The sequence below is a fragment of the Argiope bruennichi genome, chromosome 5 (assembly GCF_947563725.1).
Source record: "Argiope bruennichi chromosome 5, qqArgBrue1.1, whole genome shotgun sequence".
Taxonomy (NCBI): domain Eukaryota; kingdom Metazoa; phylum Arthropoda; class Arachnida; order Araneae; family Araneidae; genus Argiope; species Argiope bruennichi.
This window is the reverse complement of record NC_079155.1, coordinates 97,343,925-97,416,013: the sequence shown is the minus strand read 5'-3', so window position 1 is coordinate 97,416,013 and position 72,089 is coordinate 97,343,925. Positions and strand designations below refer to the sequence as shown.

General features: G+C 27.9%; 1 protein-coding gene and 1 long non-coding RNA gene across 2 annotated transcripts; both read right to left on the bottom strand.

The window, feature by feature from the left end:
* Positions 1-28,400: 28,400 nt before the first annotated feature.
* Positions 28,401-71,075, bottom strand: LOC129969098 (uncharacterized). The gene is made up of 3 exons (XR_008784461.1): positions 70,798-71,075; positions 31,523-31,719; positions 28,401-29,200 (listed from the first exon to the last, which is right to left on the bottom strand). It is a non-coding gene; the product is annotated as an uncharacterized LOC129969098 (long non-coding RNA).
* Positions 36,665-38,433, bottom strand: LOC129969097 (F-box/LRR-repeat protein 6-like). Its single transcript, XM_056083507.1, has one exon. It carries the CDS (start codon positions 38,155-38,157, stop codon positions 36,919-36,921), a length of 1,239 nt encoding a protein of 412 aa, XP_055939482.1. The 5' UTR covers positions 38,158-38,433; the 3' UTR covers positions 36,665-36,918.
* Positions 71,076-72,089: the final 1,014 nt, after the last annotated feature.

The window sequence follows — 72,089 nt, the reverse complement described above, 5'->3', positions numbered from 1 at the left end:
AAGATTTTTTTTAATTATTCATTCTAATTCTGTAATTAAATTTTTTTAACTATTTTTTCCATCTTTTAAAATATATTTGTGCTACATTTAGTATATCTAGAACAAGCTCACGAAATCCCATACACATACACACAGAGCCGCATGATTTTCCTATATTAACAGTAGAGATAGAAACGGAAATAGAAATAGAGATAGAGATTAAAAATAAAATGAGAAATTAATTTATTTTGGCATTAAATAAATTTAACATCTTATATTATAGAAACTTCTTTAGCCTCTAGCCCCGATATTGCAGTATAACATTCTATTTTATTGATATTATACAAATTAGTAACATTTTGATACATAGAATAGCTCATGCTCACTTTATATATATCAATCCACAGCGCCAAGTTAATTTTAGACACCATTAAGCATCTTAGAAAAGGAAATTAAACGCATTTTGTAGATGAAAATGGAAGAAAAGACGAAACTGTTAAAATATTAGGTGAAATTTACAACTACATTTGTCATGTGACATCTCAGGTGACAGATCAAAAATGTTACTGATTCAGTTTTTAGTATTAAAACAAGTACAAATTTCACAAACTGAAATATTTTTTTTTAAATCTATCCAACAATTGCAAAGCTGTTTTCCAATATCCATAAAATAATGAAAAACCAATTTTTACTTTATTTGTATGAAGGCAGGTTTCAATTTATACAAAATCTCTGTCTCCTGTTCTTTCTCTCTTTCCTCCATGGCAACATGAGATATCATATATCCAACCAACGGTTTGGAAATGGTGGAAAGTATACCACAGCATCACCTCATGCTTCCTTACACATTGCCTCCTCCCCCCCGTTGGACACATCGATCCATATTCCTGCCTCCCAAAACCCATCCTTTAATCCAAACTCGCTCTCTGCCTCCTAATCCAATAGAATGTGCGCATGCTCACATTTCTATAAATCGATCAGTAGTTCTCTTTCTTTGTAATTGTAACCTCAGAGGGATGCTGAAGAACACAGAGCTGAATTTCAATTGTTTTTGAAAGTTAATTTATATTTTTTTTTCTGGCAACAATTAAAATAAGTCAGACGATAGCAATTTTTGTATAAGTTTGAGTAGTAAATTTCTTTTCATTTTAAAATGATTTTTTTTTTCGTGCTAAACATTACAAATTGAAAAACCATTACAATAATATTATAAATTATAAATATTTTAAACTTTTCTCAGTACAAGTAAGTAGTAAAAATATATAGTTTAATTTTTTCATATATATATAATTCTTCTAAATCTACGAGCCAGAATGACAAAAATATTCATTTTTAATTTATATTTCTTAAAATACGATTCATTCAAACTAAACACAAAATTGATTTAGTTTTAGATCAATTATCAACCGATTTTTTTTATTACATGCATTTATATATATTTATTATACACATACATTTATTTTACAATAAAAAAATGGTGATGTAATGTAACATACTTTGATCTTTCTTTATACATTTCTTAGATTTATTTCATTTTGTAAACCATGATTTTTTTTTATCGCATGTGTATGCTCGATGGCAAAGCACTATTTTCATAGTTTCGAAAATTGATTTAATTAAAATTTGATATCGTACTAATGGCATCATGTGAGTGAATTTCAGAGAAAAAATGTTTTCATGATGCCATAGTATTAATAATAAATTAAAAATTAAAGACTAGAAAAAAATAATTAAAATGAAAAATTCTAATCTTTATTGCATTATTAAAAGTCCCATTTAATAATCAAAATGTTAATGTTGTAATGTTTATCTAAATGTTAATGTAAATGTAAATGTTAAATGTTGTTCTTTTAATAATGACAGATAATTAAGAAATTTATTACTAAGTAAAAATGTTTCTTTTCTTTGTTCTCTGAAGATATTTTTCAACCAAATATTCATATAAAATGTAACTGATTTGTGAATGTAACTGAGTGCTAATTCAAGATTTTCAGCATAATTAGGATAAATTGGGAAATGATTTAAGATAATTATTATTATTGAAGTATTACCTTTAGACTCAACTGAAGTATTGCAACTATCTGTAAATTGAAATTAACTAATGAATTGACACGCCCTTTGATTTTATCTTACTTTTACACATTGTGATTTTTGTGCTGAACTTCGTATTATAAAATATCGTCAGCGTAGTGCATAGAAGTAAGTTTGCATTTTATAATTTTTTTCCTTCGATATATTTTATACATATAATTACATATAATACATATAATTATAATACATAGCTATAATTTTGCTATCAAAATATATAATGTACCAAATTTTATTTAACTAGCTCGATGCAATTTTCGCTTATACTGTGTAATAGAGAAACTGATTAATAATCACTGCTTTGATGAATCTGGTCAGTTATTCGATAAAATTATGTTTTATATATATATATTTCTTGCAAAAGTAAATAAAAAAGACAAAATTTTGTAATGTCGTAATTTCACATAGTAATTTAACAAATAAATAATTACAATGCCGGAAGTGAAATAGCATTAAGTATAAATAAAAAAAAACATTCCATTGTACAAAGATAAAAGTACTTGACATTATTTGATAATTTCATCAAGAAATTTGTAATTAAATAAAAATAAAGAAGTTTCAATAGTTCTATCTATCTTTTTTCAAGGAAATACTCAATAAAAAGTTTCATTTCAAGTTTAGTGTATATCAAAACATGCCATATAAGGATGTAATACAATGTTAAACATCTTGTGTAATATATGAATATTGTTGTTTTACAACTTATTTATGCCAGAAATAAAGAAGTTGTTTTATTTTTGCAGGAATAAAAGAATTCTTTTATGAAACTCTTTCAAGGAAACAAGTAATAAAAAAATTTCATTTCAGTTTTAATATCTAACAGAATATCTCAAATTAAATTGTCATACAATATGGTAAGATATTGAGATATTTTGTGCAATGTTATCAAACGTAATAAAAGCATACTAATTAGTAATTTTGTGTGCATTTGAGTATTCTTTTTTTAATTATTTAAAGTATATTATAAATATTAAAAGAACGTCACAATAGAGACATACAAATACACTTACGATGAATGAATTATATGTATGAAAGTTTTTACTACCAAATATATTTTACATTAGTATGAATTTGCAATACTGAGATCAATGCTTTAAAGCTTTCCGACATTGTTTAGAAAAAAATGCCCTTGTTACAGCTGAACATAAATAAAAATCAAATATTTCAAGATAGAAAATAAAATTTGTGTTTTACAGTTTTTATTTTTTTTTCTTGGTCCATTGATTATTAAATACTTGTAATGTATTAAATCATTCGCTGATGAATAAAAAATGATTATTAATTCTGAAAATAAATTAGTTTATTAAGTTTCTCAATACTCATTAAATGTGACATCCTATGACAACAAATTATTTCTGAGAAGAAATTGTTGAAATGACAGCTTATTATAAACAACTAACATAACAAAAATAAAGATGTACAAAAAAATTTTACGTAACATCGTATACCATTCTGGGTAAGAAGATGAAATTAGCGAGAGCTAAATAAATAAATATACCTTAATATATTCAAATTTCATTTCTAATAAAAGAAAAAAATATGAAAGTAGCATTTAAAAAGAAATACATAAGTAGGAATTAGTATACTTTCACCAATGTAGAACTATCTATCATCCAAAATAGGAAAAATTACGATATTTCAGCTTCAAATAAATAAATAAAAGAATAAATTTACATGAGAGAATTTTCGTACAGTAAAAATTTATTCCGTGTATCCATTATGTTAATAAGAATACAATTTCAATCCATTTTGTACCAAAGAAGAGCATCAAAAAACTAAAATCACAAAAGATTAACTGCATAATTTAATCCCTTATTATGTTAAATTCTTATTTATCCAAATATTTTTATCAGTATAATACTTATTAATAACAAAATTCTATAAATTAATAGTAATAATAATTTTTAGGCCAATATTTATTCAATAATCAACTATGTTCGTTTACGGTTTATGTTGAAATGTTCTTAGTACATAAGCAACGTCTGTCCTAAAGCAACTCTCACTTGCCTCGTATTTTCGAGCAATACTTTCTGACAATCCAACATTGATGTGGACTTGAATCAACTCATTAATTAATGATTAAGCGAATTGTGAAGTAATTTAATCACAGGAGAGAAGTTGAAAAAAGATTCAGACATTTAACCACATAGATTTATTTCAAGAATAAATATTACAATACTTACACATGGATATTAGATTAAATAAAATCAAGATTACGGAGAATGTTATTAACAACAATTTTACCATTTTAAATCAATTTGTATATAAATTTAATACTTTAAAATAATTGAAAATAGATTTCATCTAATAAACTAACGAATGCAAAAATGGCCATGTAATAAGTATTGTTTTTATTATATTAAATTGTTTCGGAATCATTATTAGTATCAAAAATACTTATGAATAAAACATGATGATGTCTTTTAAATTTATTTCTTCTATTAAATAGCATGAAATCTTAAAAGTGATGAAAATATGAGTTTTAATTAAATTTTAGTGATACTTTAATTTTCAGTAATAAATATCACTACATTAGACAACGTACTTAAAAAAAAAAAAATTTAACTAAGCATCCATGCTCAGAAAAATAATTTAGATTTCGAATCAATTTTGGTGTGTACAGTCCATTAGAATTCAAACAAAAATTTTACTTGCAACATTTTTCCGAATATAATACAGAATTTTCGAACTTACAACCCAATAATTAATACAAATTTTAAATTAAAGTTGTCTAAAAATTTTGATGAACTTTTCTTTTAATTATTGGCACAAATTAATTCGTTACATAAGTTAAAATGTTTATTTTATGTTTTATTAACATTTTTAAAATTATATTTGTATTTAAAAGTAATGTAACTATCAAATAAAATTTCGATTTTTAGTTTTTTTGTATTTGCGTATCATTATCAGCCGAGTAACTTATCTTTAAAATATTTCTATCTTTAATAAGAAACAACTACAGAAAAGGATAAGGAAGTAGACGATCTCATAAATGTATTGCCCTGTTGATCCTGTAAAGGCGTTCGATCCCTTATGCTGGATGTAACTCGGTAATCTTTCTGCGCTTTTAACGCCATCTACTATGGATTCGAAGAACTATTAAAACACAACATGGCAAAGTTTACAAACAAAAGAGGAATTTTTAATGTTACGTTTTATCGATAAAATCTTAAAATAACTTCGCTAGGAGAAAGAGAAATTTAAAATGCTTGGTTATTTAAAGTGCATTTCGTTGTTGTATTTTTCAATTCCTACTATTAGCTCACACTCTTTCATATATATCTTGTTCAAACTTTCAGTCGTTAATAAAATAATTTTTATTCATCCACTCAAGTTTAAATACATTTTTTAAACTTGTAGTGAATGACACTTGATATTAATACAGTTTTTCAAAACATTAATTAATTAATTAAATTTGTCCAGTAATTACTATTTAGTCACCAAATCCGTCGCCATGTCACCAAACGGTCGCCAAGTTGTTGCCAAGTTCTATTTTGCCACTTGATATTGTAATTCTGTAATACGTATATACATATTTATATTAATTGTGATTATTTAATAGAAAGTAACAAAAATAAAAAAAAATTTGTTGACCTAAGTAGGAATTGACAATTTTATATATATATATATATATTGCTTGTTCTATTGTTGTTTATTCTATATTAATTAGTGGAAATTGAAATGAAAATGAATAAAAATTTAAAGATTAAATCTGAATTTCTATTCAAGCATTTCTGCTTCTTTCTTTTATCGCTCGTTCTTTTACACAGACGTTAAAAGTTTTAAATTCTAAATCATGTAATAACTGAGTTTTTTTTTTGTTTGTTTGTTTGTTTTTTTAGCATGAAGCAAAAAAAAAAAAATTACTTGTTCGAAAAATTTATAAAATACATAATTTTTAATACATTAATTTTTAAATACATAATTTTTAATACATAAATACATCAATTATAAATACATAATTTAAGTAATTTTAACATTATTTTTAAATACATAATTTAAGTAATTTTAACATTATTTTTAAATACATAATTTAAGTAATTTTAACATTATTTTTAAATACATAATTTAAGTAATTTTTAACACATTATTTTTAAATACATAATTTTTAATACATAAATACATCAATTTTAAATACATAATTTAAGTAGTTTTTAACACATTATTTTTAAATACATAATTTTTAATATATTAATCTTTAAATACACGATTTTTAATACATTAATTTTTAAATACGCAATTTTTAGTATATTGATTTTTAAATACGCAATTTTTAATACATTAATTTTTAAATACATAATTTTAATACATTCATTTTTAAATACATAATTTAAAAATTAACGAAATTGCGTTATAATAGATGTAAAGTAAAAACGAAATTTCATGCTTGAGTTTTTATTGAACTTTGACCAGCTGAAAATCAATTTTTATATCTTTTCAATAAAGCAGAACAAATCAAAACATGCACTTTTTTCTTTGCTGTAAAGCTCAACATGTTGATGGGATAAATAGCTTCAACATGATGAGTCTTTTCATTTCAATGAATTGCACCCGAAAGTAATTACTATAACTGATTATTCTGGTATTAATATCATGTAAAATCCCAAGTACCGAATGTGACATTTCAGTTGATGAAAAGTCTTGGTAATTAAAATTAATCTGCAAAATAAAATTATTTGTAAATATATAAATTTAAGAAAGCATAGCAATTGGCCTGTAGATACCAGCATTGATATCTTTGAAGTATAGGGCTGAACTTACTCAGACCTATTATATATATTCAATTTAATTAATTTCCAAGATTTTATCTTAATTTAGCCCATAGTAAAAATATTTTCTTATTTCGTGATCCAATTCCACTTTCAGTTTAATTAATTCCTAAGTAAAACTAATGCGCCATCAGTACTACGTATCAAATGAAAGTGATACTTCCGTTGCCCTTATCAAAGGTGATACTCTCCGTTGCCCTTCATATGAATTCCATCGGCGCGTGGCCGGAAATTCCATCTTATATAAGACTAGTGATCATTAGTCTCGGCTTTTTTTTCGCCTTCTTTCTTCTTCTTTTGTGCAGCACTGCGTCTGCTTGTCTACTTGTAAATAAATTGCTTTCCCGAGATGGATATTAAAGAGAGAATAAAACGAAATTAAAAATACAACGTCTCGTCTATGTGTCTTCAAACCTGCACTCTGCTTCAACCAAAATAATTATATATATATATATATATATATATATATATTCGGGGTTTTTTTTGTGTGTGTGTGGGTGTGCATTTCATTTTAAACCATCGGAACTTTAAACATGAATAAACATTAATGGTTTCCCCTTCCCTCAAACTTTCTACTCTATATACTCTAATAATAAACTTGACACGCCAGAGAATGCCTTGCATGACACTGACATACAATATCTACGAAATATTAACTTTTGGAGTGAATTTAGCATATTTAATGAATCTATGATGGCGAATTTCTTAACGATTAATCCCTGGCATGTGGTTAATAGTATTCGAAAATTGAATTTGTAATTTAGAGACATTTTTCTCAGTCGACAATTGACACAAAACTGCACTTGTAGTCACAAAATCCCGTATTTAATTTGATGTATTTAATGGTGCTTTTTGAATTATAGCGTTAACATGTTTCTGAAAGTACAGACAGCCAGATAATCAGCCCATTATTAGTTTTGTCTCAAACTTTGGCATGTATCTACACTATGGATGTTAAATCTGTGTACCGAATCTTATTTATCTAGCTTGTAGCGGATTGTGATGAGAGGGGATAGAACCTGGGACCTTGTGGTTCACAGCCGAATAACATGACCACAATACAAAAGCAATTGCTCGGGTAGCGTAGCTGTTAACTGGCTTAAAAGCTTTCACCACAGACTCTCCCTTTAGTGAGTCGGAGGTGAGACGAACGACACGGCTGTTGAGTGGTGATATATTTATTAGCTAATGAGTTTAATGTGCCTGTACCCATTTGAGTAGCACCAAGTGTTATGGCGAGCGTGTGTGGTTGCTGATGTGCTGCGTCAAGTGAATCTGACGACTTTGGTTTGTTGTGGGTAGATGGCGCCATAACAGCTGTACGAAGGATGAAGGTTCATCGTCCGAGGTCACCAATGTAGCGGATTGTGATGAGTGAGGATAGAACTTGGGACCTTGTGGTTCGCAGCCGAGTAACATGACCACAATACAAAAGCAATTGCTCGGGTAGCGTAGCTGTTAACTGGTTTATAAGCTTTCACCACAAGCTTCTTCCATTTTGTAGTGAATGTATTAACTTAATTCGAACAGCCAGACAGACGGACTTTACTGAAAAGACCTTTCTTCTCTTAACAGAATTTATGCAAAATTTGAACGAAATCTGCAAATTCGGTGTACAGAGCGTAAATCAAATTTCATCCGTCTAGCTCAAACCATTTTTGAGTTATTTTATTACAGGCAGATAGATGGATATTTTCAAAAAAATGTGTTTTTCGAACTCAAGGAGTTCTAAAGCGTGGAGACTCGTTAAATTATCAAGTTCGAATTTCTTGGCAATTACTATACTTTCTCTAAACTAAGTATACAAGAAGATAAAAATTAAAATCATTGATCAGCAATAAGAAATTATCACGATTCCCTGACCTTTGCATGAAAGCAGATATAAAATGCAGTTCTCTGTTAGATCAATAAACATTTTCTAAATTTATCATGAAAAGGAAATTTAAAAGAAACTTGTTCCTAATTTATTCTCCTTCAACGCTTTTTTCCATATTTTCTTTTTAACTGTTTAGTTGGATCTTCTCGAAAATGAGAGTGCCAGCATATCATATGTCATATTAGAGTTTCAAAAAAATGTTTTCAGTATAAGAAATTACATCATGATGAAAACATTTTTCTTCATACTTAGTCAAAATAGCTTTTCATGTCGTAAAGTACAAGAAATCAGCTAATGGTTTTCCGAAAAGTGAACTTATTACCCTGCTGTGTATTTATTACCTTTCTTCACTCCAAATAGTTATTAATGCATGAATAAAAAGAAGTTTTAAAAAATTTACGGAATAGCGAACAAATAAATCATAGTGATAAGTTAAGGATTTATACTTTCCGTTCTTAATTGACTGCGAAGTTATAGAACATTAGATAATCATGCATCTCTTGTCTCATTCAACAATAAAGCCCATGAAGATTAAACAATGATATTTTGATAAATTTGTATCTAAACATCTGTAGTGGTCTCCCTGAAACATTCTTGTATACCCTCTAATAAATATATTTGTTAATTATTAACATTAGCAAAAAATAGTTTTAAAAGAACCTAATAGAGTATGATCATTGGCGATTTTTTTTTTTGGTGATTATTCATTGGGGTGCGGTAAACACAAAAATGCCAAAGTATATTTTGAACACCTTTTTTACAGAATAATTAAAAGTAATATTTGATGCAGAACTACAGTTGTAATCACAAAATGAAATAACAATTTTTATATATTTAAGTTTTTACGTTTTTGAATTATCGTGTTTACATTCTTGTCAAAGTACAAACTGACAGACGTTCAACCCCTTGACAGATATGCTTGCAAATTTGATAGTATCTATACTTTAGATGTTAAATCTGTGTACAAAATTTTATCCATTATTTTGTAATTATCGTATAATTTATATTAAGACAGCTAGTTAGACAGATTTCCTCTGAATGGATTCCGTTCAAAATTTAACAGAAATCTGCAAAATTGGAATAAATACCATACACTAAACTTATGTCTAGTTCGATCCGTTTTATTGCGTTGCGACAAGTTTGGCGATTTGTGTTGCGCAAGGATAGAACATGGGACCTTGTAGTTCGCAGTCCAGTAACATAACCAGTATACAAAAGCATATGCTCGTGTAGCGTAGTTATTAACTGGCTTATATGCTATTCACCACACAAGCGTAATTCCAAAAAAGTGTTTTTACGACTCAGGGAAGTGTGAAACAGTAGAGAGTCCTCTAAATCTCGTCTTCGAATTTTTCGGTGGTTACAACACATTCTGTTTATATATGAGAAAATACAAAAGTTAATTCTAAATCAAGCTGAATATCATCAAACTCATAATATTGTTGGCATACAGAGCATAGAATACTCAGAAACAAAAAAATTTTGATGAAATAAAAATCAGATTAATATTTATTAATTGCCAATGCCAGCTGTTGATATTCTATTCATTGAGTTCCGGAAATAATTTTTAACTTTCTTGCTGTGAATATTTAAAGGTGAGTAAGTCAGTTATGATTATGTTCCTTTTTGAAACGAAACGAGGGCTTATTTGGAATCCTGAACACTCCTGAGGTGACAAGACTGTATCCAAAGTGTTATTATCCTTTCCAAATTTCGCGCCAAAAAATTGGCAGAACATTTGGCCCCGATGGATTCAGGATGAATCAGGTTTGCCTATGCGATGTTTCTGTGGTGGAATCTGGTTTCGATCTTCGCTTCGATTCCGAGATCGTACTCCCGACCTTCGTGGCCCTGAAGTATTTGGAGGATATACCTCCAGGTCTGCAGTATCCTCGAGGTAGAGTCTCAGCATCGGGATTGGAATATCACAAGTCCAAAACACGATTCTATGCAAGATTTGCATCATTATTAATACGCAACTGATAAGCTTTAAATCTATTGGGGTTCAAAAGTCTTCATGTTACTAAAACGTGGAAATTTGGATGTGCATTTGTCAACCAAATATCGTCTTCGTTATATTACCTCTTTGCACTCGTATGGTGCCTCTCACTCACCATTCAAAATGGTGCATCATTTTGACGTTTTATTTATTTATTAATTTTGATTATTAAAAACGCCTGCAGTTTGGCAAAAAGATGTAGATTAATTTTTTCCAGGAAATTGGACTTTAAAAAATTATGCACATTTATTTTTCGTAGCAATAAACAAGTCTTTCTATTAGGTGAAGAATTATGCATCGAATTACTTTTCCGAGTTGAAAATGTTCAAAATATTAGATCCATCTTAAAACTCCCTCAGTCATCTTCAAAATGAAACATTAATATTTCTAAATTAAACTTGGCTAGCTTTTTTTCAGATATATTTTTAAAAATATATTACACACAATGCAAAAATTTTGGTACAGCACGATAATTTTACTAAACGAGCTTTCAAGCTATTCGTTATCCAATAACTAACAAAAGTAACAAGGTTCAAAATCAAGATTTTCGTTTTGAAAATTATCGAATTTCATCTGATTATGTGTCAGCCTACAATGCCATTGTCCAGCATAAAAGGCAAAATAATAATAAAGATGCTTAAAAAATATACATACCTTAATTTAGAATCTTTCGTTAAAAAATGGTATTTGTACATTTTAGCATATTATAACAGAAGAAATGAGAAAACAAACAATTATCCAATTATTTTTTAATTCAGGTTTAAAGAATGAAGATGAAATTTCTTACAAATTTAAATACATGAACGATGACAAGAACTACTGTTAAAGAAATTGGTAAAAGTTTAATTATTTTTTTAAAATCATATACTATTTTCTTAACAATTATTGCAATTCGAATATCAATAAAGAATTTCAGCTACGGTGGTCAGTAACAAAATTCAGATTTTAAAAATAAGAAGATAATGAATACTTTCGGGTTGCACTTTTAAAAACAGCACTTTCTTTGACTTTCCACGAAATCAAACTAGAAAAGGTACGTACACAAGATATGAAGAGAAACATCTTACTGCTATTTGCTGAGGCTGATTTATGAGTGTTAAGCAGATGTAATTTAGATACCAAAAGATTGTTAACGGCAGCGAACTCTTTTAGCCAATGAAAATCCTAAGTGCAATGAGGGAACCTCTATAGAACTATGAATAGTTCTTGAAAGATATTTTGACAATGGAGTCTATTCATGTGACACCATAATTGCATGAAAAAAGTAATTACGCATACTATCTTAACATGTTAGTAAACCTTATGACATATTATGCACGCGGTTGCCATATCTTATCACATGCTGTACTTGCATTTTTCTGCACAAAAATTGTAAGTAAACTGAGTTATTATTGTGCGGCTTAACTTTTGACAAAAAAAAAATTGTCATTTGCATGTTCAGGTTTCTAAAAACAACCAATATTTTTCAGGTTTCCATTTGATAATTTTGAGCTATTAAAAGGATAAATGAAGAAAATTAGACTGGAACTTCAAACTATTTTGTTAAATCTTTATCACACTGTGTTTATTGTATTTTTAAAAATTCTAAAACTTTCGTTAATACTCTGGTGTATATATTCACTAACTACTTTGTAAAAAATAGTACAAAAGATTCTACTATAAATAACAAACAATATGAAACAAATTACACAAAATTCAATAATTAAGTTATAAACTTTGTTCCTGAAGGAAAGCTTTACTTTCTAATGTATGAATAAGAATCCTATTACGAATAAAAATATACAGGGTCAAAGAATTTATACTATTTGGATAATATGTAATCTAATGCAAATAACAAATACGAATACTCCTAGTATAAATAACAAACAATATTAAACCAATTAGGCGAAATTTAATAAAGTTATGAACGTTGCTCCGAAAATCTATGATTTCTAATGTTTGAATAAAAATCCTTTTACAAATAAAAATATATAGGGTCAAAGAATTTATACTATTTGAATAACATGTAAACTAATGGCGATAACAAACCCGAATGATTCTAGTATAAATTACAAACAGTATTAAATAAATCAGGCTAAATTTAATAATTAAGTTATAAACTTCGTTCCTAAAATCTTTAATTTCTAATGTATGAATAAAAATCATTTTACGAATAAAAATATACAATTTCAAAGAATTTATACTATTTTGATAACATGTAATCTAATGCCGATAACAAACACGAATGATCCCACTATAGATAAGAAACAGTATTTAACAAATCAGGCAAAACTCAATGATTAAGTTATAAGCTCCTTTCCTTTCCTTTAATGTATGTATAAGAATCTTATTCCGAATAAAAATAAAAAGGTTTTAAAAAGTTATTTCGAACAAGAGTGGTTCCTATAGTTATTAGCAGCAGTTTCGCGGTATGTAGTAAATTAAAAACTTGAATTTGCAAAAGTTACTGTACACGAATCATAAGAGGAAGAATAATTCCATTACATACATTACCTTTTTATACATAGTTAATCTTTATTCTTTCAGTTCTTTATTAAAACCAACGGGATTTGTATTGCCAAAAATCTCTGGCATACTCTCTAATAAACTTGCCGTGCCAGAAAACGCCTTACATAAAATTGGCGTCCTTATGGCGTGAATTTAGCATTTTTACTGAATATGCCGTCGCTTCCGTGGCGAATTTTTTGGCGATTGATTTTTGGTGTGTGTTAATAATATCCAAAAATCAAATTTGTGTTATAGAGAGGTTTCTCTCAACCGATTGAAACAAAATTTGGACACAAAACTGCACTTGTAATCACAAAATCTCATACCGAATTCGATGTATTTAAGTCATTGCTTTTTTGAATTATCGCTTTTACATTTTTCTGAAAATATAAACCAACACACAGTCAGGATTTCACTGAAAATTTGAAGAGTATTTAGACTATAGATGTTAATACTGTGTATCTGATTTTATCTATCTAGCTTTCTTTGTTTCGCAATTTTCTTGTTAAATTATATTCGAGCAATCGGATAGATGGACTTCCTCTGAACAGATTTTACTGAAAATTTGAAAGAAATCTGCATATTTAACGTGAAGATGCTATACGAATTTCAACCATATACCTCAAAGCGATTTTGAGTTATATTTGTCACAGATAGACGGACATGTTTTTCGAACTCATGAAGGTCTAAAGATTCGCCAAAATCTCAAATTCGAATTTTTTTTTAGATTACAATACTTTCTCAACATTACATATATGAGAAAGTAAAAATGAATTTATCGAAGATAGAATGTCAAAACCTGTATTCACCACAGAAACCAAACACGATTCATATTGTTGCATCAGCTTTTAGTATCAATAAATTATCTATACTTATAATAAAGCTCAATGTGTGTGTGTGTGTGTGTGTGTGTGTGTGTGTGTGTGTGTGTGTGTGTGTGTGTGTGTGTGTGTGTGTGTGTGTGTGTGTGTGTGTGTGTGTGTGTGTGTGTGTTGGCGCTCTACAGGCCAGACCATTCAACCTACAGCTACCAAATTTGGCACGTGTATACCTTGGAGGCCGGGAATGTGCACCTGGGGGTATTTTTTCGAATTTTTAATTAGAATTTTATTTATTTAAAAATTAGGCGAAATTTTAGCGTGTATCTGCTATAACTTCCGAAAATATTACCGCAAAAAAAAGATTTTTACATGAAGTTAAAGATCAAAAATTTATCTTTTAAATGATACCAATGTTTTAACCTTAAAACTAAATTTCTATTTTTAATGAATTTTTAAATAAATATTTTAACTATATTTTTCAACAATATATTCATAAATATATTGTTTCAACAAACATTGTTATTAATTCAACAATATATTTCAACAAACATATTCAATAATAATAATAATAAATAAATAAAAATAAAGATGATAAATAAAATAAAACGCTTGGTTTTATTAAAAAATATCTTTATATTAATTACAATTTCATCATTTTCACTTTAAATTAAAGTTGAAGTTTTACCGGAAATGACAACACATTAGTAAAATATATATAGTAAATTGAACGAAACGATCTAAACAACAGTGTAAGTTTGGTATGACTATCAAAATTTGAAGATTAAAAATGTTTTGTTTGAGAATCTATGAAGAGACCAGTTACTTAAAATGTTTAATTGAAAATTGTAGCGAGCGGTAATACTGGCGAACCGGCTGGTCGCCAAAGGCGGCTAGTTATAAATAAAACTTCTCAAATTAAAAAAATGCCGGATCATCAGATTCTTTTAATTCGTAAGATTGATATGGAACAAGGCAAATCGGCTTGCGTCACAAAATAACGCTGACAATTGTAAGAAAAGAATTTTAATGAAACTAATATTTACAAAAAAAAATTGTTCTGAAAGAATTTGCTAAAATTATCGTTTGCATTTTTTTATAAGAAATTGTTAAGTTGAGATGTTTATATTAAATCGTGTACGCAACACATATTAATTTTGTTGTATAAAATAAACTTAAAGATGATATTATGTATTTTATAATTTTGTATATGTATCTAAATGAGTGTATCCAGAACGAATAAGCATACCCCAAAAAAATTTATGGGAAATTATTGGTTCACGAACAATTTAGATTATGAATATTGTGTTTGAATTGATGTTTTTTGCCTCTCGTCTACTATATATTAGTGTGATTCTTTCCATTTATTCATTTCACTACACAGTTTATGATACATTTAGGAAGAAAGAAAATAAAAGCTTGGGAGAATAAACAATTCAACACAACTCGGTCCCTGGAACTCATTCTACATAAACCATCTGCCACCGTTCATGGCTTCTCTTTTTAAGTCTTTCTAATATAATAATCTCTGGGTGTTTCTTCAGACACGCCAAGTATCCTAACTATGTTTTGGCAGCTGTCCCATACATGGCTGTTAGACGCAGCCACTATTTTTCTTTAATAACTAAATTCCAACACTTTTGACCAGCATGTTGCGTTGAGGTTTTTCAGAGAATTTGTTTATCTTTCGACTTTTCTAGTTAATATAGTCAATTTCAGTAAAAGGTTAGAATTAAATATTCAACAAAAAAAGATTCCTATAGTTAAAAAAATTGGAAAAAAATATTAAACCAATGTATATTAATGATCTTGGGAGTCATCTGAATTTTTAATCTTCGAAAGGTGCCATATTTGAAGCCACTATAATAAAGAATATGAAGTAAGCCGATTAATGGATGGGTATTAAAACTTTCTCCTAGTTCTCCCATGTTTTCTGAAATCGATATTGATGTTTATAGGAGAATTTTCTATTATGTTTATTTAAGGAATTTGAATTTTGAGAATGACATTTTGACTTATGGCATAAATGAAGTTCTTCAAATTTTCAGTACTCTCTCTAGTTGAAGAAATTAATTAATACTTCATAGTTTTTTTTCTTTTTGGCTTTAACATTTTTTATTTCTATAGCTTTTATTGATTAACTGAAATACCAGCCTCTTTTTTACGAAAAAAAAAAAAAAAAGACGTAACTCCTTTGTAGCGATTTCAAAATCTAAACTTAAAAATAATGAATTACTTTGTTTAAGTTGAAATGAAATTCTGCTGTTTTGTTTTGTTTTTGTATCAATCGCTCAAGGAAACTACAAGCAAAAGAATTGGTTATTAGAAAAGACAAAGAATCATTTGGTTTTTATTTTTTTTAAATGATAATTAGTTTGAACTCAGCACTCAAAATCATAGTCAATAGATTTGGCAACAGATGGCAACAGATGTAATGCGGAATAAAAACTTATATGCAAATTAACAAATTCATCCAAATTTATACACAGTATAATGTCAAATGGATGAAAATTAGATGTTCGTTTATCCATGAAAATTTTGCTTCCTTTTTTTACTATATAAATCAAGAAATACATCCATATTTCGTTGGCATTATCATGTTAAATGGGTGAATCTTATTCCTAAAGAAAACTTCATGATATCGAAAAATATTGGTGGTCATATTTATTTTTTCGTTCATATTAAAATATAGCAATATAACTAAAATTTCCCGTGATAGGAACAAGTTTTTTTCCGTCAATAAAAATGATTTTTTTTTAAACTTTTAAGTAGGGTAAAAAAAAATTCTTCGCGAATGTCTTATAAGATGGGGAAATTTTCCGAATAGTCAGAAATCCATCCCAGGATTAAACCACGTATGGATAAAGAACCGTTAATGAGTAATTCGAGGGACTCTAAAACGATTTTTAAATAAAAGAGGCTAAATTTTTGTTTATGATCGGAATCACAATAAATAAATTTGTAGCAAAACTTTACAATATAGTGAAAGATAGTATCCGTTTCCAATTCAAATCCAATCTTTTCTACACGCGAAACATTATTCGCATGAAGATTAATGAGTAAATTTAAACATGTAGCAAACCTTAATTAAAAATTTTATTTTTACTGAGAAATACATAAAAGGAAATGTATTCTTCTGAGGCAGAATTTATTATTTAATAAAAAATATTATTTATCCAAATATTCTTTCTGTTTTTATGGTTTTAATATTTTTGGAAAATTCACCAGTTCTGAAGAGCACTTTACTCCATTAATGTCTTAAAAACAAGCATAAGTAAAAAAAAATCTAAAACTGTTTTCATCAGAAAAACCATTGCCACCAGAAAATGATGTACTTGTACGGATTCAAAACAGAATGAAGGCAAAAATCTACCATTGTTATCAATAATTGATATACTTTTTTGTACGGATTCAGAGCAAAATAAAGGCAGAAAACTATCCAAGAATGCGTCACATATACACAGGCTCTTTATCGTGTATTTGATTGCGCCTACTTAGACTTTCTTTAGAAGAGAAATCTTTATTACGCATATCACACAAATATGGCTTCTCTTTTGTATACCTCCTGTAGTGTCGAATCAAAAGGTTATTTCTCAAGATTGCTTTGCTAAAAACCTCACAAGCATGAGGTTGTTCTTTTGTACAAATAAGGCAATGAAATGATAAATGGGGCTTCTTTGAAAATTTTCTTTCACAAAAAACAGAACTGTGTGGTTTTTCTTGCTTATCAGGATTAGATTGATTCAGAAAGTCACATTTTTGAAGAAAAAAAATTTAATTAATTTTTACATATTTGGCATACACAAATTCTGTCATTTTTATGAATTTTATAATACTCTATTAAATTCGATTTTCTGGAAATTTTTATAACAAAAATTTCGTAACGATTTTTTTTTTTTTTCTGCTATGCGAAATGAATAATAAATAGTAAAATGTCCTTGGTCTTCTTTCATCATGTGAGAGCTTGATGTTGTTTTATTTTGGGGCTTTTTGAAGCCTTAAAATGAATAAACAGAAAATAAAGCGTATGGGTCGTATCACCCGAAGAAAACGGGAATCAACGCAAAACAGCGAGGTATGTATCGAAAGGTATATAATTTTCTTTAAATTAGCATTTTCAACTTTTCTAGCTGGTAAAAAAAAGTTTTGGAACTTTGAATGATTTTGAAATGGGGGGGGGACCATCGATTTTCTAAAACTTGTCAGTTGTGCAATACAATAGTCACGTGATCATTCCAAACCAATTTAAAACGTATTTTCGGAAAGAAAAAAAAACTCTGGGCTCGAGAAAAAGTTTTGGAGTTCGAACAATTCTGAGATGAAAAAAACCCATCGTTTTTCTAAATATCGCCATATGAGTAATCTGATTGTTTCAAGCCGATTTAAACTGGATTGTCACGAAAAAAAAAAGGAAAAAAAACTCTGACCAAGAGAAAAAATCTTAGAACTTGATTGATATTGAGATAGTCAAAAACCGTCACTTTTCTAATCATAGTGATGGCGAAATATGAGTCATGTGAGAACATGACGTTGTTTTTCTGTCAGATTTATGTCCACGTGACTTTAAAAGAAAATAATAATGCTCTCACATGATACCTTGAAATTTGCAATAGCAAATTTCATTTTTTGTAGATTTATCAGTGGAAAGGTTTTTTTTGCAGCGAGTTCGCAAATTGTACAGACTAAGTCGATGGCAAAGGATAGCGACGTGCTCTGATTGGTTTAAGCCTTGGCATCTCTTTAGCAATGTTTTGCACTCATAATAGTGTAGTTTTCGCTTATTTGGCTCGAACCTTGTACCTTTCATTAGTTTTATGGAAGATACGAGTGAATATCAACACGATCTAATTTTTATTAATATAATTGTTTTCTCTAAATATTACTAGTCATACTAATACTAATTAATAATAATAAATATTACTAATAATACTAGTAATACAAGTAACTAATGTTGTTTATGCACAGAAGTATAAAAACTAAATGAAAGTAATTACTCAACATATGATGCAGCAATTAAATAATTCTTATTTTTATATGATTTTCGTTCTTTTATTAGATAATTTATGCAGTCATTGAAACTTGTTGCTGAACGTTTGTTACTTTCCCATCAACTGCATATGAGGAGATAATTACTTAATGCCCAAAACGTATAAATATGTAAGCTTTAACGGAATATGTTACTTCGTAGCTAATTTTTTTAATTATATCAAAATTATATTAAGAAGAAACACACACAAAAATATTTTTAATAAATTGTAATTTTTATATTTCCTGAATTTAGGTTTCAGGATTTCATCTTTTCTGCTGTATATGTGTTCTAGATTAATATTACATGTAAACCGTTAAAAAAGGAGGGGGGGAGGTAAATTCACATATTTTATTTATTTTTATAAAAATATATTTCGGTATGGCATCTTTTTGGCAATGTTTTGTCAAAAAGATGCCAAAACTTAAACCAATCAGAGCACGTCGGTATCCTTTGCCATAGACTTAGTCTGTACAATTTGCGAACTCGCTTTTTTGCAGGGCGAATATAATAATGATTATCAATCCACGGGTTTATTTAACTTTTTGCAGCGCACAATAAATACATGCAATTTTTGAAATATATACTTTTTTTAATTCAAAGACACGTTAATTTAAGGAAATACTGGATTCTTCACCGATGAATGACGTAGTTTGTGTATCTATCCACCCATCATGGGACTATTTGTTAAACTTCTTGAAATACCAGATATTTCCTTTCGAGTGTACTATCGAAACAAAATGGATAGTCGTCAGGTGGATCTATTTTTTTAAGTTGCATTTAAATGAATAGTTTGTGCATTATTAATTAAAAAAGTTGAAATTTGAAAAATATCTTATAGTTTAGTTATATTAACGTCCCGTTTGAAGCAACACTAGGGCTATTTTGGGACGGACCTCGTAATTTTGAACCACGGTCAGATGACGAGGACAACACCTGAGCTGGCACCCCCCTCTCCACACCGCACCACACCAGCGGAAGGACGTTTGGTCATGACAGATTTAACGTGCAACAGACCCCCTTACGCGACGGTTCTTCGGTGGAATCGGGTCTCGAACCTGAAACCCTCCGGTTCCGAAGCCGAGACCTTACCACCAGGCCACCGCGACCCCGAAAAATATATATATATATCTTATAAAATAAAACGCAATATTGAAAGTGAAATGCCTTACATGGCAATGGCGTACAATAAATACGAAATATTACTAATGGCCTGAATTCAGCATTTTTACTGAATCTATCGTGTGGTCTTCGGAGAGTTATTTGGCGATTAATCTCTGACATGCACTTAATAGCATCCGAAAATCAAATTTGTGTTTTAGACACGTTTTCCCAAATCGACTGAAACAAAAATTTGACACAAAACTACACTTGTAGTCACAAACTTATACATCAAATTTAATATATTTTAGTCACTGCATCCGTAAATCATCGCATTTACATTTTTCAAAAAGCACAGACCAACAGAAGATCAATCCCTTATTGGATTAGCTCAAAATTTGATAGGTGTCTAGACTATAGATGTTAATTTTTTGTGTCGTATTTGATCCATCTAGCTCTCTTTGTTTTGTATTTATCGTGTTAAATTATATTCGAACGGCCGCACAGGAAAACTTCCTCTGAGCGGATTTTGCTCCAAATTTGCTAGAAATCTACAAATTTGATATAAAAAACCGTATACCGAATTTCATCCGTCTAGATCAAAGCGTTTTTGAGTTATCGTTGTCACAGACGGACGGACATTTTCTTTAAATGTGTTTTTCGAACAAGGGGAGATCTAAAAAGAAAAGATTCATCAAAATCTCAAGTTTGAATTTTTTTTATGATAACTATAATTTCTCTATACAATGTACACGGGAATATAAAAAGAGTGAAGATATCGCAAAAGTAATGAGGTCTATTCCATGCGGTTAACATGCATGGGTTTAAAGGTATCAGATTCGAACTTCAACTCTGAATAATTTCAGCTACCTTTTCGTAGCTGCAATTATTCAGAGATATAAAAGTTTTTTTATCTTTCGGAACAAAAATTCTTTGTTATGATGAAACGATAATTAACTATTTTTAAATTATTTTTCTATCTTCACATGTTAATCATTAACGCCTGCCACAGGATTGGGTTTGCGTTCTAGGTCCATAAGTGGCGAAGGTGCAAAGAAATTTTCCTGAAGCCGTATCATAGTAATCATTGCAATAGGTAACATTTCTATAGGAATCTAACGGAAATTTTGACATCGTAAATGCGTGTACATACTTGCGTGACAAACGGTTCGCGAACCTTTCACCAAATTATTTTTACTCTGAACCATGAACAAGAAACAAAACAAGCCCGCTGACGAAGTCAGGGATTTTAAGCCGCATTTTAGCATCTCTTGTTTCAGTAGCGCCATCTGGGGCCAAGAATACGTCTTAGCTACTCACGCATCACAGCAATTTTTACGGGACGGATTTCATTGATACATTTCATTTATTCATCTACAGATCGTAATTTTGCCTTGCATCAGAGAACGATCACCTCTGATCCAGTACCCCCAGTGGTATTGTCTGTAGTTGAAGGATTTTGTGGCTATGACAGATTTATATGTGCACGAGCCACCACATACACGGAGAGTTTTCGGCCAGCGGGGATCGAATTCATATTTCAAGGGATGCAAACCCAACGCCTTACCAACAAGGCTATCCCGGCCTGAATGTATGATGAATATGGTCAAACAACTTACATAATGGAAAATAATTTTCATCAGTTTCTAACATATTTAAAAAACACAAAGCACAGATAACAAAAAATTCAGTTAAAATGTACGCAAAGAAACACTTGTAAAGTTAATCAAGTAGTGATCTACTGCATGGCAAGAGCAGATTGTTATCACTAATCAAATAACATTACCAGGGCTCAACGTCAAACAACTCAGTTTTCACTATGGAAAAATTCCAAAGAGAGATTAACCTTTTCGAACCTCGGATATTTATAATTTTCCTATAGAACGAGACATCATACGGAATTCTTCCGATGAATAAAGATAAGATCATAATTCTTGCATTTTCCAAATCTTTCCTTTTTTCACCAAGGTCAGAAGTCATTATCTTAGCGTCCATTAAAAAAAATTTTAGTGAACGCTCGAGTTCAACGCTCTAAATTTCTGTTTCCTACCATAGAATTAATATGGCAGGAAATCGGAAAAGCATATTCGTACAACGTCTTTCGGAAGTATTATTTTGCAAATATTAGTTTTACACACCATTTTAAAATTCAAAAAAATATTTTTTTTTAGTTACAATTTTTTAATTAACTTTTTTATCTTTTCAAATAATTTTTATTTTTTAAATTAAAAAATACTTTTCGATGTTGTAATGAAAATTAATTGTTTGTTCCATCAAATTATTTAAATCATATTATTTTTCTCCAACAGTTAAAACTAGTATTAACAATATTTTCTTTTTTTTTTATGTGTATTAATTTTATTAGGATTTTCAAATACCCACATTTTGATACTAGTGAACTTATTTTTTATTTCTTTTGTTCCTGTTCTGTTTTTTCAATAAGATAACATCTAACAATTCTTTTGTCAAATCCTCATTATAATTTTTACTGTATGATATTAAATTCATTAAAAAGACTAAGAATAAAAGTGGCTGCTTCGTCGAAATTCTCTGCGAAATGAATTCAGTTTTCTTATTTTTAGTTAGAAATGACATTTTGAAGGAAAAAATTCTAATTTCAAAATAATCATGAATAAATTTAAATTCAAAAGATAGATTAAAACTATAAAGAAGTACCCAAGGTATGAATATTACTGATATGTAACAGTAATATATCCTGGTACATAATCAAAATTCACAAATACATTTTAATAGTACAATTAGTATTTATAATTTTTTCTATAAAATTATTTTAAAAATTCGGCAGCTATCAAGCACCAAATAATTATATTCTAAAAAATAAAGCATCATTTATTGCAAATATAAAAGAATTTCAATAACTCATTATAAAATTGAGTATGTCTTAATAATTTCAATTGAACCATCTAAATAAATCCAAAAGAAAAACTGTATAGTCATGTGAAAAGAAAAAAAAAATGCACATTACACCAATCAATTGCTGCTTCCACCCAAAACAAAAGAATAGTAATTTATGTGGCCTTATCGCATTAGGACATATAATATAAGAGCTTTGAGACACATCATTAATATGTTAAATGATCCAATTACATAGAAATAATCAAAATATTCCAGCTTTCCTTAACAGAACCCAAAATAAAAAATGAATCATTTACTTTTCTCATCAATTTTTGTTTCTAATAAGGGAAGCTATATCAGCGACCATTAATAAAGAAGTCGCTTCTGCTTTTGTAAAAATACACCAAATGACATAAAAAAAATCGACAACGAAAAACGGGTATCCATAACAAATTCATCAGAAATGCTGACTTTAGAAAATATAAAATAAAATTTTTATGCCTACCCTCTATCAAATGTATACCTTCGGAGGATGATCGATTGTGGCTAATCAAAATGTGCAATATTATATAGATCCAATCCCTGACATCAATATATATAAATATGTGTGTGTGTGTGTGTGTGTGTGTGTGTGTGTGTGTGTGTGTGTGTGTGTGTGTGTGTGTGTGTGTGTGTGTGTGTGTGTGTGTGTGTGTGTGTGTGTGTGTGTGTGTGTGTGTGTGTGTGTGTGTGTGTGTGTGTGTGTGTGTGTCTTTACTAGTTAATTAAATGAGTCAACTACAAATCGGCCGGTGTCCTATCATATGGGTAGCGCGTCTTCCCCGTGATCTAGGCGTCCTGGGTTCGAGTCCCGGTTTGGGCATGGTTGTTCTTCATCTGTTCTGTCTGTGAGATGTGTGAATGTGCCCCCCCCCTCTCTGTAAAAAGGGGCTGTGCAAGCGAATGTGATACGTGAATAGCTAAGACGTACTCTTGGCCCTAGTTGGCGCTACTAAAACAGGAGACGCTGTACCTGACTGGAGCTTTATGAACTGTGTCACTACAATTCATAAAGCTCCAACTTCATCAATTTTCTATCTTAGATAAGTACAAATTGCAATTTAAAGAATACAATGCAATAATTAGAAACTGAACTTCAGTGGATTCAGAGCATATGGGGAGGTACACATGCAGAGATACATATCGAATGTACAGTGTTAATTTAATTTTGGAATCGTTTGCACATCCTGTAGGAAGATAAAAACAAGATAACATGTAGCTAGTGACATTAGTAACTACATTTGTCATGAATTTTACCATCACCTAAATAAAGTCCACTGACAAACAAACCAACAGCAAATTTACTATTTGAGTGAAAATCACAATCAAATATTTCATAGAATTAAAAATGAGAAAAAAAAAATTCAAACAGCACATTGAGAATAATTCTTGGTTCTTCTGATATTATTTTTCAATATAATGTCTTTTTTTTTTTCTTTCATAAAAATTGTCTTTATTTCAAAATGATAAAGGAGCCAACTTGTTAATAATATGCAATTTTTTGCATTTTAAATGCTGCTGGTTATTAAATTATTTCAAAATCAAGAATGTGTTTTTAAGATAATTGTTGAATGAGACAATTTTGAATGCTCTTTTCTTGGGCATAGATCAAAATCTGGAGAAACTAATAATTCAAACAACACAAAGGAAGTTTTGATTTTTTTTTTTTTTTTTTTTTTTTTTTTTTTGTTAAGAACAGTTTGAGTTGTAAATGGAATTTTGTTAAACAAAGTAAAATTAATAAGCTCTAAAATATGATGCAGAAAAAAACTATAGCAAATACACATAAGTCATAAATGGCAGGTATTAGATTTCTTTTCATTAAAAATCCTAATTTGTATTTTTTTTTTGGCATAAAGAAAAGAAAGATCATTAAAAAAAATTAACTCACATTTTTAATGCAAACATATAACAATTCACAATAATGCATATGGAAATTTCAGTTGCTTAACAGATAATAAGTGAATGCTGTCAATTCCAAACAAAAGATTTAAAGAAAGGAACAACAGATTGAAAGAATTTGGATATCAGAATGTCCTATAACAACTGAATGACACAACTGTACAAGGCATTTGTAAAAATTTAAGAGGACAGTCCATTAGATTAAGCATTGCATTTTTATATATTTTTAACTTAACTAAATAAAAAAAATCATAATCATAAGCCAAACAAAAGAAAATGAAGATTTTTGAAAAAAACTGTTATTATTTTAACATAATTACAATAGTAAATAAAAACTCAAATGTAACAATGAATATAAACTGGGATATTCATTTGATTTCTTTTTTTAATATTTCAATTAATTAAAAGAATTCCTTCTGAGTAAGAGCCGTTGAAAATCTTTCAAGTTTTTCTTTAGAATGACAAAACCAGTCTTGTGCAGTTTTCATTATTTCTAGGTCAGTAGCATTCCTAAAATGAATTCTTAAAGTTTTTGAAAAAATATATAAAAAACTGCATTTAACAAACTATTATTCTTTGTAAAGAAACTTTTTTAAATGGCAACGACTATATACTGAAAATGATCTTGATATAAAAAATAAAATCATCTTAGGATTTAATTCATATGGAAGTGCCTAGTTCTAAAGAAAATATACATATAGAAACATATATTATTTTAATATACACAAACAAGTCTGAAAATATTATTAATTAATTAAAGTTCAAAAAAGTAAGAAAGGATATTCATTCTATTAATATCTAATAATAATAAAGAAGAATGTGTGTATATAAGTTGCCTCTGATGGCATTCTAAAAAGCATATTGTTAAACATACAACTACCAAATTTAGAATAGATATATTTTAAAAGATGGGACTCCAGGTAACTCGGAGAGATTTCTTTGAAATTTTCATCAGAATGTTAACAAATTGGAAATTAATCAAAATTTTAGCATTTTTCCCATAACTCTGAGACTCTATTCAAAACTGAATTTTAAACTAATTAAAAATGTTTAATGGTTTTTTTAATTATACTTATTTAATTGCCCTGCAATTTTTTTCATGAATTTTGATAATCATTTTTTATAATTTCAGCAACAGATTTTACTGTCACACTGAAATTCAAACAAACTGTTTCATTGTCTCCTGAAATATTTAAATGAAGATTTTCTTCCTTGTTGAAAGCTGAGGAAGGAAGATTATGTAAATCATATACACAGTTTACACAGAAAATCAAAAAGTAAAATTGCATTACCATATAAGAAAACATGCAGTTTAGAATAGATTACCCAAGCATTTAACTTTTTGAAGTCACTGTGATGTTGAATAAAACATCATAGTAAAACAAAAACAAGCATAAAGCTTTGAAATAACATGGCTTTAATGTTTATCATAATTTCATGCTCAAAAATACTTTACTAGGGGAATCATGAATATTAAATTATGCATAAAAGATTTAATTTAAATTAAATATAAGTGATATTCCCCTAAAACCAGCTAGTCACCAAAGATAGCTAGTAATTAACGATTTAATTTACCATGACCATGGTTCACAACATATATATTCAATAAAAACGTTCTTCCGATCTTAAATATGATGAATCTTCAAAAATAAATTAGAATCCTATCACTATCAGCCACACACTAAAAATAAATTTAATCTAATATAGTACAAAAAAAAACTGCTGCAGATCTTTGACTGAACAAAAAGGAAATACTTCTTTAAATGTATCATTGTGAGATAAAATCTCTTTTGAATCAGACATTTGTTCTGAAAGAAATAACAGCTGTTTGTTAAATTAATTTAGCTTGTGTGAATTCTGAGCTACTAGATGTTCGATTTCATTGAGGGATTTTAAAACATGAAGCTCAAAATTACCTACAAAAAATAATTATACTTATTATAGAAATTTTCAATCATCTTTCACAGCAAAAAAGAAATATATATATATTAATTTCTACATATATATATTAAAAATGATTAAATATATAACAAAACATGATAATGTTAAATATATAGTATGCTCTTCCATGTGAATAATTACTGATCTACTTACTAAAAAAATTCATTATGAATTAAAACAACTAACAGTTTGAAACAGTTGTATAAAATTACAGTGCAAAAAACTTTCAAATTAAGAGAGAAGTATATGCTTTCTGTTTAAAATTGAATTCAAGTGGAAAAAAATATAGTATGATAAACAATTTTAAGTCTAAAATAAAGGTACAAAATGGGAAAAAGGAGAAAAATGCAAAAATATCAAAAAATAAAATATTCATTTTGTCAGCTTTCTGGGGAAAATTTTCAGTAACATTGAAATGTAATTAAAAAGCTGTAAATATTATATAGATTAGCAAATTACCTTCTTAAATGTATACTATAAATTACCAGCATCCAGGATTAATCAATTTCATATGCAAAATTACACTTCTCTAATTTTTTATTTAATAGCATTTATATTTAACAGTGGTATCATATAATTGTGCCATTTACAAAATTTCTAAAAATAATTCAGATTAACTTCCTAATGTCTTTAAAATATTAAAAAAAAATGCTACCAATGTCTTCCAATTGACAGCACTTTTACTTTACAATTCGAACTTAGTATTAACAGTTATAAATATGATATGATAAATCATGTTAAAAAAATCAATTTTTAATATTACAAAATAAATATTTCTTAATTTATGTAAAACATTTCATTATAACTTTTCATCAATATTTTACACACAAAATGAGTGAAACTTTTACTTGAGAGAGCTCAAATTTTCAGTGAATCAGAAAGTTATGTATTCAAATCATAAGAAAGTCGTCATTTGATATTGTTGAATTTTTAAAGAAAGATGTAATATAATAAAATATATTTATTAATATTCAACATAATCAAAAATTTTAAAAAAATTGTTCATAATGGAATAATTTTTTATATGTATTCTGAGATAGCAGGAGAAATGCCAGATGACATTTCTACCAACCAATGTAACACAAACAAATTGTTCTTGCATCCAATAAGGTTAAGGTCAATAATATAGTTTACACTACAGCATCATTGCCCGTAAATAAATACACAAAATTAATTAACAGTGTGTAAAAAATAAAATATAAATGCATTAAATTTTAAAAGATAAATTTAAAATATTCTTACAACAAAAATGTCACAATGAAACATATAAAAATACAACATAAAATGTTCTTGTTCATTCATTGTTATCTTGTTTAATATTTGTAAATCTTTTAAATTGGATAATAAAAGTAGATTTAAAATTTTATTCAAAAATAAATTTGTTTGGGTTGTCAAAAAATTATTTCTTCTGTTCTTTACTCTGGTTGTTGCAGCTGAATTATTGAGCAGAAAATTTTCATTTGTATAAAAAAAAATTAAAAAAAAAAAATCTGAAAAAAAAAAAAGTTTGTTAGGAATTTACTATTTGAGATTTTTTATATAAAAAATAAACATAGAAACATATTAAGTTCCCTAATGACTGTACTGAACACACAAATGAAACAATATACACTAATGAAGTTGTTTAGTAATTTTAGTTAGTGAATTTAATACCCAGTTTTTTAGGAAAGCCTACTTCAGAATGAATTTTGTACTGTGGAGCATAAACAAATGACAAACATGGCACTCTATTTTACAAACAAAGATTTTTTGAAATATGGTATTGTGCAATAACTATATATGTTTACCTTTTCTCTATTTCAACATTACAGTTCAAAATTTTGCACGTGTTCAAATTGAATTAAAATGAGTTCAAATGTTTTATTTTCAAAGAAACAAATAGACAATTTCTGAAGCAAAATTTTATGCACATTTTCTTTTTCTTAATAATTTTTAGAATGAATAACAAAGACCTTTTGAAAATTGTTTTAAGAATGACATAATACAATTCTAAAACAATATAAGATGAAATAATACATAAAATAGCAATTTTTTTTAAGCTGTCATTAACATTTATCCAAACAAATGCCTTTCATACTGATCATAGAATGAATTTTTGTTGTGGTGTTTAATGGAAGATGCAGGCACTTGGCACAAAAGAATATTTTAAATATTTAATAGTAAGATAATGTTTATAGATAAACAAACATCAAAATTTGTTGCCTGGTTTTGATTAGAAGTTGGGGGTTAATGAAATAAGAAACGAACTTGGCTATGCTGCACTAAACATATGGAAAATTCATGTGATGGTAAATTCGTATGATGTAAAACGCTAATCAACTGCAAAAAAAAAAAAAAAAAAAAAAAGAATATATTAGGATGATAATTTTCTCCATCACTAAAATTATTGTATAGAAAAAGAAAAATCAACATAGCTTAAACATCAAGATTTGTTATCTGGAAGAATATCAATTCAAGTTAAAATAAAAGCCTATTACTGAAATGAAATATATGATTATTCTAAAATACATTTGATTTTGCAATTAAACATACAAATTGAGAAACAAGATCTTTGAACTTTTTAAATTTCCTATTAAAATAAAATATTTTAGCATTTTTTTTTCACATATTGTATATTTCTGTGTATAAGCCAAGAAGTTTCAGAAGCTATTTTTAAGCTAAACTATGGAATTGGCTAGTCTCACAAAAACATTGGTACATTTTTGATAGCTGGGAATATATCAATCACTAAATAGTGGCAAATACAGCACTTTTTATTTTTACATGTATGTCTTAAATTTAAGAAAAAATGAATTCCAAGAAGGATTTTTTTATATGTGAAAATAGATTATATTTTCAAGATGGTTTATTATTGCTAATTTGTTGCATCTAAAAGAGGATTTATATAGAAATACTGAGTAGCCATACTATAGGAATTTTTTGTAAACGAAATCCGTTGTAGTTTAAAATTTGCTGTATATGATTTTCTCTACCAGTTCAACTTTCAAACAAACAATAAAATGGTGCAGAAAATAAGACTATCACAAATATAAAAGGTCATACACAAAACAACAAATATAGTCATACTTCTTTTAGTCAAAGATATATATGTGCTTAAGCAAATGTCTTGTAAAAAACATGAAATATAATAAATAATATTTTATATATTTTTTTTTTAAAAAATGCAATCAGCTTATATTCCAAAATGTTCAGTAAATGTATCTTTGATGGAAAATCCTTCTAAAAAATGTTAGATAATTAATGTTATTAATTTAGATAAATAAATGTCAATTAATATATTCCAAAAAACATAATAACTAAACATGAATATTCTTCAATGACAAAATGTTTTCAGAAACCTGTTATTTCAAAAATTGATAAAATGTTCAGCTAATTATACATCATCCATTTATTAAACAAAACAATAAGAGGCTTCAGATTATTTCAAAGTAAGTGCCATTTAGCCAAAGTAAGTGCCAATTTGCCAAAGTAAGTGCCATTTATTTCCCAAATTATGGATGATCATAGCCAAGATTGCACTTTTTATTAATTTAGCAGCAACAATTTAAGACAAGCATAGTAACAATATATAATGGGGGGAAAAATTACCAGGTTATAAGATTATTCAATTTAGCACAGTTTCATGCATTGGGTGATAATCCCACTAGTATAGAAATAACATTGTACAGCAACATTTATAATGATCAATAACCGTATCAGCAAAACAGCAAATCATCAATAGTAAAATTTAATTATTTGCCTGGCATATCTAATCATTTTCAGCCATTACAAATATTTCATTGACTGCCATGCAACTAACGTCTATTATATCTAATTTCACCAACTTCATACAACTTAACTAATCAATAGATTTAGAAGTTCTATTAAATTATTTTAAGATCAAATAATAAAATTTGCTGATGATATTCAAATTGTTGCTTTTTTCACTTAAAATTCCCTATTTATTTTCAGTAATATTATTGAAGCAATTCATTTTTTATATTTATAATACCAAGCTGTCAGAAATGTAAAAGACCCTCCCTCCCACACACACATGCACCCTTTTCTCATTAAAATATAACAGCTCATAAGCTTTAGTTGAGTAGCCTTTTTAATGGTTATAGATTTGTAGTTCACAAACACTTAATGTTACAAAATTTATCAAAATATCAATTTACAGTAGCACACAGAATCAGGTTTGTAATGTTTGGTTTAAATAGTATATGGATTGCTTAAATTTAACATATTTAACCATATAAAGCAATAAAATCATCTAAATCATAAAAAGCAATAAAATCATCTAAATCATAAAAAACAATAAAACCATCTAAATCATAAAAAGCAATAAAACAATTTAAATAATAAAAAGAAATGTTTTAATATTATTTTTAAGCTATGTTTTAAATATCCCATTAAATCATTATCTTTAATTGTTTGACAGTGTAACTCTGAATTAAAACACAAATTTCTATTGTTCTCATTTTCATTACTTGTATTGGATAAAAGGGACCCTTGAAGCATCGCTAAAAAATGAATCTGATTCTGAATGGATACTACAAATTATTTCTTCTAATGTTTTCACTAGATATCATAGCTAAATTATTATGGAGAAAATTTTTATCTACACTTGCAGTTATTGCATATATATATTTATATACAGACCTGAATGAGAATGAATTATAGCTGACTGATAATGAATTCAGATCAACTTGAGATAATAGTGAGTTAACTTCCATTCTCAGTTGTTCCAGAGAACAATTATCTTGAATTTGTTTCCATTTCTTCAAACAATATTTCTGATTGATGAATGGATACAATCTCAATGGCTTTCAAAATTTCTTCAGCAGATTCATAAGTACCTGAAAGAGAAAGGAAAAAAAAGTAAAAATGAATATAAATAAATATTTCAATAAACTTTTTACTAAAAATAAAGAGTATTTTCATAATATTTATGATAATATATCACAAAAATTATCTCAGAAAGGAAAGACAATAAATATTTACTTGTCCAATGATTTCCTATATACCTGATAATTGTACAATGTAGCCATTATTTCCAGTATGGACGGTTTCAATAAATTTACAACATATCACATTCCATTTTAATTTTTTTAAAAAGATATTAAGTGTCAAATAGTATAACATACATGCATGTTTTACTTTTCTCGCAGTATTAATTCTCAGACAATAACTGGAAATATTGGGAAAGAAGCATAGAAAGTTAGATGTGCATACTCTACCTGATATATAAGTAATTAAATTTAAGATTTTATTTGGAAGCTGGTGGCTGTTTTGAAAGTTTCAGTCTTGCTATTTATAATAGAGTCAAAGGATAAAAGCTGAAGTGTCGAATTTTATCATCTTCAATATGACAAAACTTAAAGATTACTTAACCATAAAACTATAGAGTAAAACTGAACAAATATGCGATACATTTTCCTTATAACAGAAATTTATTACCTCTTAAATTGCCAAACATCTCTATTCATTCTTATTATTCACCAGTCAAATACACTGATATACTGAATAATAATGTCATAAAAAGCATTTAAACATCTCTCAAAGGTTTACGATAGAATTTATTACCAGCAGAAATAAAATAATTGCAATTATTTTTGTAATGTATCAAATTTAAAATGAATCAAGAGTACATGCTAAAATCATTATTTTATAAAAATAAGAGGCTTATGAACACAGCCATTCATTATTTAAGTTTGCTTTGAAAAACAACTATCTAAGACAGTTTACTTAACTAAAAAAACTAATTTATTTGACTATTTAAGACAGTTTAATTGATTTTGACTGCATTAAGATACTCTTTAAAATACTGAATCAGCATATAGTATTAACCTTCATTCCATCTTTGGAAAATTTCATCTTTTTATCCATTCTATCTTTGGAAACTGGCAAGTTACTTTTATTAAGAATATTATAACTAGTAACTAAGTGTTTGGACAGTGTATTTTTTAAAGAAAATTTCTTCTCATAATATATACACAAAAAGTTTTTAGATCGTTCTTTAGCATATTGCTTATGGACATGGGCATTTGAATATTGTTTTTTGTAGAATTGAGTGTTACATAAGTTGCATGTATAATCAATTTTACATTAAATACATACAAGATAAGGAAAAAAGTGATCAATGGCTACCCTTTTTTAAGTAAGTACTGATAGCTTGCCAACTTTCTATGATTGCAAGCTATCTAGTGATGTCATATGAGCATAATTTGGAGTTTCTGCTATAGATGCTTTGGTCAATTCTGGTGACTTACAGTGACATAGAGAATAAATAAATATTACACTAGTGTACCTTGAATTCTGAATTGCTAATCTATTGACAGTTCTATCATGGATTTTTGCTTGTGAAAAGTTTTGTTACTTTAATGTTGATCAGTGCAAATAATTAAGAAACTTATCAAAATTTAATTTTTTTTATATATAGCATGTAATTATATCAAATTATTATTCATGCTTAATTAATTCTTTATGAATTTATTTTAATCTCTTATACAAAATCACACTTTGAATTACAATAGAAAGTTAAAGATTCTAAAACTTAAAGCATTTCAAATAAAAAAAAAAAAAACTAAAGTATCTAACACACTAAAATAACCAATAATATTCCAGAACATAAATAAATGAATGTATACAAGTTTATTCAGGAAAAATGATGACAGGGTGAAAATTTTTATTTATTACACTCCCACACTTACCTAGACATTTGGGTCTTTGGAATTGCCCTTTTCCTTGCCCTCATCTTATTGATATTACACTTAGATTGAATGCAACAAAATTTGGTTAAAAAATTTTTAATTTTAAATATATGTATTAAGTTATACAAATCAATAATATCAACTATACATCAAAAATACATTATATATTAATATTTGTATTAAAGATACATTTTCTAAAAATGTATCTTTATTTATTGTTGTTATATTAGGGCTTAAAATTCAAAGAAAAATCAATTAGATAATATGGGATATTTTAAAAAAATATGTTCAGACAGAATTCAAAATGCAATTTTAAATTTTTCTGTTACAAAAAAGAACTAATTCTTGTTTTTTTTTTTTTTTGTTGTTTTTTTCTTTTCTCAATATATAATATTTCATTCTTTCTTTTTTATATATATATTTACCATTAATGTTGCCTCATATATTTTGTGTAGATCTATATAATTATGTTTTGTATAATTTCAGAATCAAAGTATAAAAGTTACATTATAGGACTGTAAAATAGTTGACATATTGTTGCAGGATTATTCATAAGCCTTTTCTGCATTCTATTTTCCATACCAGCAAACAAAAAATTATTAATCGACATCCAGGGAAATCCAACCAAAATCCAAAATATTACAAAAAAGTAAAATATGACTTTGAAGTGGTGTTTGATTTGACTGTTGCCTATTTGCAAATCTGATTGGCAAATTTTGGTCAATCCACTTTTACTATCTACATAATCTTTAACTATTATATTTTAAAAAATTAGGAATACTCGTTTAAAAATTAGTTCAGCTCTTTCAAGCAAGCACTTTTTTTTATTTCAAAAGATTTTTCTACTCCAATAAAACTGATTTTTAAGATGTGATCTATACATTTTAAGTATTACTTATGATATCTCTACGGTAACAAATTGATTTCACATTATGAAAATATAAGATACCCTGCAATGCTCATATTTCAAATTTTAACAATACGGCCACACATAAATTGTCTGAAACATGTATTAATAATGCACTTTAAAGTAATGAATTTTCCTTACAAAAATAGTCTAATAAAAATGTGTAATGCATTATTTATTCAGATATGAAAAAGATGTCACTACTTGGTAAAAATGAGAAGGGGAAAAAAAAAACAATTTTAAGAAAAGCTAACTGCAATCATATAAGAATAATTATTCAGATTATAGAATACTACTGAAGCAAAATTCAAAGTAAAATAAGTGAAAGTAAATATAACAGTGAAAGAATCAGGTATAGTAAATAGGATGGAAGAAAAACCAATTTCCCTTTCCTGGACAGAGTATCTCAAATATCCTTAATGTGCTAGAAAAGCACATTTTCATGAACATATGCTAGGATAATGAATATAACAAGCTAAGAAATCCTAAACACTCATGAATTAACACATTTGAAAACTTTAAACAGCACAAAAGACAGTATATTTCATATAACAGAGACCTTATCAAATTTTTAATAAATGATCTTCTTACAGATGAAGCAATTTATTTAATAGCTGATTTCACTCATTGTTTAAAATTTTATACAGATTTCCTTTTTTTAAAAAAAATTATCTGCTTTTTTTTTTTTTTTTTTTGCCATTTTTAGAAAGTTATTACTTAAGAGGTCATTAAATATTAAAATAATAACAATAAACATGATTTGAATTCCTTAATCTCAAATTTTAATGAAACTTAACATGTTTGCTTCATGTACATGAGTAAACATGAATTTCCCTCCCCCCTTCTCTTTTGCTAAATCTCAAATGGTTAAAGTAAAAATATGTAATGCTAATGTAAAAAGTTAAAGTTTCAAATGGTTACAGTTTTAGAAATTAAATTATATCTTTCTTATTTACCAATCAAAATAAATAATATTTTTTATGAAGATTCATCAATTTGTAAAGAATCAATAAAATTATTAATCAAACTAACAAATATATACACAATGGCAAATAAAAAAAAATCATAGTTTTATTTACATATTTTTTTAAACAAAATACGGCATTCTATGCTAAATAGAGTATTGTACAAGAGTTCGTTTTCCCCCCACATTGAGAAAATATTATGCAACCCATGAATAGTCCAGATGCTGTCAAGTAACTTATTTACTAAAATGGATGCACAGAATTACTTAAAACTAACTATAATATTTATGTAGGAGAAATACATGAGAATCTAATGTTGCATGGGTAATATCCTCCTCTAAAACAACTGTGATAAGTAATCATAATTGTTTACTACAACTAACACTGTAAATTTGGTTTAAAGAAATGGGATTTAAAAACAAAGAAAGACCATTTTTAATTAAGGTTTAATTATAATGCTTGTTGGAATAGAAAATGTATTGTTATATTATGTTATTCAAGATTAAATATTTCAAATTTTAAGTTTACTGTTCTTTAATTATCTCAAGTATTCCTAAACTTGAATGAACATGTATTAAGCATTCTTGAGGGAATTGTAAATATGCATGATTTACAATTCCCTCAATGCAATGACAAAAGGATTGATTTAAACATGCATATTCTTTTGGGAAAAAAAAAATATTAGTGATAGTTCATCAGGATATAAAATCTTTATTGTGACATCTTCTTTTGCATACATTTCACTATCATATTGAAATATTATAAGTGTAAAAAATACAATAAAATATTTAACAATGAAAAACAACACAATAAAATAAAACATTTTGAGTCAAAAGTTATTGAATTCAACCATTTTAATATAACATTGCTGAACATGTTAAGCAGAAAAGTATTTTGCCAAGTTAAAATGTTTATATCCTAAATGACAAAAATATAAGAAGATTGCAAACTTATATTTTTTAAAGAAATATCTGAATTACATGTATAATCAAATACCACAGAATAAAGCATAAAAAATAAATAATACACATATTTATAAGAAAAAAAATAGCATTTATATGAAAATCATATTGAAATACTACGAATGTAAAAAATATAATAAATAAAACATTTAGAATCAAAAGTTACGGAATTTGACCATTTAATACAACATTGCTGAAAATGTTAAGCAGATAAGAATTTTGGCAAGTTGAAATGTTTACACAATAAATACCAAAAAGATAAGATGACTACAGACTTTAGTTTTTCTTAATTATATGTATAATCAAATACCACAGAATTAAAGTATAAAAAATAAGTAATATTTTTAAGAAAATAAAAAATAGCATTTATATGAAAATAAAAATTTAATTTATCAGGAAAAGAAATTTCAAAAGGAGAAACAGTAATATTTGTACTTGTCAAGCACATTTTTCAATTAATCAATAAGGAAATCATAAGCACTTAACATTTCAATCGTGAGATAAAAAACCATCAATCTGCTTCCATCTCATCTTCAAGATTTAAAAGTTGTTTTATTTTTGCCTGTCCATAATATGCATGTTTACGACCTCTACCAAATGACCTGCATGATTCCAACTGTAAAAAATTTAGATTTGGACAATTCTGAATTATCAACTTTACTGTAGACACTGTCACTACAGTATTATTTAAATCCAAACTTTCCAAATTTTTTAGACTATCAAGTGAAACAAGTGACTGGAACAAATGATTGATGCAACTTCCCTTCATCTTAGAAACATCAAGAGCAACTAAACTGTGACCCCACTTTTTAAGGACATTGGCAAACCCATGAAGTTCATAAAGTCTTGTATTTGAGACATAAAGCCTTTCTAAGTTATTAGCAGGTAAAGAACAAAGAACAGTAGATGTTAATAATACACAGCCCCTGATATCAAGTACTTTTAAGTCTGGAGATTTCATTAAAAGTTTTCGTAAATGCAAGTCTTCTATGAAACAATCGTTTTTACTTGCATGTGTGAAAGTGTCTAAATGTGGAAAACCTGAGGTAGACACAGAACTGCAATTCTGCATTAAGATAGGATGTCCCAAGCGAAGAACTTTAAGTTTCTTCAGACCATTTTGCATGTATTGAATTGGGAAAGAATTACTACCACCACGTAAATTCTGGGCTTTCAGACATTCTAAATTTGGGCAAGATGCTGCAACAGTAATGAATAAATCCCTAAAAGATAATATACTTAAATTTGAAATATCAAGACTAATTAAATTAGATCCACGAACATTTAAAAAATTTTGAAACAATTTAAAGGGAAGTTTGGGTGGATATAATGAGTGTGTTTCAAGAAAAATTATATCACATAGATTAGGGCAATGATTAGTGAGCTCAGAAAGAAACTTCCATTCCTCTTTCCCCACTTGTTCAGTTACTTTAGAAAAGTTAATGAATTTTAAACGAGGAAGATTTTCATAAATAAGTTGAACTTCACTGCTTGTAAGAGTTCTTTTTCTATAACTGAATACAAGTGATTCAGTGTTTTTTAAGCAGCCCATCTTACAGTATTTTTTTAAATCATTTAGTGATAGAGTACCATCAAATGTGTGCCATAATGAACTGTCCATGCATATTTCTTTCCAATATTGGCATACATGTGCAACGCTACGAATGAAGTCTCGCTGTGTTTCGGTTTTCAAATAATATGCAAATATTTGGAGAAGAATTTCTCTTGGAAGGTTATTAATATTAGTCATTATTAATTACCACTTATATACTACTAACTTGAAAAGTTTGTTTACAATCGGGAGTTGATGAGTGCTTTTACTGGTTTACGGAACAAGATAAAAGACTTTTGTCATATTCAAGAGTTGTTGAAGAATATGTTAGCTTATTCTTCTATAGTAATATTAAGGATTTGCCAGTGATTATAGATTTATTATGGCAATATCGGAGAATATTTCGAAGTCGTCGAAGAATATTTTCACTGACTTATCCTACTGAAATTCAAACTTTGTCAATCTTCTGACACACAACACGAGACTCGTTAACCGGAGGACGCTTGAACCCCCCATTTGAAGTTGAAAGGGGGGAGAAGTGGGGGGGGGGGAAGACTAGCATCTAAAGCACAACACGCTGTGTATGAGACGGACGAGTCCATTGAAAGCCGAATATTTTCGTAGGGACAAGGTTTAAGAGGAAGAGACTAGTTTTTGTTTACAAAACTGCAGGAGTTCGCAAATTGTGCTCTAATCACAGAATTTTATGCGCTGTATTTGCTGCAACCAATACGTGTTGTTTAGTTTGGTTAATGCGTACTTTTTCGTCTGCTCTTTTTCAAAATGGAGAAAATAAATCTTCCAGAGAAATACAAGTATAAAGTAATTGGGATTGATGAAAATTTGGCTGTTTTCCGTATTTCCGATATTATAAATAAAGAATTAGCGTGAAGAATTAAAAATAAGACTTGGAACTCAAGCTTTTATAAGCTACCATAAAATATCTATATGCAGATATACTATATTTATTAAGATATTTCGATGACATTAAACGGTATAGAAATCATTATAATTATTATTAAACATGCATGTGCAAGAAGAGATTTATTTTTTAATTTTATATTAAAATTATTACCATTAGATGTCTATCTGCAAATGCATTATATTTATTAAGATATTTTGGATGAAATTAAATGGTATAGAAATCATTTCAATTCACACTGAATATGCATATAAAATATCACAAGAGGAGACATATTGATTCAAGAGAGATTCAAAATAAATGAATTAAAAATCAAACTATTTCTTTTGCTTATTTTTTTTTAATTTAAATATAAAATTCTTACTTTTGGCAATAAAAAAAAATTACTTCATTTTCTAAAAAATGAATCGTTGATAGTATGTATCAAGAAACAGATAGCAGATAAATGTTGTAAAGTGGTGAGCACCAGCTGCTCCTCGAATATTTCAACTCTGGTATGGATAAAAATTGCAATATTTCTGACTTATCTTGCAATGAAGAAACAACATTCCCAATGGTTTCATTTTTTAAGGATTGCCCAGATTTCTGACTTTTCTTTGAGCTCTAAACTTTTAGGAAGTTCTTTTTCAGCAAACTGGAATTTTCAGAAAACAGAGAATTGAATTCTGTTTAGTTATTAACTTAATATCAAGATTTATAAATATATAAATAGTTTATATATCTCTTTTGAATACTTATTGCTTGCATTTTTGTAACACATATTTTAGGAATGGATTAAAGAATATGAACAAAAATCAGAAACAGTTAGGCGTGTTCAGAAAACACACAAATCAACTGGGCGCCTTAATGTTTATAAATGCGACTTAATATGCCAGCACAATGTGCGACAAGTAATAACTAATATTTCATATTTTATTGCTTCAAATGCATTACATGTGTGATTTTAGACACTTTTTATTTTATTATTTAGATAATAACAAGGTTAGATTTAAAGTTTATTTGCATGTGGCAAGAGACATATTTGTATCTGTCTAGCTACAGATATATTTAATTGCAGCAAATTTCATTATAATAAATATTTGTATTATTCATGTTTTTTAAATTGTTTTAGTGTTACAAATCCTTAAAAGTTTTAGAGCTTCCATATTCTGTACTATATATTGACATATATTTTTAACCAAAGTCTGATCTAAAGTTCATTTTGCTTGAGGCATGAATGATATTTAGTGCCTCCCTTGTTACACAGCACTTAGCAAATGGTGCATAGTTTATATGTATTTTCCTCGTAAGGAAATATTTTTTTCTTTTTATTCTATTTTCAATCTTCTGATCAGTTCGATGAACAAAAGAAAATCCAGTGATTTTTTTTGAGTGTGTGCTGTTATTTGTGATCTTCACAATGTACATTTCATTAATAAGAGCACATTTTATGTTAAGAAAACATTTTAAAAATTTCAGATCTGAACCTGAATTGAATTTAAAAGCTGTACCTGATAGGCCATTTGCAACCAATGAAGGGTTAAGAATTGAAATAAAATATTGATTTATTTATAATTTTAATAAATTCATGATCTTTAAACACATTTGAAATATTGTTAAAAATTTTTTTAAAAATAAAGACTTTAGATTGGTTTATTATTAGTTGAAATTTTTAAAACACTACTTCATACTTTATAAATAATATTTATTTTCTTCTACTGAAATTCATCCACACTTAATGCTCTCATTATTAATAATTATATGAAAACTATTTTTACAGTTACTAAAATGTAAGAAAGAAAGTAAAAATACTTGATGCTTTGCAGTTCTTAAAATTACTAATCAAAGGTAAGTTTTAATTATTTAAATTTGATTTATAATAATAACAAATAATGTATATAATAATATATAATCAAATATATGAAACATTGATGGTATTTATTGAGAAACAGATTGCAGATACTTGATGTACAGTGGTAAGCAGTGGCTTTTGAACTCTGTTATAAAAAAAAAAAAAAAAAAAAAAAAAAAAAAATCATATTTCTGCTGTATCTTACAATGCAGGAACACCATTTACATAGTTTGGCTTTTTAAGAATTGCCCTTAAATTTCTGTCTTTTTTTTTTAAGTTTCAAACTTTTAAAGAAGAAGAAAGTTCTTTTGTTCAGTACTTCAAAACAACCTACAAAAAAAGACCAGAAAAGTGAGCCTACTGCTATAGAAAAGGATTAGGAATAAATACAAATATGAAATTAGAAAGGTGGCACTGCCAGATAAAGAAAGTGGAGGAATTGTAATGAAAAGATTAGATAAATCAATCGCAGTTATTACGAATGCCATCACTAAGAAAATCCTGGCAAGAGTTATATCAATAGAAAGAGGCAAGCTGACACATAAAATGATTTCAATTTGAAAGAGACATGCCAGCAGCATAGAAATGAACGATATTTATAGTTCTATTCAATTAAATGAAAATGCATTTATTATTACGAAAACAATTGGAGAATCAATTTTTATTTAAAATGTAGAAAAAATTGATGCTACAGAATGCTGCCCAACAAAATGTGACCAATGCAATGTGTGCATACACTCTATGTCTTGCACCTGCATTGATTATTCAATAAAATTTTTAATTTGCAAACATATTCATTATATTTGTCAAAAATTAGAAACGAATGATAACTCACAACAAAATGTAGATAACATTGAAGACAATTATACATATCAATGAAAGAAAAAAGAAAAGCAAGTTTGTGAAAAAAATGCAATAGTTACAACTCTTCAAATCACTGAAGACCTAAATATTAGGAAAAACCGAATGATTCAACATTTAAAAGAACTGCAGTCAATAATATTAGAATGGGACACATTACATCCTCTTCCAAATGTGGAAGAAAAAATCAAAGCCATAAAAGCAAGTTTTCAGGTAGCCACGGCTTCGACTAGTAGTTCTCATAAAAAAAAGGAAATATTATAAGTATCCAAAGCTCCACCAAACAAATATATTAGCAAACAAAGAAAATTTATAGCAAAGAAGAAAAAATCAAAACAAAATCATCAATACCAATTTTTTAAACTATTTATTGTATTTAAGTTAAATGTTATTTTAAATTATATTAAAAATATTAGTCCTTGAGAGGCTTTAATAGAAATTTTGGAAAATGTATATTTCTGTATAAATGTGTGTATTTTTTCTTTTTTATTTACATATAAATAAAGTATTTCAATTTTTTTTTTGAAATTTTTATAAATTTACAAGGACTGCCTAGTTATTAATTTAATTTAATTTCAATTTTTCTTCATTTCATTTAAAGGAGTGCAAAATAATAATAATAAAAAAAAAACATGTTGACATAGATTTAAGTAATTGAATGAAAACAAGAGAATAGATATTTGAATAAACAATACAAAAAGCCTTGAGTTTCATTACAATAACAAAAAATGTGATACTTATGAATTAACAGAGAAAGATTGACGATAATACGATTTTTTTTTTTTTTTTTTTTTTTTTTTTTGTATAAACAGCACATACAAATGCTTGTTTTCTTCTCGTAATTTATCGCTTATAGGTTGATGCACTTTGGTGTTACATTTAGAGATTTTTGGCCCTTCCGTCGTTAATTACTATCAAAATATACTTAAAAGGGGAAAGTATTGAGTAATTCCTTAAAACATGAAAAATCAATGAATAACATAATTCTTGTATGAAAACCCATATGATATTTTAAAAAAATAACATCTTAATGGCAGTTTTTAATGATTGAATAAAAAAATTTTTAAAAGCGATTGAGTTAAATGGTTTGAGTCCTAGTCCAACAACAATATATATAAATATATACATCTTCAAAGGTAAGGGGGGGGGAATCTTCGTAAATTACTCGTAACCTCAAAAGAAATTTAATCCACAATTAGAATATCTGTAAATAACATTTAAATCACAGAAAGAGCGCCTTTAAATGGTATTTAATCAGTAGGTAATGTACCTGCAATATATATTTTCATTCAATCGTAGTAAATTATTAGTAATATAAAATTTAATTCACTACTTAAATTTTAATTAGTTTTTAATTTTAAAATTGTGTTGGAAACATTCACTAGAGTATTCTGATACAGATAAAAATGAGCTGGTAGATCAAATTGTAAATTAATTTATAATTTTGAGTAGCGTTTACTTGATAAAGTGATGGAAAATACTCGTTTTCGTTTTCGGATGCAGTATTTCTATAAAAAATTACATAACTTGAATTCTATTATTCATAAAAAAAATTAAGAAAACACAGATGTGGAGATCCACATAAATAAGGCTTTAAAACAAAACAATAAAAAACTCAATCTTTAAAAAAAAAAACAAAAAAAAACGCGATCTGCTTTTTCAATGAAGTAAGATTCCTTCAACCCTAGATTATGCTTTAACGCTTATCCAACAACATAGCTGCGGACGAAAGCAGCAACACGGTTGCGTATGATAACCGGACTTACCTACGAATAAAATAGATTCGCCCATCCAATCCACAACCGTGTTGAGCTTTAGCCGCTAGTGGGGGGGAAGCAGCACTGGAGGACGGATTTCATTCCGCTAGTGATGGAAATGGGGGAATCGATGTATGGTTGCTTTCGGAAAAGCTTTTTTCGCCAAAATTTGAAAATTTATTTACCCGCCAAGAATGAAGCGCATTTTTAGAATGTATAGGGTGGAGTGTGGACGAATGTCGGTTGGATCTATGATGAAGGCAGACCTTATTTATGCACGATCTTTTTTAATAAAAGAATAATACCGTGTTATATTATATTTATTTTTGCTCATAATTAAGTTTTATGAATCTAATTTTTGACTAGAAATTAATGTTGACTGTAGCTGGGAACTTGGGAAAGCTGAATTTTCTACAGGCGCCTTCTATTTATAATTAATTAAATGGCAAGAAACTAATATGTTAACTCATAATTAAATTCTATCTTCTATTGGTTTGTTAAATGAAATTTAAAGATTTCACAAAGTAATGGAATGAACTTACAAGTTTCATTTAAATTCTTAATGGAAGCTAAAAATGATGCTTTATTCGGAATACAAATTCGATGTAGTTTTCATTTTATTTCTTGCAATTTGGCTGTATTCATTGGAAAGTATTTTAGTTTTTTTATACTATTAATTTTAATGCCCATATTTTGTTTGTTTGTTGTTGTACAAAACTAAATGTTTTTTTTAAAAATTAGCTAAAAATTTTTTTAAATGATGCTTTTAAAAAAATTACATTTTTAAATAATTAAGTAATAAATTAGTGTTATAGAACATTTAAAACATTTTTTATAACTGCAGGCATGCTTTGATTTTGTTATTTGCTAGTATTTATAGTAGCAATAAAGCATTTATATTTTGTGGTCTAAAAATTGCAATAATAAAAATCTGTAATCTCTTTCTTGGAGTTTTGTCCATTCTTTTTTTTTTTTTTAATGTTGATAATGTGCATGATGAACTCTTTAAAATTTGTTTTCAAATTGAATAATTCATACTTGTAAAAATATGCATTGTAAAGATATATATATATATATATTATTTTAGTTAAGTTTTTGATAAAATATGGCTTATTCTCCTTTAAGAAAGTATGATAACCAAAAATCCTCAAAGAATCATCAAAATATTCAATATTTTCTATTTAATAAAAACTAATTTTTGTTTTGTTAAAATAAGATTTATATTGAATTAAAAATTATATGCATAAGCTCATTGATATTACATGATTTTAAAAAGTACTTTTTCAATACATATATTTCTTATTCTAATTTATTAATTTTTTTTCATAAATGCTTAATACATTTATTTATGCATACAACAATTTAATTCTTCTTTTAATGCTAAAAATCAGAATATTGATTGAAAGTAACCAAACTAAATTTGAAAAGGTAATAGAATCAATTATTTCTAATTATATGATTGGTGTAATAATATTTTAAAAGAAAAATTGTATTAAAAATTCTAATATCTTGGATAAATTTGTTCTAAATGTTGAATTTTCTACTTTTATAATAATGCACAGAAGTTAAAACTTTTAAAGAATATTTGAAATGTAATTTTTAATTTCAAAAAATAAAAATTATGTTTTAATTTAATATAAAAATATTATTATATTCTAAATTAGTCAATAGAATTTTCAATTAAATTGTAAAATATCATTTGTTAATTTTTGCATAATATTTAAGTCATATTTTATTCAACACTTACATTTTCTGAAGAAATTTTTCTTTTTCTCAGTTTTTTGAAGCTTAATTTCTTCTCATTTTGATTTTTAATAATAATTCATGAAATAAAAGTGATTTGCTTCACAGGCATTCATTATTGTAATATACAAATATATATTAGTTAACCAAACTATTAACAAAATAAGAAACATTTACTCCACCTTAAAAAATGCTATACTAATATTGTTTTAACTGATTCAAATGAGTGGATAAATACCGAGCGGTGAATATTTCTGATATATTGTGTAAAAAAAATTATAAAGGATGACGGAAATCCTTAAAACTTATATAGTTTATATACCTACTTTATCTTTTAAAATTAAGGTTTTGACTAAATTATTAAAAAAGACAATTTCTATGAGGTTATAGAAAAATAAAATGGGAAAATAATTTTTATTGTTTTAAAGTAATGATAATTACAATGGAATAATGAATTTTAACACTGTTTATGTTAAATTGAAAAAAATTATTTACAATTTAGAATCAATAATAAAAATAATCATAATCTATGAATCAAATTATCTACAAATTCATTTGTACAATAGGAATTTAATAACTTGGAGAATATGACTTTAGTCACTTGGAGACTTTAACTTCCATTGTCCCCATTACTAAAACGTAAAGAAAGGCTAATTTCCAAAAATAATTTAGTATTGATTCAATTCACCTTCAGTAAAAATTTTAAACTACTGACACAAGTAGGTTAAAACTGTCTGAGTGGTTTAACTTACATATATCAATTGGATCAATAAAAGAAAATAGATGGCAATCAACTGAAGACAGATTTTATTCATTACAGAAAAAAGGATGGACAGAGAATGAATAATATCAGAAGGATCACAAAATATGTTCTGATCATTGTTTTGATGAAGGAGTTTGTATGAAACCAGTATTTTAAAAATCAAAGTAGTTTTGTACATTTTATATGCAACTGAAAGAACTTCCTGGGGCATTGTATTCACAAAAGAAGAAAAAAGAAATCTTTTAGCATATGAAAGAGCAGTTGAACTTGGATATGTATCATATAATTGGGGACTTCTAAAGAGATAAAGAGAACTTGACTGGAAAAAAAAAAAAAAAAACTTAATGAACAAAGAGAAAGCACAATCATTTACAATTGGAATATATGATATAATATATTCTCAAGATATTGTATCAAAGCTGATAATCTATGCAACTCCTCTCAAAATTCAAATTCTACCTCTAAAACATGATTCTTATTAATGCTTAAACCACAGCCTGAAAATTGGAAGGAAAAAAACTGTAAACAGTATCTTTCACTTTTGTTTCCAATATCATTTTTAAAAAAAATCTTTCTTTTTTATTTAGTTAAAATTACTTTTTAAAAAATCGTCTACCTCATTATTATTCATTGTAACTAAAAAGAATTTAAATTAAGTATGTTAAATGTATGATGTGCTATTCTTTGTTTTTTTATTAATTTTTTAAAAAATTTATGAAATAAAAAAAATGATATGTTTCCCTCCCTTTCTTTCTTTTATCTTTATACTTTTTCTGCCTCTTTATAACATTAGCATATAAGATCATACAGTTTTTTTATATGAATACAATTAATTGAAAAGTAAATAACCATTGTGGATATTTATTCTTAAAATTAGATACCTGAATGCCATCACTAATCAACTCGCACTATAAGAAAATTTTACTTTTGAAGAAAAATAATTATTTTGCTAATAAAAGAAACCTTGGTTAATGCTTCAGAAGAAAATTTCCAAATGTATTTTTTGAAGTTTTAAATACTAAATCTGAATGATAAAATGGTATTTTAACAAAATTTCGAATATGGCTGTGTTAATTTACCTAAGCATTTTTATTGAACAAATAAAATATCTTGAAGGGTACGAGAAATTGTGTTGTTTCAAGATGTCATAAGGAATTGTTTACCTCGTTTGTAGATTTTTCAGCTACTACTGCAAACATAATATTCCATTTTTTTTCAAAGATTATTATTATCAAATAATATTATTGCTGTCATACTTTTTTTTTTTTTTTGTAATCACTATATTACATACAAACAAACGCGTAATGTTGAGTGACAGAAAAAACAAGTTTAAATTAATGACAAAAGAATAAATTCATCTTTACTTGATTAGTTAAATTTTGATAGTCTTGGGAATGAAATGAATTTTATTACAATAATAAAAATTATTGTAGAAATACATTCTAAAATATTTGTTTAGTTTATTTATATTAAAAAGACAATTGTATGATAATGAAATTGATATCAATAAAAGGATTTTGATATTAAGTTTGGAAAATGGTGTTAGTATCATTTTTGTACAATAATATATTTTGGGAATTATAAGAGGAAAACATCAACATTTTGTTTAGTTAAAATTATAACTGGAAATTTTGATGCATTGCATCAAAGCACACGCTTTCATCTTTTAAAGCATGTTTGATAAATTTTCAGTTTCTGGAGTCGGCAGTCTGTCTTATAATTCATGTTAAAGTATAGATAAATATATGAACAGCTATATATTTCTTCAGTAAGATTGAAATTACAATTACATATCTGTATATTGACCTAATGTTATTCTTTGATTTGATATCCACCGGAATGCAGCATCTTGTAAAATTTTTATTCATCTACTATTCTATTTAAAAGTGAAGGTTATTTTTATTAATTAATTTTAATAAACATTATTTTGATATTTTTCTCTTTTTTCTTTCGCATTTTAATCATCAAAATAAAATTGCTTAAATGTAGTTTCTCAAAGAAAGCTTATTTGCAGAAAAGTATTTCTTAGATAGCGCAGTAACCGATGCTTTTATGAGCATAAAGAAAGAAAAATAGATACTTATGACAGTTCTGTAATTGATTTTTCCACTTCCATCTACTTATCTATCTCTGCAGCTTTTGAAAAGCTACCCCAATTTGCTTACGGCAACAAAACCACCGGGTGGTGGTAAGCAGATGCGCTCTTATCTAGTATCATATGTGCTAAAATTGTAGGATTAACGGAATTTAATTAGCTTTTAGAGAAAACTTGGTAAACAGTTAGAAAAGCTGTAGGGAATGCATATTTCTCATTCTTATAATGTGAGTGATTGATGGATAATGATTCTTTTTTTATGGGATAATCAACATTTTTCCCACGCGAAACTTGATAATTACACTTTAACCCATGCCTGGAGATGGGAAAATTCAGTGAACTCATGATCTAATTTCCTTCAAGCAAATGCCTTCATTTTATAAAGGCAAATGAATACATTTTTATTGAATTAAAAAAAAGACAAATTAAGGAATAATTAAACAGATAGTTATTTGTTTACACAAATGATATAACAAAGTATTTGACATTCGCATTGGTCTGTGAATATCCATTTTGAACGGATGATTTTTAAGTAAAGTTGATTAAACTGAATCTAATTTTCCCTTGTAGCATATAAATATTACAAACACTTGATAAAGAATATTGGAATTATTATTACGATTTATTTCTTATTTAATACTTTTTTATCGATGTATTTTAGTCAGTTTTTGAGTTCGCTGTTTTGAGCTGCATTTTAATATAGTTAATGTTTTGATAGCAATAATGGACAAAACCATTTTTTATACAACCATGTCGAATGAGTTTTATTTCAATATATAGTATGTATAAATATATATATATAGAGAGAGAGAGAGATTAATTAAAATTATAGTTGTAAATTTTGATAAATTGCCTAAAAGTACACATTTTTATCCTCTAAATCACGTTTGCTAAATGTTAAGCTTTGGGGCGGCAGTCTGTCTTGTAACTCATGTTAACATATAGATAAACACATTAATAATTATATTATTCTTCAGTAAGACTGAAATTACGAACGGGTATCAGCATCTTACTCTAACGTTATTCTGTTGATTTAATATTCATTAAAAAGGACCGAGAAGAGCTATTTGGAAGGCAGCATATAGCAAAATTTTTATTATTTTTATTAATCTGCTTAATGATCAAGATTTTTAACCAAAAAATTTTAATAACATGAGTTTTATATTTTCCTCTTTCTTGTTTGGTATTGTATTCATCAAAGAAAGAAATCGCTTAAAAGTAGCTTCTCAAATAAAGGCAATCGTTTGCAAAAATAAATTCAAGTTAAAATATCGATTTTTATTTATTCTTTTATTATTTTTTTTTATTGGGCTCAATTTTTCATTCGGTTGATATGTCTAATTTTTCTGAAAAGGATGTTGCATTATTTACAAAAATTTTAACATGATTAAATTTATAGATTGGATGTTGTCTCTGAATTAAGTTAGAACATTTATAAGGCAAAAACATATTCGAGATTTCTGAAGGCTAGACCGTTCGACCGAAAGTTGGTTCGTAATTTGAATAATAAATGTTCACTAAGAAAAGTTTTTAAAATCGCAAATAGGTTTTTTTCTTTAAAAATTTATTGACGTTTTAACCCTTCGTCTCAATAACTTCGGAGCGTATTGTTGCATAGAAGTCATTCTTATGCCATTTTAAAATTCAAAATATTAATTATTCAGTGATATCAATTTTATTTCTGTGTAATTTCTTTTCATATTTTAATTAAATATTTTAAAGAATATTTTATAATAATACTTTCTAGTACCTTTGTTACAGGGTTGGTCTTAGAAAACGCAAGGCCCAATCTGAAACTATTTTCTATAATACTTATTTCTAGACAATTTTTACCAGTTATATAAAATAACTTTTGTAAAAAAAAAAAACATTTTTTAAAAGATATTCTAATTAGTGAATTAAAAGCAGATTTAAAAAAAATTTAATTGATTTTTTTAAATTTTTAAATTATTGTTACTATTTTCCTTTGGCAACTAGCTGGTTTGCCTAGAATTAACATTTGCTTTTCAATTAAATATTTTATGTAACTTGCTCCCTTAATAGATTCTCGAGCAAAATGTTTTTAAGCTTCAAATTTTTATAAACATATCACCGATACTATTATAGAAGCCTTTCCTTATTCTGTTCGTTCTTCGATGCCTTTCTCTAATTTTCTATGAACTCCCGTAAAATGTAAACTTGAAATTGAAGCCGGAATTGATAAAACTTCAATAAATACATTTTTTAAAAACCAAACACGTCTTTAAAAAATATATGAGTTCAGAATTAATATCTAATTTGTATTACAGAATATTTACATATTTTATGAATTAAATAAAAACATAATTCAATAATATTTTCTTTGGCCCCGTCATAAACTTTTATTTTTAATTTTGCTTTCTAAAAGATTTAAATGACGTAATATTTTATTTTATTTCAATTAAAAAAGTACTTCTGTAAACGATTATGAAGTCTAAATTTTATACGATCCTTCAGACCTAGGATTCCTATTCAGTAAAATAATCTTGACCATCTAACGTTTCCATCTTTGCGGCAAATCTGACCGAGTTATAAAGCCTTGAATATCCTTATTTTAGGACAATCAAAAATGTAATTATTTTAGATTGATCAATCTTGGGGAAACTCAGGGCACTGATTTTGTATCTTCGAGGCAGTCAATGGAGTTCCGCGTTTTTATAAAACAGTGACATTTAAATTGTCATAATTCACTCAGTTTTGGTCACAATAGGACGAACTTTTTTTTATATAATATAACAAAATATATAAAGAAAAATTATTAAAAGCATGCCTCATATTTAAGTCAACTCAACATGGGAAAATAAACCAAACCTTTATATTTTGGTCATATCAGTGGGAAAAGGCTAAGATGAGGTATTAGGAGCAACAAATTAAATGGTTTCAGTTTCTCTTCAGTAATAAAATACAATGTTGTAAAATAAACTTAAAAACTTTTAAAAAATAAAAAAAAAATTATATGGCAAAAAAATTTTCATCATTAAAAAGATAATGTTTTGAATTTTAAGATGCTGTACAAATTGTTTTTCTGCTATAATATTTTCAGAAATTATTGCAAAAACACCAAAATTTCACAAATTTTAATTAACTGAAAATTCAAAAAATCCCACCGAAATTTCAAATTTCCGCACTGAATATATGTGCAAAATTTGGTTGTTATAGATCAAACGATTTTCCCTGTACAGCACCAATACAAACACACACAAATTTATCTTTATAATTAGTGCAGATTATATGCATTATGTAATTTAAAAATAAATTGGTTTTTTTTTTTTTTTTTCATATTCAGTACCGGATGACACTACTCATGTGAAATTAAAAATTAAGTAAATTGACAAGTTAATTTCTAGCAAAATTATGTATAGTCATAGAGAATACAAACGTGTAGTGCAATTTTGAACGGTGTCACTTGAGAGGGTGAATAAAAATTCCATAACAAAACTTCATCTTTACAAACATGAAATGCATTATCTACTAATAATAAAGCGTACTATTAGTAGAGCGATCTCTACTAATAAAGATGAATATGTGTTTGCGCGTCTGTATATCTGGGTGTTGACACTCTATTAATCAAACCGTAAGACATATAGCTACCAAACTTAGTACGCACTTGCTATGTTGGACGGATAAAATGTGCACTTCGGAGCAATTTTTTAAAATTTCATTTAGAATTTTAATTAATTAAAAATTAAGCAAGTTCTTGATGTTTTTTCACCTCGATAACTTTAGAAAATATTACAGTATAAATGTTATTTTTATATATTCAGAAATTTTTTTTCAATGATTGTAATTTTTTGCAGTATAAATATCTTTTTCATATTTAATCAATTTTCTAAAAATATTTTAGACATATTTTCCAGCAAAAATCTTAAGAATTCTGAGCAAATATTAAGCGTATCAAGAATAATTATACAAAAGCATAAGAATTCTTGATGAACACCAAAGTTATTATTAAATTTGCAAAAAAAATGTTCAGTTTTCGTTTTACTGTGCGAATTATTATTCTGTCCTTTAAAAAAATTATGACTGGCAAAGCTCATCTCAGGAAAGTAAGCAATATAATTATCTAATTCTGCAAAAAAAAAAAAAAAAAAAACCCCTGAAAAATTTACATTAAAAATATTTTTAATATGAAGAAAAATGCCAATTTTTGTTTTACTCTAGGTTAGAAATTAGATTGTATTGTTAAAAGATTAAAAACATCAAAGTGCATCCTCGATGGTTAGTGGCGTTGGCAGAAAATAAGGAAAATGCATAGTAAAATGAATAGAATCATAGAAGTCTTCTAATATAATATTTATTATAGACTATCTATCAAAATTTGAAGCTTATAAATAATTTGCTTAAGAAGCTATTAAGACCTAGTTACGTAAAGTATTTAATTGAAAATTTTAGCGGCCATTAACGTTGGCTAGTCAGTTATTCAGTGACTAGCATTAAATAAAATGTTGCTATAGATATAACTCAGCAATAGAATTGAAATCACAAATAGAAATTAACGCTAAATAGAAAATGATTAAAACGTGTTTTTCACACGGATTAATAAACCAAACATACTCGTAAATTTATATATACTTTAAAACATATGCTTTAATTTTTAATTCATGAATGCACATAAGCTAGCCAACAAATGGACAAAAATTTGTATACTATTTGTAATAAGTAAATAGGTCACTATACTATTTATTTCAGTGACTTAACAAAGATTTATGAAAATTCTTTATTTGGTACAAAAAGAAAATTGAAATGCAAGAACATTGTCAGAAATAAATAATTTTTAGGACTTACATAAAAAATAATTGAAAATTCATAGATCATTATTGTCGTTTATTATTAGGGAGCAATTTTTCTAGTTTTTATTTCCTTTTGCGAACTTTTTATATAAATCCGAAATCTAGCTGATTTCAGATCCAATCGATATAACTGCCCAACAATTTAAGCGTCCTTGCTGAATTAATGATCGTAAGTTTGTTTTATAATTAATGATTTAATGATCGTATGTTTTATAATTAATAATTTAATGATCGTAATTAATTTCAAGTTGGAAAACTTTCTTTCTACAAATGCTAAAGAAACTGAAACTGTCAAGATAATCCGTAGATGAATATATAAATTTGAAATGCGTCTTGTTAAAATGGTGATTAATAAATAAAAATGATAGAATATCCATATCTACCATAATGGAAAAAAGTTTAAAAAATTTAAAAAAAAAAAAAAAAAAAAAAAAAACTTATTTTTGTGAGCATTTGAGCTTGCAAAAGTTAAAATAAAATTCTTAAAAATAACCTTTCAGGATTACAGGAGAATTCGAATTAAGAACAAATATCTTGTTTTTGAATAAATTCAGTGCAGAATAATAATTTCATAAATTCACATTTCCTAGTTAAAAGGCTTTTATTTAAAAAATCCTTTATTCAAATTTTATAGAAAACACCACTTATATAATGAACTAGAATCCAATGCATAAAATGCTAATTATTTTTTAAAGAAGAAATGCCTTGAAATTTTTATTTTCTGCTCATGAAAAGTTTCGCCACAGATCCATTAGTAAATAGCATGTTAAGTGGACTAGAAGTTAATAATTTCCGTTGCTGAAGAGTTTTAACTTTCCTAATTCTTCTAAATTGTAAATTCTAAAAAAAAGATAGAAACAATGATAGACAAAAAACTGGTAACAATGATGGAAACAGTAAAAAAAAAAAAAAAAAAAAAAAAAAAAAAGCTGATACAAAATTAGTAGTAACATTGAAAACGGCTTTGAGCTTTTTTTTTTTCAACAGTGAAATATATATTGTTGCAAAATACGTTTAAAATATATTTCAAAAAATTTATTAAATATTGTAAGAAAAATTGTATGATAAACAAATTTGGTATCATTAAAAGGATATATATATATTTTTTAATTTTATAATGCTATAAAAACTATTTTTCTACTGTAAACTTTTAAAAAGTTATCCCGAATACAGACCAATATTTCGCTTAATTTTTAATTAATTAAAAAATTTTTAATCACTCTGAAAAGCACATTTTTACCCACCAAACTAAATATTTGCCAAATTTGATTGATACATGTCAAAAAGGCTGGTTTGTAAAGTCAGCACATGTACAAACAGACAGAAGCTTTTTCCTTATGTTTAAATATCAAAATTTAGTTAAAATACCAATACATTTTCTCACTAAACATTCTTGCCAGCAGGCTTATGCGTTTTAGCAAAAACTAATCCCTTCCTAGCCCCTTTTTTCAATGAGCTAATAATGATTTATTGGACGTTTAACTCGTACGGAAATGTCTGGTCCCAATACCCTTCTCGTGCCCCCCTTTTTCCCCCCTACTAAATAGACAAAGTAGCTGTAAATTTTATGTTACGAACATACAACACCCTTCGTAAAAAGACTACTAGGATTCTTTTATGTTTGTTAAGGTCCATGACAAGGCGGAAGAAAAATTAACCCTGTATGCAGGAAATATGAAAGAGACCTTATGAACGTCGCCCAACTGGAAACTATAGACTAAAGACCGATCCTGCTTAATTCTTGGTCTTATACTCAAGAATGTGGTTGATATTGTCGATATTAAACACCATTTTTATTTACTTTATTGCTGTTGTAATTAAGGAAAAAGAACAATATAAAGATAGATTAAAATGAAACCTAAAATATTATTATACTACGATATTTCGAATTAAAGGTTCGAATCACCTTAATATTTATTTTTTGTATAATTTCTGTGATAAATTTGAAAAGAGAATATAAGTAGTCTATAGAAAATATAAGGATTTTTCGATCTGCCGTCAAAGACATTTTTTTCCTTAATCTGTTCTCTCCTAGCAGATAACAAATGGTCAAGATCAATTACATGATGTTATTGATACCGGATAAAATTAATGTATTAATCATTGGAAGGAGTAATAGGATTTAATTGAACAAAATTAAAACACAGTGCCTGAAAATTTGCCATTGTAGGATGTCCCCTTTCCGAAAACTAAGAGAACTGCTCCACTTCGGGCTCCTTCATGGTTTTTTTCTATCATTTTTCCTGATAGGTTTTCCAATATCCTTCTATTGATAGCGTTTGAAAAAGTCATAACAATAGTTTTTGATGCAAATTAATTGAATTTTTTATTTCTTAAGATTTGAAGTCTGATTGGAAGAATTTACTTGATAAAATCAAATATCATAAATCCCATTATGGGTTTGAAGAGGTTTATACATTCCAGCTTATTTTCATCAAATAATCTACAAACAAGTTCATTACATTTTCAGAGAATAAATGTAGATTATTCAAAGAATAGTAGTTGATTAGAAAAGATATATTGAAATTTATAGAACAATTAATGGTCCATGTTACACATTCAACATTAATATAACAATATAAGCACATACACGGCAGCTGAAAATAAATGCTAAATAGAGAATCAGTCAATAAATATTAATTTTGGATTTTAAGAGGAGTCGGTGCATAACTAAGCAGGTATTCCATGTATGATATGGCTAGAGCCGAAGAAGAAACATGAGCTCTAATGTTAGCTAACTATTTAATAAATAAACACCGCGTTCCCCAATGATATAAGTAGACGGTTTTGTTTCACATTGAAAACACATTTACATTATAAGGATGATTATTGTTAGATGTATACTTTGGAAACGAAATCGAAATAATTAGGGATGTACCAGCTGCTTTCGGTGACCAGCTGGTCTGTCCATCATTCATTTAGTATTACTTTAATTATGTCAATTAAAGTATTTGCAATAAATTTAATTTTGTTAATTTAATGCATGAATTGCAAAAAAATAACAAGTTACATATAATTGTAAATTATTATAAAAAATACTGTTTATAAGAATTTTTTTGAGAATTAGTTTTTTTAATACTTAATTTTAGTTTAATTCTTAGTTTTTTATGTGAATTACTGTTTAAGCAAACTATAATATATAAATAATAAACATAACCTTCGAAAAGAATTATCTTGCAGTTGATAGAGGACTTATTTAATGATTGAGCTAAGAAGTAAATATATTAAAACTAATAGAAAGTTAATTTTTAAAATTGCTTTTTATTAAATTATAGAAAAAAGCCATAAAAAGTTGGTCAAATAAAAAAAATCAACTGTATTTTATTAGGGGAAAAAAAAAAAAAAAAGATGATAATCCAGTTATACCTAATTTTTAATTTTATGTTAACCTAAAATAAATGAAATAAAATAAATAATAGAAATGAAGATAATAAAGTAGATTTGAATCTTCATCCAAAATAATATAGAAAGCCAAGATTGTAGATTTTAATTGTTTAGTTTTATATTATCTTTAAAAAATTAAAATGACTATAATATGCGCATAAAATTGTATTGAATATCATTGCAATGTGCTCATATAGAAGTATAGTTTACTAAACCAATGAAAAATATGTTTAAAAGTATTTTGAAAAATACTAAGATCAAAAAAGAAAAATATTGAATGGAATAAAAAAAAAAAAGATAACTGAAATTTTTTTTTTTTTTTAATTTAAAATGTTTATGGGCAGTGATATATTTCGAAGTTATAAAGAAAATGCTGGAATTTTGTTAATTTTTTATTAAAATTTTAATTTAATTTTTGAAACAAGATTTCTTAATATTGCTATCTAAGAAATAGTTAATTGCCAGCCAAATTTGAAAGCTCTAAGTCCAACAACCTGCCTCGAAAGATGCAATTTATTGATAGCATGCCAGCCTATAAATTTTATTATATTAAAAGTGTGAATAATTTTATCTCATATTTTTTAACAAAGAAAAATCGTTCAGCTTTGATTGAAAAATGAAAATGATTTGTCTTTCATTTACAATATTGCTGAAAATCAAAATTTAAAAATTTGTTAAAATAAAGAATATTATAAGATTTTATAATTAAAAAGATATATGTCTAAATATACTTTTATTTTAAAGATGAATTAAAATCTTTTTTTTTTTTTTAATTTGGAAACATTTTCGAAAGTTATTGCAGAAAAACTTCAAACTTTTTCGCTGTTTTTAAATAATAAAAATTAAAAAATTGCTCTACCAAACATTACACTTTCCTGCCCTCCTTTCCTACATATTTATTCTTCTCTGTATACACACGCGAACGTTCTCCTTTATTAGAAAAAAAAATTTGCATTTAGTAAAAAATTTATATATATATTATATGGAGAGTCCTTGCAGCCAAATGTTATTTCGAATCGCAATAACATAAAGGCATTAATTTATTCAAATTTCGCATGAAAATATTTCTATTATTATCGACTGTTGGAGACGTTTTCTTTCAAATGAAAAATAATTATACAATAATAAAATAAATGAAAAAAAATAATAAATAAATACATTTATATTTTCAATAAGTTATTTAATAAATAATAATTTTTAACAAATGACTTAAAATATTCTTAATAAATAAATACATTTTAATAATAATAAAGAATTTATTTACATCAAAATCAATTTAAAATAAAAAAAAAATTATCAGATGAATTTCTGAAAGAGTGTAAAAGAAACGAGTAAAGTTTCAGAAAGAGTAAAAGAAACGAATCAGTTTGACGATTCCAAGTTTTGGCGGAATAAAATAAAAAACAAAATCGCGTAATAGGAAATGAAAAAGATTGGCATTATTCGCCACAAATGTGCTTATTTGCCAAATCTTATAACCCCTATTATAGCTAATCCTGCAATTGGGATAGTTCTTGTTAGCGCCTATAGATGGCTGTAGACTGCTGGCGCCGTCTACAGGCACTAATTGGAACCTAGCTTGATCCTCCAATACGTCCTCCGGTTAACTCTACCCACACAACACAGTTTGTTTGTTATTTTCCCCGGCATTTTTAAAAGAGTTGAGATGTTTGAAGTAAATTTGTATTTATCAATTTCTATTCTAACGGTTATGACAAGATTTCACTAAATTCGAAGTCGACTTAATTGGTGAGGAAAGGGATATGAGACAATAAAACAAAATAATGCGTTCCGGTTTTTGCTACGAGCATGCTCTAACATTTTCCCATAACAATGCATCATTGACTAATAATCCTTGCTGGGGAGTACTGATGTTGCCTGAGAAGCATAAGGCCTTTTATTAGCTTTCATTAGTTATTTTCAGTGCTTAACAAATGTTACTATTTCTTCTCTCCCAGTCATATTTAGTTTCAAAAAGTGCTATATCTCCATGATGTTTTTTCGATGAATGGTACATAATATTGTGAAGATATAGCAGTACTCTTGCTATATCTTAAAGAATAAAATAAGTAGGTATTTTGTGCCAGTAAGGGGCGATTTCTATGTTTTTCATCATCATATATTTTCATCTACTCCGTTTAGATATATTTGTTTTAATCATCTGAAACATCTATCAATATTACGTACCCAATTCTCAATTGAATTCATTATCTAAGTATTATACATATAAAAACCTAGCCTAAATGTTCTCACGTTGCTACAAAGCAGGACGTTAGTCAAACAAAAGTCCCATCGGATTTGCATAATAAATAAAATTATTCCCATCTATTAGGGTTCCTTTTATCCCGGGTCGGATTGTCAAATAGGCAAAGTAAACCGCATAGCATCAGGGAATCCCATATATTCTTTTGCCATATTTTCTGATTCTATAAATTTCATACTAACATTTAATTTACAAGGAGCATGCACTCGAACCGATTCATATCAAGTGTAAACTGAATGCTCAAATATTATTCTAATATTCCTAATTATCTTTCGTATTACGTTGCTTTAAAAATGTATGTCTTATATTTTAAAAAAATAGTTAATAGCTGTCTTCTATATTTAAATAGTTGTTAAATTATATTGAAAGTTTTTTTCTTTGTATTTTAAACATTGCTTTAAATTTGAATTTTAGCTTTTTTCATATGAAATATATTAAAACATGCTCATTCGAAAGGATCCATAATTAAATGTTTTGTTAGATGAAACTGTTTACACATACAATTAAAAGCGGTATAAAAAATATTTTGTCTAGAGATTAGATATAAAGCCTAGATATTAGAGATTGAAAGAGGATGTCCCGGAAGTGTTATTGTATAAGGGCCCTTATCACACAGGCCTTATCTGACCCTGTGTGATACTCGGTATCGCAGTATGAATTACAGATTGATATTGCTGTCTTTGTACTTGATACAGCCCGTAGCCGATTGTTTGAAGTCAGAAACCAGGTACTAGGTCAGTATTGAATATCATACTTGCACCAAAATTAGTTTGAGCTGATACTCTATTTTGCAGTATCGGAAGTAAATTAATGTACCCGACTCTTTTATCTTATAATTTTACATTTAATATATTGAAAATTAACCCTTTTGCAATCAATAAGTATTAAAACACTATCTTTTAATAGAATTTTATTTTCTCTTGCCTCCACCTACATTGTTCATTACCTATGGCTTTGGTTGTTAATTTTAAATTTGTATTTCGTTTGGTTTTTAAAGCATATTTATGAAAAGTAAGGACTTTTTAAAATACTGAAAAAAAGAGTTCAATTTTTATATTTAAATATTTTGTCATACATTTCTTAAGAAAATATTTATATTTTTACTTTTAAATATATAAATTTTTTTACTTGAAATTTATTCTTCAGCGCAAATTTTAACACATTTTTTTTACCTAATTTCCAACAATAAATAAAATCATAGCCCTGAAATTCACATCGTTTTCATTATTTCATTAACTTTTGCACTAGGATGGTCAAGACGATACATCACTTTGACATTTTATTTATTTAACTTTGTTAAAAATACCTACAGAATGGTAAAAAAAAACTTAAATTCTTTTTTTTCCAGGTAAATTTAACAGAACGATTGTATATGTTTATTTTTTAATGTAATAAACAAAACCGTGTATTAAGTGAATAATTATGCATCGAATTACTTTTCCCGAGTACAAAGAGTTAAATATTCGCACGCATGAATTTCTTCCATATCGCAAAATTTAGAAGAGAGACGAACCGGATATTTAGGTTTTTAATAGTGCTATGACATGCTTGGGAACTAAGCACTGAGGGTTCCACGTTAGGCTGCCCACCTACAATGGCATATGCATTGCACCCCGGGGCCCACAGTCAAGAAAGCAGATATGGGCTCTGTAGGCCTTGGCCCTCTTGGACTGTCGTGCAACTGAATTTAGTTTAATAGTGCTATGACGCTATGGAATTGTCTCCATTAGGAAGATTCATGTACACTAGATATGATGAATATTTTAAGAGCGATTATTAAGTAACCAATATCAAAATGTCACAAACCTCAGTGATCAATAATTTTCAAAAAGGGGTGTGATTCAAATCCTTGACATGATCTCACTGGTGATATTTCGATTAAAGGTCTTGGATCATGATAGAAATTAACAATCGATACGGTCTATTCAATGGAAGCTCTCAAACAAGAATTCAATCATGGAATCTGTGAATGGGTTGAAAAGTGAATGGACCGGTTATTTTTAGAATTATCGTATCATTGAAACGCATATCACTGAAAGTGGAGCTATCACAGGAAAATGCTCATAATTGTGAAGTCACCGCTCCACTTGACCTTCCGATATTCGCATTTGACAATGCGTTATCCTATGAAGATCCTTTCTAATTGCCTGTAACATGACTCTCTGACATACATTCTTTTCCTTCTGCAGGCGCCATCTATTGACAGAATATAGAACTATAGTGAACATTTAAAAAAATAACTTTTTTTTTTTTTTCAATTTTTTAGAAAATGGTTTTCTTCAATAAATAAAATTAATAGTTTTTAAAAAATTAAAAAGTAAGCTGAAATAGATAAATTAATTCCATCACCCGTTACTTAAAATAGTAAATTAAGTATTAATTACAATTAATAAATTTTATATTTAATAATAATTAATAATTTTAAATTAATATGATTGAAATAACAGATATTTGGAACGAATATTTAAAAATAACAATAGCAAAATTATTTGTTATTCAAAAAATCGTGGATTATGCATCTCTAATGTACACAACAAACAGAAAAGTACAACAAATAAAATAACTAGCCTTTGACTTCCGAATTATGAATACGATTTTCCAAAATCAAATATAACCAATATTCTTGGCGAATCATCTGGTCGTCTAAGGCGACAAATAATGAACGCATGAAAAACGCATACATTTTCATGAAATTACTGTAAAAAAAATCAGCCTAAAATAAATCATTAACATACTAAATAAGTTAATAGAATGCAGCTAAAATGGTCGGTGTTTTTTAAAAAAGAGATGTCATAAGAGGAATGTCTCGGGCTAAAACCACAAAACATCTGAATCCGACACTGATAAGAAACATAAAAATTACTACAGTTAAAAAAAAACTCGAACTGTGATAAAAAAAAATAACATAGAAGTAGCTAAAAACTTAACAAAGCGTGGCACATGTTTACGAGTGAGTTGCGGGAGCAGTTCCAGATAGATAATTCTATATTTGGGATGCAAGAAAATTAGCAATTAATATTAATATTAATTGCACCTTTTTAGATTTTATAGAATTACTTGCAAAATTTAACCCATTCATCAAACAGCATTTGATCTAGTCTGTAGATTCAGAATAACGCTTTTCAATGATCAATTGATTTTTGCTTTGACTAAATTAGCTTTCTTTATTAAATTTATTAATTTCTTTTCATGCATTTCCCAATTGCTTTAAATGGAAACCATTGAGAACAATCATCAGTTTTTCGAAGATAAGTGCTACGTACAAGAATGATACATTTGTTTTGAAACAATAAAAGACTTCAAAATTATTAAAAACTTTCAAAACTAGAAAAGAGAGCGTATTAGAAGAGAAAGAATCGGGTAACTGTGGAGGGTAAGAATTCTACATAGCAAAAATATAGAAACGCTCAGGCATTCAACTAACAGAATTCTAAAGCGCAGTATCCGCATGAGAAACTGGGAATTGATTTTAATTTTCGGAGATATCTCAACATGACGTTCTCTTTCAAATTCATTGGAGTGATTTTAAATCATATATTTTTTTTGCAATTGCTTCTATTGGGTAGAACACATTAAAAGAGTACGTCGAATATTTTCTTTCAAACCTACAGTAAAAAATAAAGCAAGAATGGCATCTCAAGCATGCTAAATCACAAGATATCAAAACTAATTTTTCTAACTTTAAAATGTTTAGAATCGAAATATAAACGATTAAAAATAAAGTAACTTAATTTTAGCCACTGAAATTATTTCTTATTCAATTTAATTAGATCTTATAAATAACGCGAGAGATATATTCAAATCCAACATACATGGCGGTACTATACAGTCGCATTATTCTTCAATTCCCATTATTGGTTCACACTCCCTATATACATTTATTTATATATCTTGTTCAAATTTTCAATCATTAATAAAATACTTTTTATTCATCCACTCAAGTTCAAATACATTTTTTTAAACTTGTAGGAGAGGACACTTGATGTTAATACAGTTTTTTCAAATATTATTTCACTAATTAAATTTAATTAATTAATTTTAGTGTTATATGGGAGAAAAAATAGACCAATAGATGGCAGCACGATAGTATCATATTGGCTAATAAATAATTTTTATTGCTAACATTATTTTAAAACTAATAATATAGTTTTAAACTTATAGTTTAAAACTAATAAGCAAGTTTTAAAAAAAACTTGCTTCAATGAACGACATATCAGAGGTTATGATCTTTTTATGGACTTCTGATATAGCTTATTCAGTTCAAAAAAATTTCTCTTATATAAGATATTAGCAGGATATAAATTTAGGAATAAATACCGTTAGTGGCGGAGCGTGTAGATCGCTGGAAAAAAGTTATATAAAATATTAAAGGGTAATTATTTAATAAAAAGTAACTAAAATAAAATTTTTCTTTGTTGATGTAAGTAGGAATTGACTTTAAAAAATGTTTTTATATTACTTGTTTTTTCTATATATAGAAATCGGATTTTCCTTAGAAATAGCATAGAAAATTAACCGATTTTAAAAATGGAAGAAAGGGGAAACCCTTTCTTTCATTTGTTTCTGAACATCGAAAACAAGAAAAAAATGAGATGTTGTTTTAAACTAAATTCAGATAGCCATTTTATACCAATTGTATTAGCGATGGCCGTCACATCTGCAGATGTTTTTGAACACTAAAATAAGAAAAGAAAAAAAAAAAATGAGATGTCATTTTTAACTTGGATCTCAAACAGCCATTATTTTATTTTAATACTAACTGTCCCTTCGCCGCTACAAAGCTTGAATCTTACGTTAATGAATTGACTAGCCTGCTAAATAAATTAAAAATCCCTTATTGTATTCTAATTTAAATAAATTGCACACGACATTTGTTTTTTAAATTTATGAAACGATTTATTTATATTTGCACTTTAGATAAAATAATTTAACTATTTATCAAAGTATATTCTTAAAGTTTTGCATAATTAGGACACTACATACAAATAGCAAAATGAAAAAAAAAAAAAAATATTTTGTCGGGTTCAAGTACCGCAATCAACGCAATACTAGATCACTCTCTTGTTTGGGGTTGCCTTCGTCACATTCAGCAAGTTGAGAAGTAGGTTTAGCCCAATATTCTGTGTCCTAGACTAACTGTCATTTCAGATATAGGTGAATAGCGAAGAGAACAAACTTTAGACATAAATTCTTATGAACAACGTCGATTCTTCACTTTACACCGTAGAGATGGCCATTATATAAATAAACTACAGCTATATATATTATTATGCATGCCACTGATTTCTTTTTTTATCCGGGTAAATGTTTTAAATTAAAAAAATAAAATTAAAGTGGAAAGAAATTACTACACATTAAACTAACTTGTATAAAATAATAATAAAAAAGCTTGAATATCTTTCCTCCGAATCGAATGGTCTGTTAAATCGACATTTATTTCTTTTTTAGTTATCAAAATAATTAAACTTAAAAAAATAATATCAGGGCAAAATATCCAGCTCCGTAAACTGCGCACCATTAAACGCACAATATTTAATTTATCTAATATAGCGCACATATTTTATAATCGTTTAAAGATCTACAATTTTGGCAATACGATTCTTTTTTAAAGCTCTCTCCTTTATGACCCTCTAATGCAAATTATTTTATCTCTATTGGAACAATTCTTCATAGTGCGCCCGTATTCGAAGCATGAGTAACACTGTCTTGGTCTTAAGAATTCACGTATATTGCGACACTGCCATCCCAAATATACTGTGCCCGTTTTCATAATTCTATTGAAAGAAGCAGGATCCATAGTGTAAAGTCTCGATCCAAAAACAGGTAGCGATATGATCAAATTTTTTTATTTACAGCTTTATTACATAAAAACAACTCTTTCTAATCTAGGTTAAATGAATGATGCTATTTACAACACGAAAATTACACAAGAATAGTTCCTCGAACCATTTCGAAGGAAACAACTTTACAAGAACAGCTAACAGGCTGTTGGCGTTTTAGGCTACTCCGGGGGTAGCTCTCGGAATCCACCGAATTTTCTTCGGGTGGAATTCTACGCAGAAGTCCGATTCACACGAAGCTTCTCCTCCTTGGTTCACACGAAGCTCCTCTCCGTCTTCTTCCGAAAAATCTCACCTTTTATTTTCCTCTCAGACTCCCTGTTACCCAATCACCGTTCAGAACAACCTGAATCGTCTCTGGTCGCCCGTGGGAAAATGTCCATTGATGATTCACCCTCCACCATGGGAAAAATGCAGGACATCTGGAGTGTTTGACACTGTCGCCTTTCGAAGACACGATTTATTTCCCTGGGAAACGCACGTGTGGTTCCTTATCTGGATTAGCACTAAATGGCCAGATGACCGTACTTAAAAGGAGGGTCTTCCATTTGGCAATCTGGAGGCACTTAACACTGTGGGAGTTTCGTTGATGAAGAATGGCCCGGAATGTACATTATCGAGTGTGGGAAAAAGGAATGTCACAGTGGTCACCCAGGAAGAAGCTGATTCATTACAATAGACACAATCCAGTTTGCATCTTTTGGAAGTTTCATCAAGTATTTATTTGTGCTTTAAGTCACTATTTTCTAATTCAGCGTTTTGCACCTTCAGTTGCTGAATAATTGCCCGTTTTCCTCTATTCGATTTATTATAATTTTTGGATTAATCTTTACAGGTCTTTTAAAATTACATTATTCTCGATATCTTCTTTAAGTTTGTTCACTTTCTCTTCAGTACCCACTTCTCTAAGTATTCCGTTATTACTAATTTTTTTTAATGTTCTTTATACTAATCGCAAGTTTGGATGGATTGATGGCAGCTTGTAATTTGTCAGTTTTAACTTTCGGATAAATCAGGGAAATTGGGCCTTCATTTCTCTGCCTACTTCTTGATAGAGATCATCTACTTGCCTTCTCTGTTATTTCCGCATAACTTTTCATCTGTAGCAATTCTTTTGGTTTTTGTGTAATATCTAATTTTTGTAATTTCTCCTCAACTAATCCAACAACTTTCTCCGCATTAATTTGTCTCGTTAAAATCATTTTAGATTACTTAAATTCAATGAACTTCTGAGTTAAAATTTTATCAGTAAAAACAAAGTCGAAATTAATCACCTTTCTCATCACATAACTGCCTTTAATTCGTACTGGTTTCGACTACACTACTACATTTACTTTTCCACTATCAGATTGGGAAGGATTTCCGCAGATGAATTCATAGCTTTAAAAGTATTTTAAATTACAATTTTAAAAAAAAGAGAGACTAATGTTACTGTTAACGCATCGAACATCATCCCGCATAATTCATTCCGAATATGAGGCAATTAAATTTGTTACTCCCAACTTCTAACAATTCAAGGAAAACTTAATTCTACTTAAATCTGATTTATAATGAAATCGTTATAAACGTGCAGCTTAGCAGGCTTTAAAATAATAATACACGACTTAATTGGCTTTGGATAGTTTAAATAGCAATGCATTCCAAAATAACAACAGAATTCTAAAATCAACTGGATCTAAAGGAGGAATCCTAATCATTTTAAGATCAAAATTTAAATCTAATTCTTAAACTTTTGATTTTTCTTCTAACAATTCAAATGTTCATGCTATAAGAAAAATGCAAATTAGAATATGGGTAAAAATAATGATGATTGCACATCTAGATTAGGTAATGCGACTAGTGGAATAATAATGGATGTATATATAAAATGTTTTTGCGTGGAGCTTTAATTATAATTAAAATTCTGGATGAACTTTGTGCTATTCGGAGAGTTTTATTGAAGTATCTTTTGTCACAAAAGGAAAGAATGCCTACTTTTCATAAGTAGATAATATATAAAAGTTAATTACTAATTAATTAGAAATTAATTTATTTGCATTTCACTGATAGTTGTGTCTAGTTATAACTAATATTAATAATAAGTATCTAAGTCTTAACTCGGAAAAGGAATTTTTTAAAAAAAAATTAAGTTGAAAATAAGTTATTCTTGATCACCTTCCTGATCATATAATTATTTTAGTGTCCTTGACTACTGCTAAATTTGGGAGGAATTTAAATTTTGATATTGTAAGATGCCATCAGATTAAGTGGAAAAAGACATAGATGCAAAGAAGGGCTTATTTTAAAGGATCGTTTTTTTTTTTAAACAGGGAGCACGTTTAAATTATGTAAATATCAATTTAAACTATAACAGAGTTTTTAAATCTTACTTAACGTTGTAACTATTGTTTGCCAACGCTTTCAAAAACCCACCGCGCTTTTATGTATACGCTAGGATGGGTTTAATTCGGCAAAATAGGGGTGAGAGGAAAGAAGATATTTACATTTGACAATAAAATAAATTCCGGAAATGGCGCACATCCTTTCGCGTGTCACCCCTTAGATAGAACCGTTGAAAAAATAGTCGTCGCAGAATACTGAAACGAACATTATGGTCTTGTATTTATATGGCTATTTATACTGGGAATAACAATTTGATTATAATCATTATTTTTAATTTATATAAACATTAATACAAATAATTTAAGAAAAATTACTTATGCATTTATAATTTAGTTAAAAAATTAATCTTTTGAAACGGAAAATTATCATTACTATGCTTTGTAAGATAAGCCAAACTATTTATGCGGAAATTCGGCATAGTATCAGTTAACCGTAATTAAAATTCACCTTTGTTGTGAGCAAATAAATGAATACAAAGAACAACGTGAACCTACCGACCACACAGCAGTCGTATGCCAGCTCATAAAATGGTGTCTGGATGCGAGAGATGTGGGTTCATGATGGCCTTTACGTGGCTAACTATCTCCTTTTTCTTTTATAGGAGGAAGCTGGAATAATTTTTCTTTCGCAACTTAGATACATAAGAGATTAAGCAACATAACTTTTGATAACAGAATATTTACAAAATATACAAGCCTTTTAAAAAGATTTGTAGAAAATCTTATATATCCAAGATCTTTGTCAGCTACAAGTTCAGATTATTTAGTTCATAATAAAATATTATATATCAGAATTCTTTTTTAATGTAAATCTCACCTAAAAGAGAATAGAAATGTTCCATAGTATCAAGAGCTTGCCAATGTTTATAAAGTATTAATAAAAGTGTAGTTCGTCTTTTCAAAAATTTAATGGGAATCCTTGATCATTGCACAAATGAATTCATTCCCATGCAGAGTGTAATCTTATCGATATATATATATATATATTTCCATACTGAACAGTGACTTCTCATCATGGTCATCGCAGTCGCTTCCATCCAGTCTCCAAGCAATCAGACGCTCATCGAGGAACATGAAAAAGAAAAGATGCCATTAATAACAACAAGGAATAAAATAACACAACTTGTCTCATTTCCGAAAGTCAACTGAGGACAAAGTCCAGTCCTCAAGAACCATTCAGTCCTCTGAATCGAGTTTCAACAGCGAGTAAATATTATCGTATAACTCTCTTCTAAAGAAAATTGTTAAGATTATTAATGTACATATCTGGGCTTCTCAAGTCCACAGCTAGCATTTAATTTCCCTTTCTTACATAAACTTCAATTTTAGAGCTTTATCATCTTTATGTCATAAGAAATGTATTATTATGCTTTATTTGCTTTTTCGACATCTGATTTTTCCAAACTCCTACGCACTCACTGGTGTAATCCTATTGACGAAACTAATTTACAAATGATCAGATTATTTTAAAATATAATAGGCTCCCTTCAGATATCCTTTAAATTTTGTAGATCATCTCGCATTCTAAACATAAGCATCACCTAATTCTATATTTTTCATACATAGTCTTTATAAGATTAAAATTTTATACCCAAACTAATTCATTTAAGAAACACTACTCAATTATATAGCAACTACTATGCATTTTTTTAATTGCTATGTATGATTTTTTTCATGCAACCCTATTCTTTTTATTAGCCCCAAGCCTTTTTTATGCTTACTAATGTGAATTAATATTTTCGTCTCTACATTATAAAAATTTTGTTTGTACGTTCATTTTGTAATTTTTTGTTTTATCTAGTCTATTTCTCATTTTGAAAATTGTGTACTATATTATTATTTGTATTTTCCATTAAATTGCAAGACAATTCGTACGCTTCTGTACTTAGGCCCTGTAAACAAGATTAATTTCTATCAATCGTTCTAAAAACTCTCATGATTAATACGAAAATTGTAAAAAAATTGTTCAATACCCCACTTATGCACCAAGCAACTTCAACGACTTCCAATCAACGGCCGGGTTGTTAAAGAAAGGCGACTATTCGGTACTTCAGGACTCGGCATATGCAAGTACCCCCTCAGAGGATAGTTTCTTTCTAACATAACACTCCGGGCGAATAAGAAATCAGAAGTATTAAGGTTCTGGATTTATAGTTGTAGTGGTATATATAATTATAGTTATAGTTCTATGTCGAATATTGATTTCAAACGGTCAGAAGGAAGGCATCCAAAATGCAAACCGATATTTCAATACTTCGAATTAATTGATTATCAGTGGTTAAAGATTGATTTTTATTATCAGTGGTTATCACTGATTATCATAGATCACATGGTTATCATAGATTAATCTTTCGTAACTATTATTCACCATTGGCGAATAATAGTTACGAGATGGCAATAGTTCCAATGACATTTAGTTAATACATAAATACCGATTTCTTTATTTACTAAGAAATGCACAAATCTCATATGTGGAAAATTGAAAAAAAAAAAAATAATTAAAGTCTTCTTGGAGTTTACAGGTTTGCCCAAGATCTACAAATTTATTAGAGAGAGGTTTAGTTTTGTTACATAACATCCCGTTTTAAAGCAACATTAAGACTATTTTTGGACGGATCTCGTAATTTTGAACCGCGGACAGCTGACGAGGACGACATTGAGCTGGCACCCCCTCTCCAAACTTCCACACCACACTAATAGGAAGACGTTTGGCCCCCAACAACGTGCACCAGATCCGCTTACACGACGGTTCTTTGATGGAATCGGGACTCGAACCTGCAGCCCTTCGGTTCTGAAGTCGAGACCTTACTACCAGACCACCCGATCCCAGGTATATTAAGTTTCTTCAACAATAAGAATTTTAGTTAATCTCTCAAAGACAAAAAAAAAAAAAAAAAAAATCCGGAAGGAGAAGAGCTGAAATTGCTAACGTATTTTTTTTTTATTTGCATTCATTTTGTTTGCAAGTATATATAACTTTTCTACACGATGGATCTTCCGAAAAGAGCCTCGAACTTGCAAATTCCTGGTCCTGAAGTCAAAATAGAGCTCACTAGAGACGAGTCTCGAGGTAAAACAACAAAGCTTGTAATATGAAGTCTTTATCTAAGAGAAAGGTAATCGCTCCATAACTTTGAAGATGCGATAAAGATGAAAGTAGCGGAGTTATCTTCCCAAGACTTTTTGATATACTCAATATAGGTGTTATCCACCTCTCAATAGCATAAAAACTTTGGACCTGGCACAAGGTAGTGAATGTCACAATGCTCAGATTTTTATTTTAAGATTCCGTGCATAAGCGTTTTGTGCCTCCTTAGTTTAAGGAAGAAATTAGAGAATGCGTTTTTGACACCTTATTGTCAATTGATAGAAACCAAAACTTATTCCAAAATAATTTTAGGACTACGGTCACATACCGAATTTTATTAATCTTAATAAATGTTTTAATTCTTGCATTTGCAAGCTAAAACTGTACACCAAATTTTAACTAACCAGCTTTTTATGTTATGTAGTTACTGTGTTAATTTCCTGAAGTGTACATCGTCTAAATGGGTTTCATTCAAAATTTGAAAGAAACCCATAAATTTGTGGTAAAGACCACATATCAAACTTCATTTAACTAGTTCCAAATGTTTTTGAGTTGTTATTTCGTACTCTTTTCATACTAGGAAGTAAAATATTTTTAGAGTTCATGAAATGAGACAATATTCGCCTCTTATTTGAATGATCTTTCTACATTTGATCGTTAAGAGATTGTAAATAAGTGAAAATTTCATTTCTCTTTGATCTGAATGATTCATCTACGAACTCGTCCATAATTTTCACATCTATTTTATTGTATTTAAATTAGGTTTGATTTAATGATTCTATGGACCACCATTACAGAATATCCGCAGAAACTTTCCGGAAGTGTTAATCACTAAAAAATATCAACTTCCAAAACTCGACATTTGGAAATAAATAATATATAAATATTAAAAAATAAATTCCGAGATAAAAAGAAAATTGAATCTTCTTTTATTAGATTAAAAAGTTTTATATGTTGAAATGAAACGGATTTGATAGCTTTTGGAGAAATTCCCAGTGTTGGGGTATTCAGCTTTTGAAATATATTTCATAATAATTGCAATAATATTTTTTTATAGAAAAAAAAATTCATGATTACCTTAAAAAAATGCATAAATACTCACCAGAAGATTTGAGCATGTTAAATACATAAACACTTATGTAAACATCACTTACTTTCAAAACGAAACACATTTCAGAGTATTAACTAAATTTCACAATTATAATATAAAAAAAATTTGTAAATAAATCTCACTCTACAAAGTGCACAAGCAAACATGAATTTTTAACACAGTTACCGTACTGCATATGCGTAAGCATAAGAAATTCTGCCTCTAATCAATGTCGCGATCTTGCCTGTGTCGTTCCGTCTGTCTTCTCGTTTCATTGGAGGGATGCAATCGACGCGACATTCATCGGAAAGGAATGCACGGATCGTGTAACCTTGGTCAAGCAAAGACTTCGGTTCCTGCAACACTATCAGATGGGAAGGGATGAAAATTCGGTATTGCAAAAATGTGGAATGGATTCGAGCAATATTTTTAATGATAACATCTTATGATTCATTCAATAGCAGCTTGCTTCAGTGATTTGTATTTGTCAAAAATAATACTGAATACCCATTAGCGGCGCAGCCATTGTAGTGGAAAGGACAATTTAGTTTTTAAATTTTAGTTAACATGAATTTTAACGTTCCGTTTTTAAAGCAGCACTAGGGCTATTTTGGGACGGACCTCGTAATTTTGAACCGAAGTCAGATGACGAGGACGACACCTGAACTGGCATCCCCTCTCCAAACTTCTACACCACATCAGCGGCAGGACAATTGGTCCCGACGGATTTAATGTACACAAGACCTGCTTTCACCTCTCTTCTTTGGAAGAACCGAATCTCGAACATGAAATCCTCCTGTTCCGAAGCCGAGACCTAACCCTCAGGCCACCGCCGCCAGTAGAAAGAACAAGGGCAGGCTGAAGGCGAGATGCATCAGACATTCGATCGTAGATCAGGTACAATTCCAATCAAGACGAAAAGCTAAAAAATTATTATTATTATTATTTTAGCATGACAATGAATTTTGATGCGAGACTCCTTTCCTTCTGTATATCAAAATTGAAGATCCAGGGGAAAGGGGTCAGTTGGCTTCATATATTTTCAACAAATCAAAATTCTTTCAATTTGGTTGTAAAAGACATCCCTCCCCCCATGAAAGCTCAACTACGCCGCTAATGAGTCCATGTTTGAGATAATAACTATTGAGAGACAAAAACTGAACGACGAAATTATCCTTTTTACATAAGGCTAATATTAACACACTGCGTATGGCGCTCTGCGCGCTCCCAGGATCCGCACATTTTTGTACGCTCTGTCTAGAAGCATGCTTGGTAAGCAATAGAATAGCATATACACATTTTTA

Bases quoted from the DNA above. Each gene is read 5' to 3' on its own strand.
- LOC129969097 (XM_056083507.1), bottom strand. From the start codon at position 38,157: ATGACTAATATTAATAACCTTCCAAGAGAAATTCTTCTCCAAATATTT.